We start from the raw sequence: 72,089 nt of genomic DNA, 5'->3' as shown, positions 1-72,089 counted from the left end.
CTGCCCCATTTGTAGAGGCGAACACTGGCGAGGTGACGAATCCCGGACTCCAAGAAGCCTATGAAATTAGACGTTCCATACATCATCGCACGGGCCCACCCCGGGCATTTGTTTTCAAACGACAACCCTCCCCTGAACAAGAACATTTCAATAGGTGAGTTGATGACAAGCACTAGGTATATCGATCAATTGTTCAATTATAGTTTTAGAGTGAATTTAGCATTCGGTGTCATCCTGTGTCACGTGATGCTAATTATGTTTCCTTCCTTAATCTGTCAATCCGCTCTTTAGTAGTCCTCTCTGTATCACCGAGCTAAGGTCCCTTCAACCCTTCAACCGGTAGCAATTCAGAGGTGGATGGGTACTATCGTTACATCAACACTATCTGCCAAATCGATGGTTGTCTCTATGCCCTACATGCTATCAACATGACCTATATATAACTGTACTGCCTCACACTAAGCAGTCTGTCAGTGAGTTGTATGCATTAACCATGAAGAGAAATGCAGCCATCACAGAGAAGGGTTACGCATTAGTAACCTTTTGGGAACTTGAGTTCAGGCAAGAACTACAAACTAAACCTGAACTGAAAACATTTGTGTCCAGCTTAGATCTTCAGGAACGTTTAGATCCCAGAGATTCATGTTTGGGGGACGTACCAATGCCTCCAAACTGTTTTAAGAGGCCAAAGAGAAGGAAAACATTTTGTGTCAGGATTTCACATCCTTGTATCCTTGGGTGAACAAGTATGGTCAGTATCCAGCCGGGCATCCTCAAATCATTACCAAAAATTTCAAATCCTTGGATCAGTAATTGGGATTACCAAAGTCGAGATCCTACCCCCTAGTGAACTGTATCATCCTGTTTTACCCTTGAAGTCTCAAGGCTTTGTATCACACTTGTGCTGAAACAGAACAACAAACTCCATGCCAGCATACTGAGGAACGTTGCTTCATTGGGACATGGTGCCTTCCAGAGCTGCACAAAGCTCTTGCAATGGGTTACAAAATTCAAGAGGAGTATGAAGTCTATCACAGGGAGGAAAACACTCAGTATAACAAAAAAACTCATTTAGGTGGTTCAATTGCGAGTTACATTAACACCTTGAAAATAAAGCAAGAGTCTTCGGTTTGGCCTGCATGGTGTCAGTCAGGTGAAGACAAACGGATATACACTGACAATTATTTGAAGAATGAAGGCATACAGCTAGACAAAGAAATGATTGAGAAAATCCCAGGGTTGAGAGCCCTTTCGAAACTAATGTTGAATTCATTTTGGGTTAAATATGCCCAGAGACCTAACAAATCCAGACAAAATTTCTTCATGGTACTCAGGGCAGACCCCAAAAAGTCCATACACGATTTTCACATTCTGAATGGCCATGTAGCTCAGTTTCAGTGGATTCATGATTCATTCCAGACAGTGATGTCAACAATATTTTCAGTGTACGGTGTGTTGGACATGCTGCAAGAACGTGTATTGTACTACGATACAAACTGTCATCTTTGTGTCTGCCCCTGGTGATGTGAATCCACCCTTTGAGGACTATCTAGGTGATCTCACTGACTAATTAGGAGATCCCTTTGCACAAAATGTGGCAAAGAAACGTGTAAAGTTCGAGGATTCACTTTGAATTATGCCAATTCACAAGTCATCAACTTTTGAGTCTGTCGAAGACATGGTGCTTTTTCACAAGAAAGACATGTTGGGTTTGGAAGAAAAAGAAGAAAAAAAAGAGAAAGTCATAAGAGTGACCTACCCCTCCAAAATTACTAGAGACAAATATTCGACGAAAATATTCAATAGAAAAGAAACCAAAACGTATAGAATGGTCTTTGCTAAACCTGTCTTTAGAAAAGATTTCAGCGTACATGACCTATACTGATTCGCACTAGCTTCATGATGTTTAAGGGGATGATACGGATGGTGATAAGATAATACTATCTTGACCACACGTTGACCATTATGATTTAAATATAAGACAAACAGACCATAAGCGTGATGAGCTACTTGATATGGATTTGTGGTCTCTTTGCTTCAGACCGCGACATTGTAGAGGTGAAGAAAGAGACACGACATCTTCCTCGAACAACCTGCCGCGTCAATCACCACACTCATCATCAATGCTATTGCCATCGCGAAATTGAATTGGTCACGGTGAAACCCACCCTGAAGATTTCATCAGGTCGGGGGATACTGAGGTTGTTACCTTCCTCCCAACAAAAACGCCCACGGCACCAACATGAGAGGTAGGAGGTGTGTGTGTTTCTTTAAGTCTCTTAAAGTGTAAGTGGACTCCCATTATATATGGGTGGGTAAAAAATATTCCTAGGAAGAACCGAAGAGGTTGAAAATGCTCCGGAGCGTTGCGGAAAAGGTTTGTTGTTGTAGGGAGGGATGTCTACCAGAGAGATCATGAGCAATGATGTAAAGTGTATTGCAGAGCAGTTGTGAAGCCAGGACTTACACACCGTGTTTCCAAAGTTTCCGTTCCTGGGACAAATTCAAATATTTAGTGATTACTTTAACAAGAGACGAACTGAAGAAGGTGGACGAGGATGGGCTTTTAATCTCAGAAGATACCAACAGTTGTAAAGTCAGCGAATTAACAGTGGGCATTGTTGATGCGAATCAATTCGCACCAGGAAGTGGAAATCAAAGACAAAAGCTGGAATGAACTTTGTCCCTCACCATCCATCCGAGTAGACGTACCACATTCCCAATCATCAACCTTGAATTCCTTTGACCAAGTTCTTTGGTTTATAACCTTTATCTTTGACAACTGTTGTTCGGGGTGGTTACAACCCCTCCTAATACGAGATGCATACTTTGAAAACGAAGAAGTGCGGAGAACGCTACTTCGTTTTTATCCTGAAGTAGTGGGGTGGATTGTTTCACCCCACGAAATATTCATAGGGTGAGTGTAAACTGACATTTTGTGTAATGAGCGACTTAAACAGTAAATCCCACCGTGCATAGATAACTTCGTAATCGTGTTATAGAATAGTTCGCTATTTATTGCTATCGTGCTGATAAAACTTTGTAATCATCTTACAGAATAGTCCGTACAACTATTTTGCTGAATGCAGCTTCTAATAATTTGTATTCCAGTGATGTGTGGCGCTGTATCCACGACGAGTCTAGGTGGGAAGAGCATTTCACGGGAACTAGGTGGATTTTTGGCAGGAGACTAAATATCGTTGTAAAGTGCATAGCACCTGTATAAAATGTGTTGATGGAATAATACTAAACTAACGGACAAAAGAAACGCTGGTTTCACAAACCTGGTTGCAAAACTGATTCAAACTCAAAAACATTGTTTACAGCAATATAGGAACATTCTTGCAAACCCAACCTTCGTGGCTGATTACATGTAATGAACGTGCAGCATGATTTTTGGGTGAAATCTGCGTTTTTGCATATAATTTCAAATGTGCTTTTACGAAAATTTCGTGCAAAGATCGGGTATAAATAATGACTAAAACTCTTCTCTGACATTCGACCGTTTAGATTTGATGAACAAGAATGCCACGTTTAACATCTGTACAGCGCGAGAGAGCGATAGGAATGCTGGAGATGGGTGCAACCCAGTCCAGGGTTGCGACAATCATGGGCTGTCATAAAACCACGATAGAGAGACTAGTGCAACGTGTCAGACAGACTGGTCAGACATCAGACAGACCACGGAGTGGAAGACCGCGGGTAACAACGCAAAATGAAGACCGCTATTTACGTCTGTTTCACCTTCGTAACAGATTCCTCACTGTTACGTCATCAGCAAGAGATGCACTACAACACCCCATCAGCAGGAAGACCGTGGCCCGACGTCTCCGCCATTATGGACTGAGGGCTTATCGACCATTCAGAGGAATGACCTTGACCCTGCAACATCGACGGAACCGATTGAGGTGGGCTCGAACTGTGCAACTCTGGCAAAGACGACAGTGGGACAGTCTGGTGTTTTCGGATGAAAGCAGATTCAAACTCTTCAATGCTGACGGCCGAGTGCGCGTGTACAGACGTAGAGGGGAACGGACGTCACGTTGTTGTGTTCAAGAGGTGCAACCCGATGGTGGCGAGAGTGTGATGATATGGGGTGGTATTTGTGGTGACAGGAAGACTGATTTGGTTGTCATTAATGGTAATCTAAATGCTCAAGGATATATCAACCAGGTATTGAGACCAGTCGTGCTTCCCTTCATACAGAATAATCCAAGAACTCTGTTTCAACAGGATAACGCCACTCCACACAGTGCACGTGTTACAAGGGACTTTCTGAACGCTAATAACATCCAGGTTCTTCCTTGGCCAGCCAGATCCCCCGACTTGAATCCGATAGAACATCTGTGGGATCACCTCGGGAGACGTCTTAAGGAACGTCAACAACGTCCTCATGACCGACAGACGTTAACGCAAGCCCTGCAAGAGGAGTGGCGTCAAATCACCCCAGCAACTGTCAGGAGACTGGTTACATCTGTTAGACGTCGTGTCAGGGCGTGCATTCGTGCTAGAGGTGGACACACTCCATACTGATGACATTTTCTTAATTTTGGGTGATTTCGGTGTGATCGACTTATGGACAATCCAACTGCTTGAACAAAATTCATTATAATTTCTTAAATATCCACCATATTTTTGTTAGAGCGTGTACACCTGTTGTCAGTTACCATCTCTTTGATATACAGTCATAATTGATTACATATATTGTCTTACGTTTTCATTTCATAAGAAAAAATGTTGCCAGCGTTTCTTTTGTCCATCAGTTTATAATATTGCTACATGCTAAGGAATTTTCGATAGTGTGTGTGTGTGTGTGTGTGTGTGTGTGTGTGTGTCTACCTGGGAGATAATGGAGTGTTTCGCCGCAGAGGATACCATATAGATCATCACTCAAATCAACGCTTCTGTTGGCATCACAAAGCCGGACGAGATTTAATGCAAAACGGAAAAAAACCCAACAACCACAGTTTGCTATGGCAAGCACTACGAAAGAAGATAATCATATTAATCAGATACAAATTATGCAATGACTGGGTGAAGGGTCGTAGTGAGTTTAATAAACATTACAGACGAGGGAGGACAAAGAAACAGATAAGGGCTCTTCAGCAGGAAGTTCTTACTAAACTGACCCAAAAAAGAAACGCATAGCTGAAATCTCATTTTTAAAGTAGATTTTTTCGGAAAATATGGAATGGAATGACAATTAATGTAAATATTAAGTGTTTTTATAGTCAATACAACCAAAACAGACAAACAAACACAACCTCTGGTGATTATTCGCCACACCACAGCACCTTGAAAACGCTTTGTATAATCTGCACGTGGGAAAATCTGAAAGCATTATGCACGTGCAAATGCAGGATCTCAATCTTGATTATGATGGCTATAAAAGGGGACAGGTCCTGTTGCGATTCATTCTTCGAATTTCTTTCTATGCGACGCGAAAAATGCCAGGTTAAATGAAGAAAACAGAAATAGAGCCATTGGACGTCTGGAAGCTGGGGAAAGTCAGTCATCAGTTGCCAGACGTCTGAATGTGAGGCAGAGCACGATTTCCCGTCTCTGGCAACGATACACGCAACACAACTCGACCAGAGACCGTCCAAGGAGTGGGAGACCAAGGGTGACAACTCCAGCACAAGACCGCTACATCCGGGTGCTTCATCTGCGTAATCGGGCCGTCACTGCTACGTATACCGCTGATCACGTTCCTGGGCTGCGTAGAGTCTCTCCACAAACCATCAGGAATCGCCTAAGAGAGCATGGAATTCGACCTATGCGACCTCATGCAGGACCTGTTCTGCATCCCCATCACCGTCGTGCACGTCTTCAGTGGTGCAGGAACGTTCGGGCATGGAACCTCTTGAATTGGAGGAGGATCTGGTTCAGCGATGAGTCACGTTTTCTGCTGTACAGACATGATGGAAGGATGCGTGTTTACAGACGTCGAAATGAGAGATATGCTCGACAGTGCGTTCGTGAGGTCAACAGACACGGTGGTGGAGGTGTAATGATGTGGGGAGGCATATCTATGAACGGCAGGACACAGTTGGTGCATGTGCAAGGGAATCTCAATGCTGTACGCTACCGGGATGAAATTCTGAACCGTCATGTTGTTCCTACAATCGACGCTAGAAGGGAAATTTTCCAGCACGCATTACCACGGATTTCCTTGCCAACAACAACATTACAGTTCTTCCATGGCCCTCAAAATCGCCGGATTTGAACCCAATTGAACATTTATGGGACCAATTGGGTAAACGGTTACGACGTCGACAGCCGCAGCCACAGACACGTCTACAGTTGGTGAATGCGTTGCGAGATGAGTGGAGAAGAATCCCACAAAGGCGGATACGACGTCTTATACAGTCAATGCCCAGGCGATGCAGAGCAGTGATTGATGCCCGTGGTGGTCACACCAGATACTGACTTTCTCACTATGCCATGGAAAATAGAGACGCTTAATACCACTGTGAATGATTGTATATGTCTTGACACACATTTGTTAATACCCGTGTGAATTATCATTGCTCAAGTTCCATTACTTTTTGTGCAATTTAAGTTAATAAATCATCTCTCATAACATTGGATTTTCACCTATGCGTTTCTTTTTTGGGCCAGTGTAGATACTTTTGTAGTTAGTGTTAGTTTTGTTTATTGTAGATATCTTGTAAATCTTTTGATATGTTTGTATATACTATTATCCTGTTCATCGGGTTTTTGTAGTCATGTTGTGTATATTGTTTATTATGTTGGTACATATTGCTGTCTTTGTATTTCTATTGTTAATTTTGGTTCATATATGTAAAATAAAGGGTGGGCAAATGAGTCCTTCAATGTTAGAGTAAAGTAATCAATCACTGTTACTTCACATGAATGGGTTGCTTGTGCCTTCCTCTCAAATCATCTAGACATGTCAGGATAAATGTTGCTGGATATCTTCAATGGCATTGTTGTGTGCACATGTTGTGGTAAGGAATGTTTACAGATGAAATGTCCATCAAGCATGACATCACAGCAGTAGATAGTAACACCTTTAGCTTGGGAAGGACCTATAGCTGAAGAGAGGACATGAAAATTCAACTTCAAATATATGTGCATGATGTGAGCTAGTGCGATTTCATTGTCTTCACAAATAAGGACATGACAATTATTCGTGTGCCAAGGGATACTGACTTCCGTGCAACACTTAGTGGAAAGTGTGAAAGCTTTATCGTCATGCACATTTTGCCCGAGATTGTTTCAAGGAAACTTGAAAATATAAGACCCTGTTCAAGCAAAGCTCTTATACACACTGTTGACACAGATGTATGGTGCCTATGCCAGCAAGAGGAGTATGGTCCTATGATCATATGCGAGGAAGCTAATTGTTCATACACTTGGTTCCATTATCAGTGTGTGAACATTCGAAGAAAACCAAAGGGGTCATGGAATTGTTCAAGTAGAGTAATGTGATAAATATAATATCAGATTTTCATGTCCATCAAACTTCTCAAGATTCACATTACCACATGCAGGGATATGTTCTGTATCAAAGATTATATTTTCAGAGTACATGACCAATAACCTCCTCTCATGAGCAATGATGTAAAGTGTGTTGCAGAGCAGTTGTGAAGCCAGGACGTTAACACCAAGTATCCGTTCCTGGGGAAATTTCAAACATTTAGTGATATCTTTAACAAGAGACGAACTTCTGAAGAAGGTGGACGAGGATGGGCTTCTAATCTCAGAAGATATCAACAGCTGTAAAGTCAGCGAATTAACAGTGGGCGTGTTGATGCGAATCAAGAAGTGGAGATCAAAGACAAAAGCTGGGATGAACTTTGTCGATCGCCATCCATCAGAGTAGACATACCACATTCTTACTCATCAACCATGAATTCCCTTGACCAAGTTCTTTGGTTTATAACCTTTATCTATGACAATTGCTGTTGGGGTGGTTACAAGACCCCGCAATACGAGATGCATACTTTGAAAACAAAGAAGTGCGGAGAACACCCCTTCGTTTTAATCCTTAAGTGGTGGGGTGGAACGTTACACCCCACAAAATAATCAGTGTAAAATGACATGAATTTCTCGATAGTGTGAGTGTGTGTGCACATCGATTGCTAAAACACTGCCATCTCCCTCATTACAGAGTACTAAATTTACTTTGGGGGGGCGTACCCATCCCACCGAGGTCCAAGCTATATATATACCGGTTCTACCACCCAAACCACCGGTCTTGGTCATTTAAATATATGGAGGAAGAACAGATCACATTCTTATTACTTCCATTGAAACCTGACCGCTGTAGTGATGGCTTATCCCCAAATTTGAATTGTTGAGGAAGAAATAATTTCGTGCGGGGAATCTACGTTGCTTAAGCACATGAGCAAAACTACAATCTACAAAAGCGCATAGTTGGTGTCCGAACCGTTGGAATCTTTTACAAAGTTTACCGATCTTACCGGTCGCCAATGGAAGTCTTTAGACGAATTTTGTTTAAAAACCGTGCAGTATCCTTTCAACTCCACGTTAGTGACTCTTTTATTAAACATTACAAAACCTTCGCCAGTTCGCTCTCGACATATTCTCGTGTCGTCATGGAGTACGAGCCTTGCATGAGCAGATTATGTGTAAATCATGTCATGAATTAAAAGTAAGTGTTTGACATGAAAAACACAAATTCATTATCGTTACAGGTTATTACAGGTGGTCCAGCCAATCAGTACAATCTCAAACAAACTCACAATCTCAATTATCGTCTCTTACGTTACAGCTAATACATCGTCAACTATCCAAACCCCTACATTACCTCTACCTTTTCCCACCTCTACCCATACACATTTTAATTTTAACCCACCCACCTCTACTCACTCTAGAGCAGAGGACGCAGCATCAGATTGGGTTGAATTCACTCACCACCAAGTTTATTCACTGACCACAATTCATAATGATTAGTGAACTCAGTCATTAAAAATGACATCAAATATGCGTTTAGTTTTCAGTGATCTCATTTTACGTGTATCTACGTATCTGCTGATGTTATTAGCAATAAAGTTTAAAACTTCACCATATTTGTCAAACGATTCATATTCGTGTATTTATTGTATTTGAATTTCATACTCGCACTTCCAATTCAAACTACAGTCGGTTTGACTCAAAATGACCCATGAAATGCAATCTCACTCGAAAACTAATACTCAATGAAACGTGTATCATAATACAAACATCAGACCAACTCTGGGAGTTTTTTTCAGAATTCAAGCCCTACAGATATAAAAGTTTTTAAAAAGTTTTTAAAAAATAAAAAATCGTTTAACAAACTATTATGAACATATTGACACAGTTCTCTTTGTTTCGTGTGAGGGGTGCAAAGGAATGGACAGCCACGTGTGCGGTAAAGGAGACGGCACAGCATACACAGGTTAATGAATCGAAATCTTTGTCAGGTCTTGCTTGTGGAATACATCGGTCCGCTTTCGACCTAAAACCGAATGTATAGCCGTAACCCATAGTTCGAGGGTTTTACATGCAGGTAAATTGTGAACACCGACAAAACGAGGCAGTTTGATACGGGCGACAGTCCACAGTGAACGACTTGACGGCGGGCTGAGTTAGGTCACGACTCAACACACGAGCCGCGCTACTAAATGCCCGCCGCCATCTTACCTGGTGATATGCACATAAAACTCTCTCCGCGTCACGTAGCCCAGTCCATACGATACATTAAGGTCGTGTACGATATACATTACAGTTGTGTCGATACATTACAGTTGTGAACGATTCATAACTGCCATGCTCCGAATCCACGCCATAAGACTAGACCTAACGGGAAGATACAACATGGCTGCCTGTTTAACCTGTGCTTACTACACGGGGGCCGGGGTGCAGCAGAGCGATTGTTTTTGAAAAGCCGTGAACGGTATGGAACATGTTGGGAAAGCGACGAGTATGGTTGTTGCTTCGATTACTGTTGAATGCACTAGCCACAGTACACTCAGTGTAAAATGAAAGCACACAGCAGTAAACCCCTACCGTCCATCCCGGCGCTCGCCTCACACTGAACAAAGAAACACTCGGCGACAATGCGGGTATGGTTGCAGGGGTGTCTCCGATCACGTGACACGTGATATACTGGTATACGTGCACAGACCGCCGCATGTGGCAACCAAGGCAACACCTTCGTCCGTATGCCCATACATGTTCCATTTTGCCAGGCTACCTTTATTCTGTTCCAACATTCTTATATCACAATGCCATTTTAAAACTTATTTTTATAAATTTGATGTTAGAACATTTTCTTTTTTAAACTATTAATGAAATGACGATATGTTTTCTAAACAAAACCCATGTGTACTTAGTACTTAAAACGTGTGTGAGTGAGACGTGTTCCGAGTTACTCTATGGGTGGAATAATGCCCAACTTAACTATTTTCATGGCTTGTAGTCAGTTGATATTGCCCGAATATAAACTTATGATTTTCATCATCGTTAAAATTTCTTCGGATACAGGCGGAGGACTCCGCCAATTATTAAATGAATGAGTGAGTTAAGAATTTAAGTAACATTGACAATATTTCTTGACTAAATATATGTTAAATATTTAAAACAAATTAAGGTAAATTCTAAACATCTGCCTGCGATGGAGAATAAAACCAATTAGAATATCACAGATATGAACATTATTGTAAATATGAAACGTCTTATTTACAGAAAACAATGCAGAATTAAAAACAGTATTTTATGAAAGTTATTTTGGGTCCCAAGTATGTTGGTAGGGGTGGGTGCCAGGCTTAATGTGAGAACATATCTCCGAAACACACCTCTTCACACACGTGGAAAACATGCATTTCGTGCTCAACATCTCCTATTTAAAGTCTTATAAAAGACAAATTAAGCACACTTGAACTTCATACTTTCAAGGGAGAGCTACACGGGAGCCTTTTTGTGAGTACATTTTTGCTTTCTTTAATCGCGTGAGTTGAATTGTGTTTTACGTTACATCCGCCGTATTCCATCGATATGACAGTATTAATGTAGAGGCAAATTACGAGCGAGTTTAGTTGCGCTCCGTACACGGCAAGATTCCAACAATATGGCGGCTGTCTGTAAATAATCGAGTCTGGACCACACAATCCAGTGCTCAATAGCATGAGCATCTATTTCATTCACTCATGTCATCCATTTTCTAGAAATGGTTGCATCTAATATTAAAAATATAGCTAATTATTATTTTTTCCATAGTGAGTGAGTTTTACTTTTACGCCGCTTTTAGCAATATTCCAGCAGTATCACGGCGGGGGACACCAGAAAATGGGCTTCACACACTGTACCCATGAGGGCTTTTTTACAGAAAGTCTCTGTGTACACTAACAGGACAAAGTATGATGCGAGTAGCGTTGGAATGTCTTTCATATTTTATTAACTGACGTACTTGTCTGTCTGGTGTTGGTAAACCTAGGCTACGTCACTATGACAAGATATTGGGAGAATTAACTCGGCAGAACTGACTTCTCGGCCATCACCTGAAAAACAGAAGGCGGCTGAGTCCTTTGAAGTTTTTATTCGTCGAGTAAACTGTGTTATTGATCTCGTTTGTGTATAGGGACTCAGACCTTCTAGTGTTTAGATTGTAATTAAGTTAGTTTCACTGTGTACTGACCACCGAACATCATTGACATAAGCTACTTACAATCACACTGCGCCTGGGCTACCAGAGGCCGCTTAACGAGTTGCAGAATTCAAAGTTACCTTGTCAGTCTACCACCCCTACTGCAGCATAATCCATTTATTACCGCTTCCCCAACTGCCGCGAACGCCTACCCCCACCCTCACTGCAGCACAACCCGTAACTCGACCCTTACCTTTGCTCACCCCACAAATCTTAACTCCACCGCAACGCCACATCTACCCTACCCTCAGGGTACTGTAACGTAAATATGCATAGTGGGAGAAGCTCTTTCAAAACTTGTAATTAGAACTGTCCTGTCCACTTCATGTTTACCGTGGAGGTGGGAAAGCTGAACGTATAACTTTCTATTGTAGTTCAATGTTATTAAATATTTTCTCTTCAGCATATGGCTGAAATAGTGCCGATGTGACCTTAAATATTAACTCACTCCTGATTGTCTGTCTCTGAACCGCATTATATCATAACTCTCTAGCCCTCAATTTCATGTTGAAATGTTCTTTACGTGTATAGGAAATAACATAATGGCATACTTTCAATCAGGAAATGTCATGAACATAACTGTCAGCTTTCACTCGAAAGCGGACGGAAGAATAGCAATTTATCCTGAAATGAATAAACATAATTCTCAATGGAACGTTGATCATAATCAAAACATCAGACCCGTTGTATGAGGTGTTTGCAAATGTTTGGAGGCCTAAAAATAACAAGCTGGTGAAATTCAGGGTCTCTCTCTGCACTCCGCCCTCGTATATTTCTTGTAACTGTTGGGCAATAAGATCAGAATGACTGGACGCAGCATCCATAGTTGTTGAATGAACTGATCACATTAACAGAAATAAAATCTCAACAATCCCGTTTACACACTGTCCACCAAACTGTTTTCCTGGAGTGTCTGTCAACCCAACACTTGGAGAGTCGCTATCAGATAATTTCGCCACCCAGATGAAAGAAAGACTAACCCTAAAACTGGGCTAGCCCAGCCCTAAGCAATTGACAAAATGCTTATTGGTATTCATGGTAAAATAGAAAGGCGAACATACGTTCGCACCTGAAACTCGGCCTCAAACTATCCGTATTAAATCATTATCCGTAACTTGAACAACGTTCCTACTTACAGAAGTATTCGCGCAAACACACATCGCTTCGCGGAAGATCAGTCGTTTCACCTAATTCAGAAACGTTACTGGTTTTAGGAGTATTCGTTCAAACACACATCGCTTCGCGGACAGTTAATTGCTTGCTCCAAATAAGAACAGTTCATCTGATATATCTTGGCATGGTTATTATGGTTTGAGTACACGTGTTCTGTATTTTTAATGTGATAGTTTTCATTTCCGAAATTTTATATATATGACTGATCAGTAAGATGACAATCTTTCCACTGAGGTAAAAAAAGAATGACATTTCATAATTTTATATTTATATGACCTCACTAAAAGAACGTAAATTTGTCTTGCTAATCTAGTCTTTAGGTAAGTGGACCCGTGAAGGTCCGGGGGTAGCATAGGCCTTCAACGACTATGCTTGGCGTAAGAGGCGACTAACAGGATCGGGTACTCAGGCTCGCTGATTAGGTTAACACATGCCATCGGTTCTACTCTGGACAAGACAATCCAGTGATCAACAGCATGAGCATCGACTTGCACATTTGGAAACCGATGAGATGTGTCAATCAAGTCAGCGAGCCTGATTACTCCATCCCGTTAGTCGCCTCTCACAGGCATAGTCGCCTCTTGTGACAAGCGTGGGTTGCTGAAGGTCTATTCTACCCCGAACCTTTCACAGATCTAGAGTCTAGGTCTGTATGCTTACACATTTTGAATAAAAAGCTGAAATGGTTTGAGTTTCAACAAAGCATACTTGTTCGCTATTCTCAAAACTGTCGCATAAATGTTTTTTAAAAAAAACAAACCCACACACGAAAACTTTGTCCGCTCCCGCGGGAAAATACATTTCAGATTTCTCACTTTATGGTGTGAATCCCTTGCAGTCGCAGACTGTCAGTGAGTTAAACTTTTTTCATCCTACTGTCAGTCAGTCTGTAGAACCTGCACGGACTGTGACATTGTACACACGATCTCGCGTGCATCCTATGCGATTTGACAGCGTTAAGGGCACAACAGGGTAGCCTAGTGGTTGAAGACCCAGTTTCCTCAGCCTTTATAATAGTTTAAAGCTGCGTAAATGCAAACTCGCTCACTGACCTAGACAAGGATTGAGGTCACGCATATTGGGATGCAGCCTGTTCAAGTGGGGATTTTACAAATTAATATTTAGCATTAGAGGGGGATTATCTACTTGTTTGCAACCAAGTGTAATGACAGAAAAGACCTCAGAATTCATATTTTGTACTGGCAGAAATAGATAACCCTGCATTATGTACAGAGTTCATACATTGCAACATTTCAATACGTCAGTTTATTAGGAGGCTTCCTAGTGATTTAGTGTCTGTCATCACATCAACTGTAGAAGGAAGTGCTATAGTTTCTCTATTTGTCCATTGTTGAATCTTTGCCTGTCTATTGTTAAAAAACTATACGTATGCTAACATCTATACTGTGAGTGTGGAGACCGGCATTCCGACTGTCTTTGTAGGGACGACCGCGAGTAGGATTATGCCGCTAGCAGGAAAGGCCCTGGGGTTGAGCTGGAAGTCCGCTCACCTCATTCATGTATACTTGTTTGCCATGTCTTGAGAAACCAACTAAAGAAATTTGAACTAAACTATGCCTTCGTCTTCACCAACGTATTCATTTGTCGTCGTCAACGTAGCGTTCATCGAAATCATGAGGTAATTCACGAGCCGATGACTACAGGCCCGCGTTGACAGCGGGTATGGGGCGAGATCGGATTGTTCTGAAAGTGGAGTGATCTAGCATTGCTGGAATATCGCAAATGCGGTGTAAGTTCCAGCCTACCAGTACAGGAGATTGCAGATATGGGCTCCACATATAGAACAGAACCCAGATGTTCGGCGTGACGAGCGAACGCTTTAACCACTGGTCTAGCCCACTACCGGGTACAGGAGTGGAGTGAGGTGACATCGGGACCAGTACGACTTTAATGACAGGGAAGAGTGAGACAACGCCCCCCAAGAAATCTGTCTTCATACCTGAGTGTCCCCACTATTACACAAATCAGAGTAAAACCTCTGATTGTGAATCAAGGCACGTCAATGCTGGTCTGATCATTCCGTCCCAGCCTTAGGTTTTGACTTTACAGTTTAAAATCATGTTTGGATGCGGTATTGAGGAAATTCCTTGTTTCGCACAAAAACTGTTTCTGATAAATGTTAATAATTCGCACGAACGCTCCTGTCTTCGCGGAAAATTACGGCCCCCCAGATGAAAACATTAGCATAGACGCAACATAAGCATTATTCACGACGATCTCAGCAGACAGTGCGGCTGGGTGATCCAGAGGTGGAGTATTCAGCTAAAGGGACTGAATCTTTGTACGTATTTGTTGTAAATATGGTTTGAGGACGACCAAAGTGAACTGAGAACATAAGTCTTTGCAATGACGTCCCGATTGTGCCACGACGCGGCCAGTCACTCCCGATACGAAGAAACGCAATGTTTTCATGACGACACACCCAACACAAGGTCATTGAGCCACAATTCGTTACGATCTGCATAGTCTGAAGCAGTAAAATGAATGGGTAAATCCTTTAGGTTCTGATGTGTCAGAATTGAGGTCCATCGACCTCGATGATTGATGTATTTTGTTGATTGTGCAGCGGCGTTGTGTGGACTTCCACCAATGAAGTCTAACAGCTGTTTCGTTTACAGCTCGCTCGTCCGTACAGTTTTTATCATTAGGTGCATAGATTGGCGTGTAAGCCAACCAGCGGAAGCGGTTGTGTATTTTATGAAGTCTTTGGTATTCCCAGTATACACACACGACAGAAGATTCATGTCTCTTGTCACACGTTTCTATGTTTAGAACAAGACGCCATATTGGATGGCTGTTGTCCTGTCCAGAGTGGTGAGCGTCAAAGATGTCAGTTCAATACTATAACAACATTACACATTGTGTAAAATAATCGCTTGACGCTTACTTGTGACAGTGTTGTACAGTTATGACAGCACAATGCTTATACCACTGTCACAGTGACATTATCTACAGAGGCCCTAGTGTTACTCCCTCCTTCCAAAGCAATGTGCGTGTCCACTATTCTGTGGATGATGTCGGTAATATGGATAGTGAGGAGGAGCTTAGAGGTTCTCCTATCCGAAGGGGTCACAGCCATCAATCCACAACACTTAAGTTTCAAAAGTGTTCAACCACCACGAAATTGTGACAGGCGTGGTTCTGTGTCTGTTGTGTAGCCTTCACTATATGTGTGTTCCTGCTTTGCGTTCTGTATTTTCTTGTCTTTTATTTACCACAAAAGGATCAACTCCGCGTGTAAACCTATCCATCAACTGAATTCTTTTCCCCGCTGTTGCCCCAGTTTCTGGATGCAGCCTTGTGATTCAGGACACACAAGGTATTTCATGTCACCATTTTAATGACACAGGAAACGAAGGTCAAACTAAACAACACAACAATACATCACTTGGAAGTGTATTACAAAAATCAAAGGGAAATTATCAGCAACTGGGGGCCCATTCCCAAACCAGTACTAATGCTTACTCATTAAGCCAGAGAGCCACTTCACTGCTCAACACCTCCCAAAACGCCGACCTCCCAAAACACCGACATGTTAAAACAACAAATGTTATGGTTCATTGCATTCTAGTTTGTTACTCTGTAACCTTCATTAAATGAACTAGTCCAACTAATCCTACTCCCAAAACACGAAGACAAAAGACTTTAAAAAGTGTTTATTTTTTCATAAGTAATCAAACATATTGTAAATATAAGCACCGCATAAGGACATCAACAATTGGAAATTTCATTTGATATTTAGGTAGGCACTTTTTACATGCTATAGCAGAGACGTATTCATTGTTTCATAACTCATCAAATATATTACATCTGCACTATATAAAGACACGTGAAATGAAATTGTCATAGTTCAACTATGGCACTACTTGTCACACGAATGTCACAGTTCATGTCACTAGACTTCAATACTTCAGTGATGGCAGAATGATGTCACAAGGGTTTGTCAACCAAGTTTGAGCAGATGCCCCACAGCATTGAGGAACTCCATCGATGTCTTGGTCCCAACACGGAGGGATGCTTGAAGACGGAAGAGCCTGTTGTCAACTTCTCGGTAGACCCTTTTCCTAGGAGGGGGAGCGGCACCAAGATTGATCTGCTGGAGTTTGGCTCTTTCGTTGATCTCGACCTTCTGGATGATTTCCACAAATCTGTAGACGTTGTGGTGGTGGGGGAGCTGCTTGCTTAGTCTGCTGTGGAAACCTTCTAGGTTGTTATTGGTCCTCGGTCCAGCAGTCTGATGATGGTTCCAGAAATGAAGTGGAAATCGGGCCTCGTAGTCGACCCAGGTCTCAACAATGTAGTCATTCATGTCGTCTGCGCGGGGAATAGCTGGTGTGTCGTTCATGGCATCAAGCCATGTGTCCTGAACATCACCGACCAGCAGGAGTGGGAGGCCAGCAGCTCTGCGGATCCATCTCTGTACGTCAGGGTTGTCTTTGTAGAGAACAGCAAGGCCAAGATCTTGTGTCTTCCTCCATACTGTTTGGCATACTCTGTGGCTCGAATTGTTGCTAGTTCGAAGTCTGTCTGCACTCTTGTGGGTTGAAGGGGCGGTTGTGTACCTCTTGCACCTTGTCCTTGAGGAGTCGGAATAGTCTGGCATACGTGGTCTGTTGTCGATCAGGCATCAGGACGAATACGAGTGGATACATGGTTGAGCCGCTGCGTGCATGTATTATGTAGAGTTGGCTCCACAAGGCTGGGCATGACGAGAAAGTACCGTCCATGGAGATGGTGTCTGCGGACTGAAGGGTAGCTAGCTGTTCCTCTGTGGAAAAGGCAATCATCTTATTGTCATCTCCATCGCTGAATAGCAGGAAGGGGCGTCCGTCTTGCGTCTCGGTCCGTTGTCCTTGTAAGTCAACATCTCGACGACTCTGTGGAAGGGATGGTATAGATGTGTCTGTGTCGGTAAAGTGCACTGCTTACACTGGCGAAGGAAGGCATGGTGGGTGCTGCATCAGGTGTCAGTCGAGCAATCTCGTCATTGTAGATAGCTTGAACGGGTGTCGTCTCTTCTCGTGCCCTCTTCCTCAGTGTGCTGATGAACCTGACGGCGTTACTGTCACGTGGTGGATGTAAATGTTCACCAGAAACATTCACGATGAAGTCGCCAGCTGTTGTGCACTTTCCTTTGCACTTGCTCGCAGTACAACGCCAGTGAACAAACTCGCCTCTGACTTTATTCTTTGTGTAAGTGTGACCTTGAAGGAATACCTGAGGGGCACCCTTCTGCGACTTCACGTACTCTACTCTCTGAAGACCAGCCATCTCTGTGGTTCTTGAAAACCTATGTCCTCTCTCTTATATAATTTGCGAAAACATAATCCTACTAACTATGTTTTAAAATCAAATTATCAAAAAAACATTGTTTTCATTATCTAAATAAATGACTCTTTGATCAAAACAGGGAGAAGATACATACATTATTACTAGGAGTTCTTTGATCAAACATAATGCTGTTTCGTGTGCAAACACATACATGCACTAAACAGGGAGAAGATAATGTATATACAATGTACGCTCTGAGTAGCAAAAGTCAATTAATGTGAGTACTTTGATCAAACCTAATGCTGTTCCATATAAAAACACATACTAACAAGACTAATTGGGCGGGTTCATTTATCAGTGGGTGAGACAGGGCTGTTCTTACAGTCACACCTCATTAATTTGTCTGGGTTACGGGAGGTCGGCGTTTTGGGCGGTCGGCGTTTTGGGAGTGAACCCCTGGAACCCCGTGCTGAGTGCATGGCCGGCTGTGGCGAGACTAATTGGGGCTTATCACGCCTGATATCCCTGGCAGGTTTCGGAGATTACAGGAAACTGTCTCGTCATACGAGCAAGTCCTGATTGTTTAATTGTTCAATTGCGTTGTAAAGGTATATGTTGAAAGAAAGCATTAGTGAATACATGTCGCATATGTAACGTTTTACGTAATTTTATTACACTTTCTCTTGTAGACTTTTGGTGGCGTGTGTATTTTCTTAACACATGTTTGTAAAACATAATTAAACAAATTGTCCCTCTCATATCGTATCCACAAAATGAATGCAAGATTTAATTTAGAAGGTTTTGTAACCTTGTCACCGTTAATTCAATCAATGTGCAAACATAGTATCGTAATATTCACTCCCAGTGACTACTAACACTTACCTCCTATAACATCTCATAATCACCTTTCTCTCAGACATGTGTTCATGCCTGTATAAGCCCCCGACATTGCAAGCAGTTCGTATCAAAACACATTAATAGTTCTTCTGATTAACACAGAAGTAGGGAATAAATGATGAATAAAAAACCTCAAACCACAAATGTACCTAATAACCTCGTTTGAACAATGGAATCACGTCATTGATGACGTCATCAGCGTACTTGGCGAGTTGTGTCAACAGTGTATTGTATGGGTATTGTTCTAAAGTCAACAGTGTATTGAATAGGCATTGTACTACTGTCACCAGTGGGTTTCAATGGCTTTTGTATTCAATCCACCTGTCAACAATGGGGAGAGACACGGACCGCACCTGCGTCAACAAGGGGTGGGATATGAAATTGCATGGGTATTGTACTCGATGCACCTGCGTCAACAAGGGGCGGGATATGAAATTGAATGGTATTGTATTCAGTTCACCTGTGTCAATAAGGGATGGGGGTATGAAACTGAATGGGTATTGTATTCAATGCACCTGTGTCAACATGGGGTGTGGTATGAAGCTGAATGGGTATTGTATTCAGTGCACCTGTGTCAACAAGGGGTGGGGTATGAAATTGATTGGATATTGTACCCAACATACCTGTGTCAATAAAGCGTGATACAAGTGACCCAAATGTATGTTTTACGTGAGTCATTGGAATTTCTTTTGAATTTAACAACTATATTAATGGAGAGAACATGCTACTTCCCATCACAGCGCAACTGCTTCTGCCACTGTCGGTGCTGCTACCATTGTGACTGCTTCTACATCAACTTCTACTATGGCTGCTTCACTTAAGAGAGCATCAACCTCTGAAATTTCGAATGAAGAAACAAACAAGAAGATATACAAGCCCCATGTAGTCAAATTGACGGAGGGAGCCCTGATGACCAAATTTAATGAAGATGGAGAATATCAGGAGAGCTCCATGAGATGCAAGGTCAGCGACCTACCGAAAAACCGCCTGCTGAAAATCGATTTTGTCACTATGGTCAAAATTCAGGAGGAAAGTCTGACGAAGTTGATTCTCACGCCGGTAAAAACTGACAAGGCACAGAGCTACGAGATATTGTTGAATGACCAGTACACAGAAGCAGTGGAGGAGTCTACGCACTTGATGTATGCCGGGCAGGGAAAGTCCAAAAACAACCGTATGTACAACAAGCTACACTTCTTTTGCTGTTGCCAGGATGGGTCTCAGGAGGAAGATGAAACTGAAGAGGCCTAGCTGTAGGTAAGTTGTTAATCAAATTGGATGTAAATTACAAATTTCTACTCACCATACGTATATAATAGTTACAGGGTTATCCTCAAATTAGAATTTTACTATGAACACCTTTTAACGCGTAGAAAACAGAATTAGTTAATGAAGTCATTATGATAAATATATCATAGATATATGTATTTCTTTACTCAATATGTCGGGCTCAGCGGTGTAGGTGTAGAGTGTCCGCGAGGTTATGGGTTCGAATTCCAGCCACATCATACCAAAAGACGTTGTACTGAGGACAAATAGAAGTTATTATTATTACTATTATTATGAAGCAACACATTTGTGGACTATGTGAGTCTAAGATTGTACCTTTTAATTAATGATGTTTTAACTGAGTGTAGTGTTTCTCTGTGCCGTTCAAATATTTTTATTGTCTTCGGATTATGTGTTTTACCATTTGTCATTTTAGGATTCGGAACCAAGAGTCGCGAGTCAACTGACGTGTGATCTTATTGTCTACGCCCAGACGATTGTCAAATTAAAGGACGGTTCTCATTCCAAAATGACAAAATACTTCTTCCATAACTCCAATGGCATTCAATTTAACTGTAAGCCTTTTTAATGTTACCTAATTATTTAACACTGCTTATCTCCTTGTTTGTAACTCTCCTATGGAGGAATAAAGAATATATATATCTTTCATTCATGGTTATACTTGAGGAGCTTTCTCTATCTTAGCGCGGAGGAGAGCATTATCCATTGAAGTTCCCCTGTACTCCGTATAAAGGTATAGATGTCAGCTTAAAATAGCTTGGCTTTTTGTGAAAATGTGGGTCATGTTTGGACAATGCTCTCACTCCCCTGCCGCGTTGACACACACTTATGAGTTCACGGTTTGTGGCATTGGAGTGCATCGAATCTGGGCAACATGCGGAATAGAGAAGGGAGCGAGTCATAGTGTCTCTGTACTAAAGTTAAGCTTATGTTGACAGTTGTTTTTTTTTACCATTTTCATACTTAGTACATTACTCGATGTTGCAACAGGTACGCTTTTACTTTTATACGGAGACAGTATGATTAAACTCTAATTTCTAAGCTACGGGAGCTTTTTTCAGCAGATTTGTGTTCTACACCCAGTGTTCCTGCTGACACAGTTCTCACGTCCTTCCAGTCACGTGATCTCCCATTCACCACGGATAGTAATATGACCATATAAGGAGATGTTACTATACTCGTTCTGGCAACAACACAACTTATTACAACAAATATGTGGTTAAATTAAATATGATTTTATTACAATATATTCGCATTTATTAACGTACATGTTTTTAAAAAGAACAAATGAGCAATATATTTGCATCAGGTTTACACAAACAAATAATTTGAGAAAAAAACCCAGTATTTTTCCAAAAAATAAAAAAAGGACGTAGCTTATGTTACAAACTGTTTTACAGGAATCAACGGCAACACTTTACACAAGAAAAAAGTTTTTTAAGAAGCTAAAACTCAATCATCCTCTAATATTTAACTAGTAACATTTAAAAAATTAACGCCATATGTAAACTCACAAACTAAAATAAACAATCAAGAGACTTAAAGATATCATACAAAATTATAAATCCAGATAAAAACAACTATGTTTAAAAATGAAACTAACTAGACATTACACAAACAAATAATTTGAGAAAAAAACCCAGTATTTTTCCAAAAAATATAAAAAAGGACGTAGCTTATGTTACAAACTGTTTTACAGGAATCAACGGCAACACTTTACACAAGAAAGAAGAAGTTATTTAAGAAGCTAAAACTCAATCATAACGCCATATGTGAACTCACAAACTAAAACAAACAATTAGCAATCAAGATACTTAAAGATATCATACAAAATTATAATTCTAAATGTAAAAACAACTATGTTACATTTTTTAAAATGAAACTAACTAGACTTGAACTAAAACGATGAAAAACTAAATCGTCTAGGAGCCTGTCTTGTCCTAGTGGGCCTCCTTGCCGGTGGATCAACAGTTAGTGAGGGAGGGGTGTTATCCATGATGGAGCAAGCTGCGGAAGGGGTTTGAGAGGAGGTAGCGGCGGAAGGGATCTGAATGGAGGTGGTAGCGGTAGGGATCTGAGTTGGGGTAGCGGCGGAAGGGGTTTGAGTGGAGGTAGCCGCGGAAGGGGTTTGAGTGGCGGTAGCGGTAGGGATCTGAGTAGAGGTAGCGGCGTAAGGGGTTTGAGTGGAGGTAGCGACGGAAGGGGTTTGAGTGGAGGTAGCGGTAGGGATCTGAGTAGAGGTAGCGGCGGTAGGGATCTGAGTGGAGGTAGCCGCGGTAGGGATCTGAGTAGAGGTAGCCGCGGTAGGGATCTGAGTGGAGGTAGCGGCGGAAGGGATCTGAGTGGAGGTAGCCGCGGTAGGGATCTGAGTGGAGGTAGCGGCGGTAGGGATCTGAGTGGAGGTAGCCGCGGTAGGGATCTGAGTGGAGGTAGCGGCGGAAGGGATCTGAGTGGAGGTAGTGGCGGAAGGGGTTTGAGTGGCGGAAGGGGTTTGAGTGGAGGTAGCCGCGGAAGGGGTTTGAGTGGCGGTAGCGGCGGAAGGGATCTGAGTGGAGGTAGCGGAATGTGATGATGTAGGGGTAAAGAAATATTTATCTATAGCAAGATCGAAGAGGGGTAAGACCTGAGAAGAAGGGGTCGGGCTCAGAGTAGAGCATTCGGAGACCATATGTGAAGGACTCTGGTGTACGATAGCAGAAGTAATCGAGGTTGAGGTGACTGAGGGGATGGTAGTGGGATGAGATTGTGGAGGGTTTACATGCGTAGTGTCCTTAGAAAGTGTCGGGAGGGGTGTAACTGAAGGTGGGCTGGAGACAATCGTGATAGGGACGGGGATTGAGATGGAGGAATCTGGCAGAGGTTGGGGGATGGGAACAGAGGGGGAGATGGGGTGTGCCTGAGAGACGTGGGTTGAAACAGCGGATGAAGGGGGGTTTTCCTGAGGAACCAAGTCCAAAAGGGGCGTTGTTTGGGTAGAAATAGACTTCGTGAATGCAAAAGCCATGGGGTTGGAGACGGAAAGAATAGGGCGAATGGACTGTGGGATAGGAGGTGAGATAGGGGGTGGGATTGGAGCGAACTCAGCTGGTGTTTCATAAAGATGGGGTTGTCCTCGACGACAGCGTCTGAGTATTGCCTTCCTAAAGTGGAAGACAACACCAGACGCTATCCCAACAACTCCACACACCACTAACGAGATAATCCCATCTACCAGAGACTCTACCTCTGAAACGAAAAAAAGAAGTGGTGCACAGAGCGGTGGAGAGAGAGACACCACAACAATGGATGTATTGTTAGATGTTTAAACAATACTCTCTGTTGTATCTCGATACACAGGGCTTTTTAATTCGATTTGTGTTCTACTAGTTCTATTGCGTTTATTAATTTTAAACTTTGTATGGAAGATAATGATTGTAGCAATAAGAACTATGGTAACTAAAGGTGTTAGAATACCTGATAAAAGCCCAGAGTAGTCACCACTATCATCATCACCAACATCATCATGATGATCATCATGCTTTTCGTAATCACTAGAGCTGACTGAAAAAGGATTATACGAAGCAGTAGCAATAATAGTGGTTACATTTCTAGCAGTCGTATGCGGTTTTGTAGCAGTAGTAGTGGTAGCGAGGGTAGTAGTAGTAGCAGGAGTAGAAGTTGTGCGAGTGGTAGCGAGGGTAGCTGCAGCAGGGGTAGAAGTTGTGCGAGTGGTAGCGAGGGTAGTGGTAGCAGGGGTAGAAGTTGTGCGAGTGGTAGCGAGGGTAGTGGTAGCAGGGGTAGAAGTTGTGCGAGTGGTAGCGAAGGTAGTAGTAGCAGGGTAGAAGTGCGAGTGGTAGCGAGGGTAGTAGTAGTAGCAGGGGTAGAAGTTGTGCGAGTGGTAGCGAGGGTAGTTGCAGCAGGGGTAGAAGTGGTGAGAGTGACAGAAATAATAGAAAGAGAAGGTTTTGTTGTAGTGGGGGTCCTAGCTTTAGAATATGTAGAAGTTGTAGTAATTGTAGGAGTAGGCGTAACGTCCGTTTGTTGTTTTGTAGTAGTTGTCGTTGTTGTTGACGTTCTCGTTGTAGTATTGCTGATGACTGTGAATGTAAATAAAATTTTCGATATCCAATGTGTTAAAATGAAGATTACCATTTTAGTATTCTTCGTCAATACTCATAATGCTCAGCTCCAAGCTAGGAAGCAACAACTCCCACCTTTTAACATCTTTTGACATGACACTGGGGAGATTCGAACCCGGGATGAAACAAAAAATATACATTCATTGAAAATTACCTTCGCATGAGTTCTTGTTCACGAGGACCCCCTGCACGTCACCCTGCAGGTCTTCACATCTAACCGCCTCCCCATAGATGTTCTGAAATAATGTAGGATCGCAACTAAATTTTCAACTCAAAACATATACAGTTCTATCAACCCACTCTCATTGATATCGACCCATCTGGAGTTGTCACTCACTGCATTAACAGTCAGCACATGTAACTTGTATTTGACACTGTTATTAATAACACTATGTTAAATTTACCCTGATATCAGTATTTCTTTTTGAGAATGTTTGAAGCAGTCTGTCTGACAATTTGGAATTTAGAAGCAAGTACTTTTTGAGAAGGTCGAGGTTTCAAATTTCAGTTTCAAGTTCTTTTATAAATTGCACTTTATGTTCTAGTGTTAGTTCCAAACGAGCACGCTTAGGTATTTTTTATCATGCAGACCAGGTGAGAACATGAAGAGAATGTCCATTGACAGTGCATACAAGTTATTTTTTTAGGAATTGTTTCTTATCATGGTGAATTAAAAACAAACACTTACTTTCAGTCGCGGGAACAGGTCGAGCAATATTTCAAGTCTATCCTGTTTACCCTTCAGTACAATGATTGTCACATCTTTGTGGGGGGCACCTTGTAAGTATGTGTAGATACCTCCACCAGGAACACATACAATTTGCAAACGCGTTGTTTTACAAAGTCCCTTATGATTTAAGGGGGTGGCATATGTCCCAAGAACAAGAAGGGTAATAATGAGCAGCATCATATCTGTACGATCTCCGTGGATAGAATGAACAAAATCATTACAACATAATAGCAACCCGCCCCTCACACGCAATTCGTGCAATTCGTGGGAGAGACACCTTTGATCTTGTTGAAAAGTACAACTATTGTGTAACTTTGTTAGTGCTGTGAGTTCTATCACGTGAAATGACATTCTCGACCCATATACGCCTGGTTTCTATCCAGCAAGGATTCAAGTGTCACTGCATATTTAATTAAACAAGCGCAGGGAGTGAAAGACATTGACCTGTTGCCTACTCGCACAAATATTTTTAATCATAACGATTGTTTATCATTGCAATGATTTGTAATTTAGACAGGAGTGGTTATGCTTTATCTAATAATAACAACAAAAGCCCACGTAGCTTGGATGAGTACAATGTTTGTATTGCAATATGAAAAAAAACATACTTACATTAGTTCAGATGGTGAAATTTCGCATCAAACTCCTTGATGCTTTGTGCAGTAGCTATCTCCGCTTCTGCCCTTATGATGTGGTGCACAATTTCTTTTATTTCGCACAGCTCCAGGATATGTGACACTAAGCAACTGTTTCTTTGGATGGATAAAGTTTTCTGAAATCGATCAAATGAGAATAACGTTCCGTCCATGAAAATAGTCAAGTTTGGACACATTGACATATGTGTCAAATATCGTTCATACACATCTAGTTCTTCTAAAAAGCAACACAAAATGTTTTTCAACCCTGCACAAACGGTGAAACTTAGATTGATGTCACTCCGAGGATCGTTGTCTCCTATTCTTATTCCGAATTGAGTTTTGTCCTCGTTTAAGATAATCAGAAAACCCATTTCATGAGAAAGTTTTAAAATATCTGACAAGGTATGTTCTGAAAATAGGATTTAATACTATTTTACCATCAATACAAGTTTAATATTCCCACGCTATACTTCAAGTACGTTGACACTTCTCACGTGTAAAATATGCTTGACTCTATAGAATTTGAATTCAATTATCTAGTAATTCCGCAGGGCTGTGACATCCCTAAGATGACAGGTGTTTATGGGCGATTTTCTCAATTTGTTGAGATCGGTTTTTATTTGATTCCCATGACATCAGGTGCAACTTTTTGAAAGCATATTGATGCCGATGTTAAACCAAAATGAAACTAAATTTGTATATCCATTGTACGGAAACCAAAGATAAAATTTTGAAAAGGGACATTTCATTTATACATGTCACGTCAGTAAAAGTACTTGCACCTGTGTAACCCACGGGAGGGTGTTACAGACACGAGTTTTTTGTGGGTACTGAAACTGTACGTAAATAAAAAGTAATGTCCAGGAGAGGTTCAGCTTGTCATCTGACGCATTTTAAAGTTTATTCAAATACTTCATTATCATAAAATGTACTCGGGATGTTCTGAAACATCTCTTTTTCTGTTTACATAAACTTTGTGTTAAGAAGTTGCGTGTGTTTTAAAAAAAAAAATCAATGTAGAAAGGTAAAGAAGTTCTCCACATTACCCACGGGTTGTGACAAAGCTAACATTATGGATGTGTGCAAATGGGTGAGGGCTGTTCCGAGACAGGGTTTCTTTGGAACCCACAAATCATGTGTAAATAAAATTGCACCCGGGAAAAGTTCAAGTTTTGAATGCTTTCGATTTCTTTTTGAAATACATCATGTTTATAAAATATTCTCGTTCAATGGATGTCCTTTTATACCAAACAAACTGATTCAACTTTAATTTCAGGTGAACAGACACAAGCTAACACGCACCTGTGTAAATATCAAATATCAAAGTTCAATCCTTAATTATGTACAACTATGACTTAAACAATGACAATGTACTCCAAAGACGCTTCTGTTTAATCGGGTAAATCAAACTTGCTGATCGAAAACAGGACAATGGACATCACGCATCAATTTATTCAACTGTTTTTGAATCAAACATATTTTGAAATGTTGATTTTGGAAAAGATATAAATTACTACCTGGTTTGTATTTCAATGTGAAAATGCTAGGTAAACAAATGTCACACGAGGTATGTTCAGAAATATTAAAAACCATCTTGAATTGGTTATGTTTAAAAGCTGAATTTGAAACAATCACTCGAACGCACATGTCAAGCTTAAAGCGGGAGAGGTAGTACCTTACCTCTCTCACGCTGTTGCGTTTTTCGACGAGTTCAACAGAAAGGTCGGGAAAATTTTACACTTATACCATCGATTGGAATGATATTATTCCTCATTCGTGTCAATTATACCATAATGGGTAATTTATACAAAACCATAGTCCATTTTCAGGTACTACGTTTCATATGGATAATTTGAAAACCCCGCGGACGTGTCATGTTTGTTAAAAGAAATAGCACCTCACGCACCCCTTGTCTTGTTTATAACTTCACCAGGCAACACTTATAAAACTAGCGCCGTGGTGTTTTAATAGAACATGTATGTGTTCAGTGGGGTGTAATGTATTTCTCTTGCTATGTTTCACTATATTCCAGTGACGATATTCTTTAGATCCTGTCATATGTCCACAAAGCCAAATAGTTCAGTTGCCGTGTGGCATGTAAAAGCAGTGAGGCTCTCCACCACTAAAGTCAACATTCGAAGTTTAGTATTTTACTCAACATTTGTTTAGGGCTGCTATAAGTTGGTTTAGTCATAAAAATAACATTTTATTGCATCATCAAGGAAGGAATAAATGATTTTCCGTTCTCCAGACAACGTGACGTAAACATTCTCGGTTTCATGTCAGTCAAATTTCATCTCCCTCTATCTCCCATTGAGAAAGTAGTAAGGGTCTCCACCACTAAATTCGACATTCGAAATAAAATATTTTACTCAACATGAAAGGTATGTAGACGATTCATGATGTTGACGCTGTTAACAACGATGAAAATACAACACAAAAAAATGTTTCCTTTTCTTAAATTGTATTTTATTTTCCCCATTTGACAAAGTACAATGTACAATTTTAGTTGTATCTAAAAGCTATATGACATTCTAAAATGTTTCCAATTTTCTAAACTTAGTCTCGCCAGGAACTCCAAGACCTGGTTTGCTCTTCACGTGCAACTTTTTACGCGCAGCTTTTCCACTGTTAATCGTTCTACTATGTCTATCGGTCCTTCTTGTAACCAGCTGTTTTGGTGTGCCTAGACTGCGCAACACTTTGCGAAATTCAACCAGTCCAACAGGTCGCTTTGACTTGGCTGGATTGAGAACCATGAATCGAATCAGTTTCACGAGGCTTGAGTGTTTCACCCATTGTCCATCTATCGACATGAATTCCATATCTTCGTTCACTGTCAGGGCATTGGACTCAATTTTCTGTTTGAGAAATATCCACAATCTCATTAACCTTCCCATGGTTTTGGCCGAAGCAATGTCTCTCAAGAGTTGTTCCGGAACGTGAAGCAGAAAGTCATTTTTGCTACTGATGTCTCTACTTGATTTCTTCGCTGCGTCGTCATTTGGGGACATGTCGTCATTCTGTGTCTTCTCGTTCTTCATCTCTGTCGCTGTAGATGGAGCTGACGATGCTTTCGTCGTCATCTGTGTCTGAGTCTGTATCGACGGTAGTGTCTGTGTCTTCTCCTTCGACAAGGAGTCTCGATCCGCCATCAACCTCTGGTATGTCTCTCTGGACAGCAGAATCATAGGTTTGCTCATGATTGCTTATGTTGTCTCTCTCCAACAATGCTCTAACACAGGAACGAAGTACGTTATGATATACGAGTAACAGTCTACGTTTTTCACGAGTTCCCACCTTCTTGCTTCCTAACGTTCGAATGAGATTCTTGTGTCTTTGCAATCGTGTTTTGTCAGCATCAGAAAGCGGGATGTTTCCTCTCAGAATGTTGTATATCAAGGTGATAATCGCTCTGAATTGTTCGGTCGATAGATGACTCAGCAAGGCCTTTCTTTGTTTGGTGTTCACTTCTTCTAGCGAATAGAGAAATGTCCTCTGCTTCTTCAGGAGGTCTGCCATGTATGTTTGGATTGATGAAAATCAATAGGCCTGAATGGTCACAAATGAATTTTTTTTTTTTTTTTTTTTTTACGTGCAATGATAAAGTGCTCAGCACTTCCCCAGCGGTCTGGTATGTCAATGCCTCTGCTTCTTATAAGACCCTTGAGGTTGTCGATGATCTGCGTCTTGCTGGCGTACCAGGTTGCACACCGAAGCAATGTCACTTCTGCTTCTCCGGGTGGGTTAGCTACTACGATTCAAGAATATTGCTTCTTATCCATCGCATGACCAGCGCACAAATGATTGCCATCGGAGCAAGTGTACTGTTTAAAAACTATTTAGGCAGGTACACAGTGCAATTATTGTTGTCCCCCGGAAATATATTCGTGCGCAGACGTCCGTTACGTTCGTCGCCATGCGGAGATGCATCCACAACGAGATAGCCATACTTTCGCTCGGCTACTGCATCTCGAAAAGCCTCCGCGAAATATTTCGCCTGTCCCGGAAATATCTGTGATACCAAAATTTTGTATTCGTGAGCCGACCTGGGGTTTGACATCAGAACAAAATAGTGCGTGGTCAGGGAAATGGTGCGGTTGCATTCACCTTTGGGGAAGGCCGACTGTTGAATGTTGATCACCGAAATCCCCAGATGATGAGAAAGCGTGGTGTAAAGATTTAAAAACAATGGATTCTTGCACACTTCCTGCATGTAATCGTCCAGTACCAGCAAGCATCTGTTGTCAGACTCCACAGCGTAAGATTTCAGTTCCTCCTCCGTTGGAAGCGCATCTTGAAATCGAATGTTGGGGACGTTTTTTACCAAGTCCCCATACACTTCCGGTTGGTACACGGCATAGCAGAAGATGATTAGTTTCGGTGGCGGTTCGAACATGTTTTCAGCCTCCTTCAACAGCCTGGCTGTCCAGAACGTCTTTCCCGAAGACGAACCGCCAAGTATGGAGATGGTGGTAGGCGTTTTAAAAGGTAACAGACAATTATTGCTCTCGGCCATTACGTGTTGTTTACTCTCTGGGAGTTTGTCTCTAACACTGATGTCGACATTCAACAGCGGTTGAATTTATACCTTCAGAAGACAACGATGTACAACCCCATTACTCCCAGTGATAAATGAAAGCAGATACTATGAGAGTATTAATATTTCAAGTCAGAACATCAAATCTTGTCTTCCGATTTCACAAATTTTGTTTCCACTCTTTAAAATTTGTTTAAACCAAAATCACACAAACAGTTTACTACATTTTTTTTTTGTTTCTTGGTTCCTCTTGTATGCGTGTTGTTTCAATGATCACGCTAAAACGCCCATTAGCGGTCTCCTTTGTCCTGTCTTGTGAGTTATCTCCCTTAGACCATCACATGTGTTAGCGAAAGCGGCGGACATTGAAGTTGAATCATCATAAGAAGAAGAAGAGAATGGGCCAGTGTTTGGGGAGACGTCGGGAAGACAGGGAGAGAATGGAGGAACGTATACAGAGATGCGAGGACAGGCATGACGCTCTCTCGCGAGATGTCAGAAGCATCTTGAACCAACTCGAGTGTAGTTATGAATCGCGCATGAGGCAAGTCGAAAGCCACATTCGTCTGCTCATGGCGCGGCCACCTCCCCTTCCACCCAGGATCGATGGTGTGATGCGGTATCCCGCCACCCCAACCTTGTTGGCCCCTCCCCCCTCCCCAGTTTCATCTTCAGACAAGGACTACGTCCCCATGAATTGATAAAAAAAACAAAAAAACAAACAAACAAACAAAAAAAAACCAAAAAAAACAACAAAAAAAACAAAAAAAACACTCCTCCGTCATGTGCTCGGGTTCGTATTAAATATTGATTCCAACCACCAAGTTGGGTGATTAATTTCAATTTAAGGAGAGACAGAAAAGAAAAAAAAATTGTTATCCAAAAAATAAAAATCTAATACCAAAATTTAAAAATTGCACGTCAATTGAAAATGTTCACCAAACTTCAATGGATCATTATTCCAGTTTTTAAAAAATAGTAGACAGAAAAAAAAAATTGCTGTCAAGAAATAAAACTTGTTTTCCAAATTCACAATTTTGTTTTCATTTTTCAAAATTTGTTTTCATTCTTCAAAACTTTGTTACACTAAGTTGAATTGATCATAATCCATTTTTAAAAAACTGTAAACAGAAAAAAAAATTGTTGTCAAGAAATAAAACTTGTTTTCCAAATTTACAAATTTGTTTTTTTCATTTTCAAAATTTGTTTTCATTCTTCAAAATTTGTAAAACAAAAAACAAACAAAAAGGAGTTGTCTTAATTAGTTTTAATTACTTGTAAAAAGAAAATTACAAAGAACAACCATCACTATCTATAAAGTTGTGAAACACAAAACACACAAAAGATGTTTCTACATTTTCTTTTTATTTATCACTTTTCTTCTGCATAAAGTTTATAACCAGAAGGGTATAAATCTAAATGGTATGTCAGAGAATAGTGCATGGATATTTATAATATTAATATTACTACATGAATAAAATATATATTTTCTTTACATTGAAGCTAAGAAGAGCAGGCATTAGCAGATAGGGATCTACAATGAGTACAATATTTGAAATAGCGACACATTTTTTTCGATACAAAATCATCGTTCCACAGCAAGTCATGAGGATTAAAATGATGGACAATCTCGTTCAAACTTAAGTTGTCTTTGAACTTGTGCAATAAATAATACAAGCAATACAAGCCACAAATGTCCGAATCAATGGATTGCAATCGTTGACCGTTGTGTGTGTAAGAAGCCACATGTGATTTTAGATATTCATGAAAGTCAGTAATCACTGGTTCCGCGAGGCTGTCAAAAAGTTCTGCATTATTCCCTTTAATGACCATGGCAACCCAGTGACGACCTTCATGTTGACTCAACTGTGTGTTGACGATGAGACCTACGCCTTGGGCGCGCAGGCTGACAGGGATAGTGGGAGGTAGGGTATCTTTGGCATACACCCCCAGCACGTGTCTTCGTAAAGCAGGATCGCACTGCACAGCGCACCAGAGTTCTGAAGCCTTCATCTTAAGTTATTGTTCTACTTGACAAAGACGTTGCGAGCCTGATCAATCTCGATGAGGGAATTTCGCTGAGACAGCACGATGCAACTCAGAGTGGAGGTGAGAGCAGCTTTAAACTCCAGATGTAGTTTCACATCTCCAGATTTCACCAAGTTGAGGTACTCCGAATCACTGCAAATCTTGTCCAAGTCAAAGACAAAGAGGGCGTTTCCCAACAGAAACTCGCTTCTGGTGATATGGTTTCCTTTGTCTTCGTTCCACAGTCCCATTCCATCTAGCATGCTGACGTAAGTGGCGATATCGTCTGCCTCTGTCGGCTGACCGGGCACACTGTTCCCATCGATGGACAGCGTGATCTTTTTCACCATGGACGACTTGAAATTGAATGGGTTCCCAGTAAGGCTAGAATTCAGGCTGGCGCTTTCCACCAATCCAACGATGTACCTGCTGGCTATGGGGTTTGAGAGGTTGTCGATGGTGTGACTTTGCTGTGTGCTGGAAATGCTGGTCACCTTGATCTCACTCTTCACATAGGGATATACTGCGTTGGATTTCTCGAACAAGGAATTATGAGCCATCAGCAGTGCTGGGTTGACATTGACTTTGCACACTTGTAGGTAGGCATCCAAAATCTGCACTTTAAACTCGTGTGTCGTCACGCTGCTCATCAAACAAAAGTTGGGGTCCGATCTGAACATTTTCACCACCATCTCCACTCCATTGACCAGGTAACGATTCATTTCAAAGACCCAAAAATGGGTCCTGTCATTGTCAGTTCTTTGCTGTTGGCTATGAAAGCAGCACGTGTCCTCATTCCAGAATTGAGCGACCCCGTGACGTTGCTGCTTTCCAAATCATTGTTGCTTTCCGCATAATCCTTGTAGAACAGCTGCGAGGTCATCTGGGTGCTTTTGGCTTCTGCACCATAACCAAGAAGGGCTTTCATCATGCTCTTGTAGGGATAGTAGTTGTTGGTGGAAGACACCAACTGATTCTGCAGGTAGACCGCCACCTGGGAAAACATCGCCTGCATAAAAAGGTTAACAGGAGTGACATTTTCATCATCCACCAATGCCGTTTGGGCATTATCCGCTTGAGTGACTTTGACCTTGACATGAAGACGGGTGCGTTTCAGATCGATGTAGTCACCTCCTGAATTGGATACTTTGAACTCTAGCGGCCCTGTGTCACTGATTTGACTCACGGGACGAAAGTTTACAAAATAATGCCCCTGCTGAGAGCTCTGGTATGGGGGTAGAGAAAAACAATTGAGAGCCTCTGGCACTAGTTCCTCAAAGTCTCCATCTTTTATGAGAGACATGATGTTCTATAAATAGATATGTAGTACTTTATGTAGATTATTTCCCGTTCCTTCAACTGAAGATGTCGTCTTCTTGAACGGGTGTGCACTTGAGGGCTTTGGATGTCTTGGATGGGATGACAGAGGTAATGTTCTCTGTTCTGCGAATTTTCTTTGTTGTGACACAACTTTCTCCGGCCTTGCGTTTTATAGCCCTGACCCTCTTGTCTTTGGCCTCAGCTCTCTCCACTTCGCTTTGAGATTCCGAAGTCATGCGCAAGGTGACATCTGCGGCGGGTTTTTGTTGTGTTGTTGCTGTATGATGCTTGACTGGAATCACCATCCTTTTGACTTTCCCATACAGAAGGTTGGACGTTTTCTTCACATGTTTATTGTCAAAGTAGTTTTTGAATTTCCCATAGTCGGGAACATACAGCGGGCGCTTTTCCATCACAATAGTAACTTCCTCTTTTTTTGTTGTTGTTGTTTGTTTTGTTTTGGTTGTTTACGAATATTTTTCTCTCTTTTCACTCTGCGAATGGATATCGTCTCAAGTGAAGTGTGACGTGGGTCTCTTCCAACAAGAATGAAGCAGCAGCAGGATTGTCACTCCTTAAATACACTTCAATATTGTCTGTCTCCTTCAGTTTCACACGTATGCACATTTCAGTGCCAAAGCTGTAAGTGGGTCCCTGTCTCAGATCGATGCGTCTCAGCAAGCCCAGCTGTGTTTCTCCCACCAGTGAAGTATCACAAAGATTTGACAAAACATCCACATAGGGATGTTGGACCTTACTTTTATCTACTTTTCCAAAGTTCAATTCCATTAAAGATACTACCCAGAAACCAGAGAAAGTTAACCTTTGGTTGAGTTTAACACGAAAATGATAAGGTGTGTTCCCTGGAAAGAATGTGGTTTTGGAGTCTGAACTCTTCAGGAAAACATACTTCTCCATTGTTGATCCAACAATTTGTTTCTTTTTTTTTTCAATTGTGTGTGAGTGAGTTGTTTTACACTTCTTTCAGTTCACTTTCCTCCACATAAGAGTCATACTTTTTAGGCCATCCTAGCCAACGTACCAGAGCATAGGTCTTTCCTTTCACCTTTTTTCTTTTCAAGATCTTCTCTACTTGCCACAGCACGTCTTCTGCCTTGTTGACCTTCTTTAACTCATTTGCATAAAAGGATCCTGTCAGAGGTTCGTCGTGAAAATCCTTCAGTTTGTATTGAGCAAAGCCTTGTTTCTTGTAACGTCGAGCCACTTTAAACAACTCCTCAGTCCACTTGAGGTCGAGCACCGTGCTGAAGGGTCTTCTGAGATATGAGATGCGAACCATATCACCTACTTTAAATAGGTATCTCTTTGCGTTTGACATGCTGCTAGTGCTTTTGATTCTCTTTCTCAAGGGTTTTAGATAGACGTGGTCCCAAACTTTTACCTGGTTCTCTTTGGTCACTTGAGCCGGAGACAGTTCAGGCAACGAAGAATGTAGTGTATGGTTGTAGTTGTACACCAATTTGGGAAGAATGTCGACATAGCGTTTTGTGTTATTATGCGTCATGTAGCGAGTGATCAACGATTTCAATGTCCTGTTGAATCGTTCCACGTAATTGCTTTTGATATTTTCATTGCGTGCAATGGTGTGAGTGATGTTCTCTTTTTCTAGAAATTCTCTAAAGATTCCTTTAAATTCACTACCTGCATCCGTTCTCACTTTTCGAGGTTTCCTTTCTTCGATTATTTGTTTGAAGGCCTTGAGGACAGTCTCAGGTCTCTTGTTGACCAGCGGAAGTACGAATGCATACCGTGATAGAATGTCCACGGTCACCAACAAGTATCTCACATTTTCATTGAATTTTGTGTACCGAGACATATCTGCTAAATCCATGTCAAACATTTCGTTTAGAAAATTCACTCTCACATTCATCCTTTTGAAGCGATAGACAGGAGGTCTATGTAAGCTGTAGGCGTCTTGGTTATTCACAAAACGCTTAACTCGTCGTAGCGATGCTTTGGATTCACCCTTGTCTAACAGCACATTGCGAAGCTTTGCTGGACCATAGTAAGCCCCTGGCTTCTCTGGGTTAAAATAATATTCCTCCAAAGCTTTGTCAACAGAGAGAGCAGTATCATTCCTACTCTTATGACGTTTCATTTTTGAATGATGGAAATACAAAAGAAAATACCAAGATATAGAAAGAAAATAGTTGAAAATGTAAGACAACAAAACTAGTATAAAAAACAATAATTTTCTTTCAAATTTTATTTCAGCTATGTTTACATTCTCATTTGCAATTTCAACATTTTCACTACCCGGACTTTTAATCCATCAGCCCAGGTAGATGTCTTAAACTGAGTGTCACAATAGTCCTTGCACCTATATGGAACCAAATTAAAGTCTCTCACTTCCTTCAATACTGGATCCTCCAACATCAGCTGGCTCCAGTTTTCCTGAACCTCTCCCTCGTCCACATCTGACAGCGCCATCTTGAAATACTTCTCCACCATTTCTTCCTCAGACATTTTGCAGGTGTGTACTGGTTCGCCTTCGGAATCGAACATACATCCAAAGCAAAGTTCACGAGACAGTTGTTTCACTCTCTTTGTAACGTGAATGCAATAACATAGAGTCAAAAGGTCCTCCACGAGTTTCAATTTCCCTGCCATGGCGACCTCATCTGCAGGCAGTGCCCATCTCGACTTTTTAACGATGACTCGTCTGGTAACATTGTAGTCGTCTTGGAACTTTCTCTTGGCATCTTTCACACATTCCTGACGATTTTGAAACCACTCACGAGATTGTGTAATGACTGGTTCATTTAGAGTGTGAGGCATTTTCATGACTTGCTTCCAAGAGTAAAACGTAGATTTTCCTTTCCTGTTAAAAAAAAACAAAAACAAAAACGAACATATACTTATTTATAACCTAAAAAGAGAATAAGATGGATGAATTATAGAATAAAATGGTTCCTGTCTTGATATCATTAAGCCAAAATTAATGTACCCAATTGATAAACTTACAAACCTTGTGGACATCTTGTGCTGTGATGATTTCTGACACAACTTCTCAGACTGATCGCAGATGACTGAATGATGAATGTATGTGCAAACATGAAGTTTGCGCCAACGTGTGTGTGTTTTGAATTCATTGGTCAATAGACTTTATCACGTTATTTCTTAATCAAGAAACATGATTGAACGTGTTCAGTGTCATGTCCATATTTAAAGACTGTCCTCTCATTTGATGGTTTTTAAAAACCATTTTGTCTAAATTGGTGTTGAATAGTTGTCATGTGTTTACATGTGCTTATTTGCATGTCTTTACACAGAATTCATTTTTCCCACTAAGAATAAATAACAACATAAAAATAAAGATTTATACAATTTATTATACTCTTTTCTTCATCATCTTCATCATCATCATCATCATCATCATCATCATCATCAACAACAACTCCTCATTGCTGATTTTGCAATAATTTGAATCAAACAAAACATTCAAAGTAATTCCTATACAATAGATAGCAAATACATAAGGAATAGTTTGTTGAATAAAAATGACAAAAAAACCTCCCAGCATGCACTTCTCTGATTTCAAAAGTACATTCAATGAATCATTCATTCATTTTTTTGCTTTAAGTCTCAAGACCAGTTCGCATTTTCTTTCCTGAAGATGACGAATGATGTCATCGTGACCAATATCTGGAACTGGGAGTCCAGTTGGTCTCATTTTGTCAATTGTTCTTTCAAGAATAAGTTCATGTGGAACTTCAACAAGGGCGTCATCATAGTAGAAGTCAACACGTTCATCACTGTCCATCATCAGACACTGGTGTTGTATCTGTGAAGGGTGGTCAACTTCACACCCGTAGCACTTTTCAGTACACAACTGCTGAACCTTGGCTTGAAGTTCATCAAGATAGAATGACTCCAAGACACCATAAAACAATAGACTTGAAATTTGCAAATTTTCATGTGTTGATATTGCTGACACTGTAGGTGTAGTTGGTGAATCTGCTGGTGCTCCAGGTGTTGCTGAAGTTGCAGACTCTGCTGATGCTACAGTTCTTGAGAGGGCAGCACATCTCCAATGCAATGTCATATCTTCTTCTATTGTAGATATAACATATGGACCCAGTATTGTTGAAGTAAGCCTTCTGTTCACCTGACCTCTCAGGGTCACCAGCAAACATCGAGCTCCTGCCAGGTAGGCTGCACCCTGACTTGACCTTAGTCTGCTCCCTTGTCGTATCAACCTGCCATGAGATCCAGTGACCCTATACCGGTATCTGAATTGGTTCAGACTCATCCTGTGAAGAACAAGCAAACAAAAAAAACCCCAATAAATTTTAAAAAATTGATTTGGTACCATTTTTTAAACTTATATATTTATTCAAATTTTCATTATGCAAAGCAATTTTTTAAATTTTATTAAAAAAAATATATATATAATTTTTTTTAAAATTTTGGTAACAATTCTTAAATTTTTAGTGACAATTTTTGAATTTTGGAACAACTATTTATAAGGAGAGAATTTTTTTTATAAAAAAACTTAATGATTATTTAAATTCAATTTAGAAATTTGATTATGCAGAGAAATATTTTTGGTTTTAATTTTATTTTTTCATATTTCAATACCAAATTTTCAATTTTGGTAGCAAATTTTGAAACTTTGTAACAATTTTTAAAAAAATTTAATATGAAACACAAACTTTTTCGAATTTTTTGAATTCTTGTTACAATTTTGGGTATCTTTTTGTTTTCTTGGTTTACATATTGGAATTTGCAACACAAACTTTTGCCTTCTGGAAAATACCTTCTTTGTTCCTTTTCGTTTTCTGGAGAATGTGTTGAAAGGGATCCAATGGGTTGTGTTGGAGTTTTCAGTCCATGGTATCATTATTGTTTGCTAGACACATATGATAGGACTATATGAGTCAGAATTTTCAAAATTATTTTTTTAATGATCAATCTAAAAAACATTTCTGATGGGAAACCAATGTTAGAGGGGATTAAAACCGTAAGGTCGACTTTCCACACCATTCAGGAGGAGATAGCGTTTATCATCTTGGGGTGTTAAGGTCAATTTGGTTACTTTGTCCATGTAAAGGGTGTTATGAAGTGAACAAATCTGATGATAACTGCCAAAGCTTTGCTTGCGTTTGAAAAGGCAATCTTTGAACATTTGGTGACGAAGATACTTTCTCTTGAATGCTTCCCGAACACCTTTGGCGGTACATTTTTCAACCCTTTCACTTGGAGTTTTGTCAAAAATGAAACTGTAGTTTTTTGCGCGAAGTCCGACAAATTCTCTTATTTGTTTTGATCCTACCTCATTTTTCATCAAACCTATCGCTTTGTGTCTCTCCATAGAGTGAAGGTCATGACCTGGAGGGTAGTTGGATGTGTCAAATAGGTGGTATTTAGCACGCATAAAATCTTCAGGGTCACGAAGATAAGTGCCCACTGGGGACCAGATCTGATAAAATAAACTATCAGTGTCTGTCATGCAAACTCGGACATTGTTGCTGCTGTATTCTTTTAGCATTACATTGTAATGAAAATCGTAAAGAAGTCTTTTGGCATGTTCCAGGATAGTGAAGCCCACCGAGACATTTTGATTCAGAGTGACAGACACTCTTTCCATGCTCACCACGACCAAGTTTTCAGAAAATATGTTGACACTTTTAAAATTTGGTTTTGCTGTGTATTTTCTCAACCTTTCCTCAGTAGTGATCAGTTCAATTTGCTTGTAATTTCTTACATTTTGTAACTGTTTTCCGTACACAGCATTTGACAGCAGTTTAAACAAATCTTTGGAAAAATCGTCAGTGGCTTCCTTTCGTTTCTTGGTGTTGAAGTCGATGTATGACTTCATCCATTTTGATTGAGAAAATTTCAAAACTCGGTGTACTTTTTTCATTTTTAAACCGAGATGTAGATATTGTTGCAAAGTTCCTAAATAAGAGACATAGTGTTGTTTATCTTTCAGAGTTGAAAAAAGTTTGGTCCAGTGGCTGGCTTTTTTTCGTTCTTCTTCCCTAACATACCTAACTCTGCAAGCAAGTCTTTGTGATAGGGCGAAAATTCTTCAAAGGGTATGCTTTCTTTGGTGGGTGCAAGTGGTAAACTCTGATGCAAGGCATGAAGATCACGTGGATATTCCAAATCACACTCCACAATATAACCTACATCACCTTCAGGGTCAAGTTTCAACCAATCAATATTATCTATTTCCATTTGTTCTACCCATTCGAACTGTCCTACTGGTAAAGGGCAACTCATGGCGGCACCATACAAATTGTTTATGTCATAATACAACAGGTATGATTCTGGTTTGGAAGGATCAAAGTCGCACATATGTTTGTTGTTGGCTTGCGCATATCTGTGATTGATGCTAGCCACGCAGTCACCATAAAAACATCTAATTTGACATCATTTGCAGGTGTCGGTCTCAAGAAAGAAAGATCTCATTTACAACTTGACAATATGTGTTTTTAATTACCGACATGTGTTAGCAATGTTTTACTTACTTCATTGAAATGTTACAGCATAAAACATGCTATAGTACTTCCACATATTTTCATAAGTTTGGATAAGTAAATAGCTGGTAAGTAAACAAGTCTGGTGAGGCTCTTGAAATTTTACTGATCTATCATAAATGTCTTCATACTTACATTAGTTTCTAGGATAATATCGGGTGTTGAAATCTTCGGTCGCTTTTGCTGCAGCCACTTCTGCTTCACCTTTTGTGGAGAAGGGCTACAGCATCCTTGATGTCACTGACATCAAGTATTGATATGGTCACACAGTTTTTTGTTTGTATCGACAGAGTTTTGTTTATATCTGTCTAAACTAAACAGGTGATCATCAATCACCAAAGTCACAAGACCACAGTAATTAGAGTTGATTGGTGAAGCTTGGTATATACACAATTCATCCAAGACGTATGATAAAATAGATGTGAGTTGGGAAGAAACTCGCTCCCCTAAAATTTGATCACTTTGAATGTTATTCCCAAGTAGGAATCGGAACTCTGTTTTTGAAGAGTTAAAGAGTAGCATAAGAGATGAAACTCTCGGTAGAAAGTCTTTTTTACTGTCAAACTTCAATGTTTAATTTACTTATCGCACACAAAAAAAAATTACCGTTCTACGCATTCTATTATTTGAGAATCTTTTCCAGTAAATAGATAAAAAAAATCCACCCATGTCTAATATTTACTTTATAAAACATCCTATCGTATTTCCCCCAATACAACCCTGATTCAGTTTTCTTGAGAGTCCCCTGTACGATGATAAAATGATATTTCAGGTTGTATTGAAAGAAACACGGCATCATCACTCTCCGATTGGGTCGCTTATCCTGGAAATAAACACAAACACAGATGGATACATTAGCTGAGGAATTTTATTTCCTCTTCACCACAGTTCTTCACCACAGTATAGAAAACACCTTTTATCAATTATAAGTCTCATATTGTAGCGACAGATTATTTACAGATTTAATCTGTTTTAAGGACGTCTCGCTTGTGTAGATCTCCCCACAAGCCGCACTTGACCATCCTCAGGTGGTGGAGTGTTCTTCATGAGATTTCGCCCAAGTACAGCGGGGTCATCTTGTAGGAGCGCTTGCTCATGGCGACAGGCGGCAATCTGAGGACATGGGTCAGGAGGGCGAGAGGTGCCGAGAGTAGACACTGACACTTGGGTGGTGGTGGTGGTGAGTGGTGAGACACCAGCTGACACGGGGGTCGTAAGGGTGGGTGTGTGTGGTGAGGAGTCTGAAGTATGTGTGTGTGTGTGTGTGTGTGGGGGGGGGGGGGGGGGCTTTTAGGGGTTGGGCTCAAAAGAAAAGCATCAGTGGCAAGGTCCAGAAGGGATTAAACTTGTCTGGCCTGAGTGCATGAGTGAGTGGCCTGGCCTGGGCGAGAGGATGAGGAGGAATGTACTTTATTTTTACCTTCACACGGCTGGCCATTGACTGTGATCCTCCCCATGTCTCCTTGAAGGTCCTGACATCGTGCACCTTCCCCTTGAAAGTGCTGAAATATTATCAATTTTTATTTCTAATACGAAGTTGATAATTTCAATATTTTTTGCCATTATTTTTCAGATGACACCTTCCCCCACCACCCCGTTAACTTCAGACGCAACAAGAATGCTTGTATACGTCTTGTGCAAGTTGATTTAGAAGATGATTGAATGAGAGAAACAAGACTGGATGATATAACTTAATGAAAACACAATGTGACAGTAAGCAAGATTATTCATTTATTTCATTGCTCCCCCCTCCCCTCTTAGATGACACAAGCACAATATATACAGGATAAAACAAACAACTAAATAAGTTTCACAATAATGACATAGTGATATCCTAGTCAGTAGAGTAAAATACGTGAGTCCAGCACCCCGCACCCCCTTGATATGGCTTCTGATTGGCTAAAACCTGTCACGTGACACACTGACGTCATCATGACGTCATAAGACATCATCCGTGTAGACTATTGGCTAAAACCTGTCACGTGACACATTGACGTCATCCAATGACCTCATAGATGATTTGTGATTGGCTAAAATTGATCATGTGACAGATGACGTCACACATTCCAGAGCCCCTGAGTCATCAAAGGTTGAAGTTGATCATTCAATAGGTACCACCTGTGTCAACAAGGTGTGGCGCCATGAAGGAAATGGGTTTGGTCGTTATGTCAACAAGGAATGGAAAAGGCTACCAGCTGTGTCAATAACATGTGGGACACGAGGCCCCATAGTAAGTGGGGTGGGTATTGTCTTCGATCCAGTTGTTTCAACAAGGCAAGGAGGTTGAGTCATTACATACCAGACTTGAAGTCAACGGGTTGGAGAAGGTGATGTGAGCCAAAGTCAACAAGGGTGTGTCTTTCAAACACAGGAAGTCGGGTTCACGTGAACAGTAGATAGTGGCTGCCTATAACCATGTGTGTCAACAAAAGCCCCTTTTAGACGTCTATATGTCTTCCTGATGGAGACGTCTGGTTGTACCGGCAGAGGGGGAGGGAAAATGGGGTTTATTTTGAATAGCTATTGTGTCCAGCCCACCTGTGTCAACAGTGGCTTGAATGGGTAAATGGGTTTTACATTCAACCCACCTGTGTCAATAGCATGAGGAGGCGTTGAAAACCCAACTTTGAATGGGCGTTGAATCGGTATTGCTTTCAACCCACTTGTGTCAATATCATGATAGGGCGTGGAAAAACACAACGGAATGGGTGTTTGAATTCTGACGCAGCTGAATCCATACAGATTATTTTTTGTTGTAAAACATTCAGCGATCAGTGGTGGAATGGCTGTTATGCTTTTCTTAGCCCAATGTCAAATCCAATCAAAAAACAACCTAGCGCTATAAATTGATGTCCTATTTTATCACCAGGACGTTTGGTTTAGGTAAACGGGGGGAAAAGGAGGCTGGTCATAAGCCATTTGTGTCAACAAAGATCCATTTAGGTGGCTGCGAGTCTCGATAGCGACCACCTGTGTCAACAAGGCGTGGTGCCATGAATGGAATAGGTATCTTGTATTCGGTAACCACATAGATGACTCTGAGTCGCTGATTCACTAAGACCAGTCTCGTCACATTATGACATCAATAAGACGTGGGCATCGACATGAATAGCTGTTGTTTTCAGTCCAGCTGTGTGAATGAGAAGTGAACATAGAGTACAATATAGGTATTGTCCTAATGTTAACAGTGGTTTGAATGCCTATTATATTCAATCATCCTGTGTCAATAAGGCATGAACAGAGACAAGAATAACAATTGTACTCCATGCACCTGTGTCAATAAGGTGTGGACACGGTATCGATATTCAAATCTGGAACCTTTTGTCAATCGTGTATTGTTCTAATGTCAACCGTGGGTGTGATACCATCCGGATATTGGTGGGAAATAACAAAAACAATGAGAACATTGAACAAAGTCAATTCGTAATATGGTTCACATGTGTCAACACCACAGGCATGGCATAGCTGAGAGGTAAGCATCATTGTTTTCGTGATAGCTCACAGATGATAGGGTATGTTTCTAAGTGGAAACTCCTTTGACCACATGTTTAACAGTAGTGGGTGGGGTAAGACTATTGTTTTGAGAACACAATGAAGGACTTGCGTCAGCGTTGGTAACTGCTATAACAGGTGTTATATTCAATCCACCTGTGTTAACAAAGATGTGAGGCATCGACTTGAATAACTATTCATCCCCTTTCTTACTGATTGTGTTCCACAACTATATAAGGTTTTGTAAGAACATGCATTTGCCACATAGCCTACCATAGACACCAACCATCCATTCATCGGAAGTCTCAATTTCTGAGCTAAAAAATGTCACAGCCAGGATTTAAACGTCATGTTTCGGAAGTGTCCAGTCCTGGGAAAAAGTTTAAACATCTAGTTATCACTTTAACAAGAGACGAACTGCTGAAAAAGGTAGACAAGGATGGGATACTCATCCCAGAACACACCAATCGTTGCAAAGTTAGTGAATTGCCACTGGGACTGTTAATGAGAATTGATTCTCATCAGGAGGTGGAAATTAAGGACAACACTTTGTGGAAAGTTGTTCTCTTCGAAGCTGGGAAGAAGGAGGATGCCCGATGCTTCGAAATCCTTCTGAATGACCAGTGCACAGATGCTCTGGACAAATCCACTCATTTAATCTTCAGAGGACAGGCCAGAACACAGAATAACAGAACTTTCAACAAAATCCAGTTTTTCAACTGCACTGAAGATGGTATTAATGAGGAAGGGGATACAGAAGGCGAAGAAGCAAGTACCCAATCTGAGGATGCAAACCAAGCAGTGAACCAGAGTAATATTAAATTCTATGAAAGGAACATATAGTTTTCGTTATACACCCGAGAACCTTATTAACATGTCTAACAAATATGTTGTTATAATCAGAATAAATAAAAATCCACATGAGAGACCTGGCTCCGACTGTCTCAAAGAAGATACGATAAATAAAGCATATACTAGTAAACAGTGGACTCCCGAACAACCCAACATCTGAATTATCTGACAATGTGTAGTTTCCGAAACATTTTTAAACAGAGGGCAGGGCATTGGATTATCCAACAATCTGTGCAATCTTACAGTTTTTCACTCGGTCCCCTTAAGTGTCAGATTGTGTACCCAAAGCTAAAGTCGTGATTGAAACATTTTGTGAGGCACATGTGGAAGAGTAGCATGTAAAGGAGAACCTTCTATTATATCCCTTGTACTGAAGTCTGAGGAGTTTGAATACGCGTCCGATACTACAATAGCTGTATACAAATACATACATGTGTATGTGGGTGTCAGCCGTAAGTTTGGATGAGTTAAATATATGAAAACTAAACAGTTTTGTCCAATAATAGTCTTCTATTTGATTTTATGTACAAAGAACAGTCTCTTTCATAATAACATTAAGGTTTTCCTGAGATTTGTTTTCTACTTGAATAATCTACAGATCTTGATCTTGGATTATAAATTATTATTATTTGGTTGATTGTATTAATTCTGTTGATTATATTTCTTAAGTTATGATTACTTTAATGAAATGTTTAACAATATGGAAAACCAATGCACAACAGCTAGGTATATTCTATACTATATTGTGAAAAATATTTCATTCAGGTCTTGTGCAGGACAAGATCTTGACTCAGAAGCACAAATCAGCTGATACAGAAACTTTCATCAACAATCGCACCTACTTAGACAACTTGCTTATCAAGCTATTACAAATGGAACATCATAATAATTATTGGTATTATTAATCTTTGCTCCTATGTTAAGAATTATTAATCTTTGCTCCTATGTTAAGAATATCCACTACCTCAGCAAACGATACATGTGCTTATTCCCATGGGAACCAGCAGAGAATCACAAAGGTGCGAATATCTGGACTGTCTAAATCCATGAAAAACACTGTTTCAAGTGCTATAGAACGGATCCATCTCCTGAGTCGACGCACTTGTTGTTTTTTCATCATGACATGACTTCATATGAACTCTATGCTTCAACCACTGTGTAATGCATACGTGTATTACAAATGAAACAGTATTACTATTATTGTTATTATTAATCTATGTATCTACATTAACCAAGTGATTCTATTAAATATTCATTGCTACTCAGTCTTTGACTTTTGTTTCATTAAATTGTAATGTTCTTATCCCATATGTACCAGCACAGAGACACAACATGTAGCGACTACATGTCTCCGTCACACATGGGAGTTTAGGAGAAGGCTGGGAAATGAGAACCTAAGAACCTAAGCTCGTGTTATACGTGCAAGGGAATCATTTAACACAACATGGAATTATGACAGAATAAACAAAAGGTAATATTTTGCAACCTACCTTTACACGTATTCGTACTCCGTCCGGAAATTAGTTATGAGGGACAGTGTCTTTGCCACTAAACACTTCTCACATAACATTTTCATATCCCACACAGAAAGAAGGAGAATGTTCTGTGTTGACGAGTTTGAAATAGATAGAGTTTCATTCACTCTATCTAATGAAAATAGTGTGTTATCCACGGTTCGTTGAAGTGGACAACAATATGGTAAATCCTTGTGTCTCCTTTGGTAGATTTTTAATTCGTCCAGATAATTAATCAAGATGTCCGCTAAACAAGAAGAAATCCCTTGATTTAGATGTAACTCGCCTTGTAGTAAAATTTCAAAATTTCCTGTGTTGTCAATGTATGTAATCTCTGCTAGATCTGCCATTCTCCCTCCCTTGAATTCAGAAAAAAAACTTAGGGAAAGTACAATATTCTTTATATCATATAGGGCTAATGTAAATGCATTTAAAACAGAAATCCAGTGTTTGTTGCTTTCAGATCACGACCCCTCTCAAATGTCTTGCCGAACACATACACACAGAGAAGGTGTTTGTTTTTGCTGCTTTCAGCTCGCTGACCCCTTTCAGACCTCCAAGCCAGGCTGCCAATGTCTCACATGTGGTGTTCAGGTTTTGGAAATAAATATACTCTTCATTTTTAAAAAAGCAACATCTATGCAGGTTTTGCATTCTGCGTGCGTGCGTGTATCATGTGTGTAGTGTAGTTGGTGGTGAACCATACTGACCTAACTGTACCAGGATCACCCGGGAGTGAAGTCTTTATGTAACACAAAACGTTTCTTAAAATGAATAACATGTGTGAATACAGTGGGTGCAATGCAGTTGTACAGAAAGGCTTTGTTTTCCTGCTTTCAGTTCGCTGACCCCTTTTAGACCTTCAAACCAGTGTGCGAATGTGTTTCATGTGGTATTCAGGTAATGGAATAATATACTCTTTATGTTTAAAAAGACAACATCTATGCAAGTCTTGGGGAAAGTGTTTTCCATTATATACTTATAGTATATACTAGTACACAGACGTTGAAACCAGTACGCAGACGTTGTAAACCATTTCAAAGAAATAGGTCAATTTTTCTATTATTTAGCTGATACCATATGACTTTATTTCAAAAGAATGAGGTCATGTTACTATGTTGAGCTCACACGCAAGTTGGATATTTCAGTCCATTTGAAACATGAATTCCTATTTTAATACCTATATTTCTTTGGGAAGAATGAGATTATGTTAAAACTGTGTTTAGGTGAAATTAGATTTAGGAAATCAGGTCGGAGAATGAGGTCACGTGACTTTATTTTTTTAGTCAACACCAGATTTGGATGTTTCAGGCCATTTCCAGAAATGAGATCAAGTTTCTATGATTTGCATGTGTCAAACAAATTGTACACATCAAGTGACTACTTTTTAGAATGAGGTCACGCTACTGTTTGTAGGCAAAGCCAAATTTGGATGTTTCAGGCCATTTCCAGACATGAGATCAAGTTTCTATGATTTGCATGTGTCAAACAAATTGTACACATCAAGTGACTACTTTTTAGAATGAGGTCACGCTACTCTTTCTAGGCAACGCCAAATTTGGATGTTTTAGGCCATTTCCAGACATGAGATCAAGTATCAAGTTTCTATTTTTAGTCTACAATGACGAGTTTCTATTTTTAGAAACACTTTGAAAAAACGAGGTCATGTTACTATTTATAGCCAACACCAAGTTTGAACGTTTCAGACAAAATCAAGAAATCAGGTCAAGTTTCGATTTTTTTACAAACACTAAGATGCTTTCGTTAGAATGAGGTCATGTTACTATTTATAGCCAACACCAGATTTCACCATTTCATCCCATTTCCAGAAATGAGCTCAGGTTTCTAGGTTTAGAAACAGCTTGGAAAAATGAGGTGTTACTATTTATACCCGATATCAGATTTGGAAGTTTTGGACCAATTCCAAAAATGAGGTGAAGTTTCTATTTTTAGAAACAGCTTAGAAGAATGAGGTCATGTTACCATTGATAGCCGACACCGCAGTTTCAGATGATTTGCAGAGTTTCTATTTTCAGAAAAAATGAGATCATGTTGCTATTTCAAGATAACTTGGGAGTTTGTGGGTCAGGCATTCTATGGGTTAAGGAATGCAAGCATGTGGTGTATGACAGCAATGTTTATTGACAAAGTAAACAGGTCTATTGAATGAAAACCTGCACCAATCCTGTCAAGAAGTTTAACATGTTTTGTGCTTCCTGTTGTCATTGCGTGCCTATGTGTGAACCGTTTCACCAGGTCCGGTACCCCAAAAAAAAAAAAAAAAAAGAAAAAAAAAGGTTGTACTGCAGCATTCAAACGTACTTGAAGGTTTACTATAACACCATGCCTTCATGCATTGTTATAGGTGACTGGTGTGAGTGGAAATGATAACAAAAAGGCATACACTTCAAGAATAATTCTTTTATTTTGCACAATATATACTGAACATCATTGAAAACGCACCACCCCTAAAATTGTGGATTTCTAAGAGCAGAAGTGAGCAATCTATGTAAATTTTACATATTTGTGTAGACCAATGTTTGATAAAGAAAAGAAGCAAAAAACAATCAAGCAAAACAGTGAAGATTTAATGCAGCTGACAATGAAGTAAAGATGGGGTCAAAATGGAAAGTCAGTAGCGTGTATGACCCCTGTTAGCAGCAACACAAGCTGTGCAACGTCTCCTCATTGAACGGATAAGTCTCTGAATAAAGTCCTGAGACACTGCATTCCACTCTTGCTGCAAGGCATTGTCGAGTTCCCCAAGGTTGTTGATCTGCGGACGACGTGCGAGGCGTTGGCCGATGTAATCCCACAAGTGTTCGATGGGTGACAAATCTGGTGACAATGCAGGCCAATGAAGTAGAGGAATGTTGTTAGCCAGATACTGTATCGAAACACGTGCAGTGTGGGCTCGTGCATTGTCATGTTGAAATGTGTGCAGATCTTGATGCTGGTGAAAGAAGGGAACGACGTTGTTCTGAAGAATGTTGTCACGGTAGTAAACGGCATTCACTCTGCCACGACAAACAATCAGAGCGGTTCTGTGGTGATAACTTATCCCTCCCCACACCATAATGCTGGCTTGGCTCCACCCCACCGATTGGTTTGCACAACACAATCCTGATGATAACGTTCACCCCGTCGACGCCATACCCGTAGACGCCCGTCAGCATTTCGCAAGTGAAAACGCGACTCGTCGGAGAACACCACACCATGCCAACGTCGTAACAACCACACACGATGCTGTTCAGCCCATTGTCGGCGTTCACGACGATGCCTGTCAGTCAGGATGGGTCCAACGTAAGGGCGTCGACAACGTAACCCTGCCGCACGGAGACGGCGTCGGACAGTGGAAGCGCTGATCAAACCACATCGACCCTGGACATTGTTGGCGGTTCTGGCAGCGGGCAAGGTTCGATCCCGAATATGGCGCCGTACAATGTCTCGATCTTGACGAGGGGTGGTAACACGTGCCTGACCTGGGCGTTGCCGGTCCCTGCTGGTTCCTGTTTGTTGGTATCTGTTAGCAAGCCTCAGAATGGTCGAATGATGACACCCAAATCGTCGTGCAATGTTTCTTCTTGAAACGCCGACCTGCAACATACCCAAGGCCTGTTCTCGTTCCTCTGGTGACAATCTTGGCATGGCGAAGAAACTTTACTTACGAAAGTACTGCAAAAATGAGAACGGTTTTGTGCTGAAGGTCATTTATACCCCTGAACAGCATGCTTTCTGCATGCAATTTGTGCCCTTCGTGTGTGATGTGCATGAATTTTGTGGTTTTCATGTGATGTGTTCGATGATGTGTTCGAACGATCCGTTTTTTACTGTAGAGCGTTATTTACGATCTAGTGTGTTATTATCAAAATTCCCACCATTAATTTTCCATTTCCAAAAGATTCTATTGCCTTATTTCAAAATTTACAGGTGGTGCGTTTTCAATGATGTTCAGTGTGTATATATATATATATCTATATATATCTATATATATTTCATTAAGAACACTCATCTTCATGGCAATGATTCCAAGTTTCTAAAGTTCTTCTGACCGGGCACACCAAGGTTTGGCTTGCGTTACATGTACAACTTCTCTTTTTCTTTTCTTTTGCTGTAAACACCCACAAGACGTTTCGGTGCACGTAATCTGCGAAGCAGTTTGCGAAACTCCCTATATCCAATTGGTCTTTTGGAAGAGCGCAGAATAACGAAGCGAATCAAGTCTGTCAGATTTGAATTTTCCACCGTGTCTCCATCTTGCGACATGATTTCTAACTTGTCCGTGACTGACATTTGTCCTGTAGCCACTTTATTCTTAAGAAAAACCCACAAAGCCATCAACTTTCCCATGGTTTTTGTCGAAGATATGTTCTTGAGTAGATCATCCAGAACTCTTAACAAAGAGCCACGATTGTCTGTAGGTTGTTTTTCATCGGGTGCCTCCTCCGTCCACGTCTCGGAGCTATTCGCTGTCTGAAGAGGTGCCGTTGTCTGAGGATGTTGATTCGGATTGGGCATCACTGTCCTGTTCTTCTTCTTCTGTTCCTCTTCCTGCTGGGACGTCAGTCTCTGGTAAGTGTCTCTTGTCAGAAGAATCATTGGCAATCAGAGGGTATGAACGAGAGGTAGGCGAGATACGATCTGATGCAAATGGGGAGAATCACCTGATGAGAAACGATCAACTCACGTTTGTGACGACTGATCGTCTTGCTAGCCAGTGTTCGAATGCACTTTTTGTGACGTGACAGTCGCCTTTTATCTTCTCCTGTCAAAGCAATGTTTCCCTTCAAAATGTTAAAGACGAGAGTGATAATAGCTTTCATCTGCCCGCTCGAAGCATGGACCAGGAACGCCTTTCTTTGCTTCCCATTGGCCTCGAGTAACATCTGAAGAAAAATCCTATTTTCTTGCAGTATTTGACTCATGACGATGTTTGTGTGTGTGTGTGTGTGTGTGGGGGGGGGGGGGGGTGAGTGCGTGTGCGTAGCGCTCCGCGATCCAACTCGAAATGAAAAATCTCCTCTATATGTGTTCGTATTTATCACACAAAAATGTCCTCTTCGTCTTCGTCTTGTTTCCACTGACTGCAATCGTGAGGCTGATCGTTTTGCCAACTGGCCAACACATCTTCACCTTGAACGATGTTCGTCGTTTGGGTTTTAGACATGTCATAATCGTGTAAAGACATGGCCTCGGGACAAAGGTTGGTCGCGGCCATTCGATCGTGTTCATGACTGACACATTCGTAGCTAACCCGTCCATCTCCACACGTTTCGTCATCCAAGGCTTCTGGGCACAGTCTGCCTTTCCACAGCAAGTCTTCGATCACTTCAGTCCATTCGCCGTAGTGATCTATGATTTGCAATGCGGCGTAATCGTCTCCCCACACGGACACCGTAAATGAGATCCGGCGAGCCGTTTCTTGCGGCGTTTCGTTCCCCTTTCTGTGTGTTTCGATGATTCGCATCATATCGGTCCTTTCTTCGAGCTGTTTTGCCATGTCTCAGCAGTTGAAGTACGGTGATGTTGTCCGATGGAGAGCTGTCTGCAGAATACCCGAAGCGAACTGACTGTTTTTTCCTTTTATGAAGGTGGCTATTTAGGTAAGTACACCATGCAGATGTCATTCGGGAATATACCCGCAATTGGCCGTAGCGTTCGTCGGCGTGTGGTGAAGCATCCACGACGAGATAGCCATATTTTTGTCCGGCCACGGCATCTCGGAAGGCTTCTGCGAAATAGGTGGCCTGACCCGGAAACATTTGAGACGCTAAAATTTTGTATTCGTGCGCCGAACGTGGGTTGGATAACAGAACAAAGTGATGCGTGTTTAACGACATGGTGCGGTTGAATTCACCTTTGGGATAGGCCTACTGTTGTATGTTGATGATCAAAATCCCGAGATGGTGGGACAGGGTCGTGTAAAGATGTAAAAACAACCGATTCTTGCACACCTCCTGCATGTAATCGTCGAGCACGAGCAAGCACCTTTTGTCCGATGCCGAGGAATAGGATTTCAGTTCGTCTTCCGTGGGCAAGGTATTTTGAAAGCGTATATTAGGGATGCTTTTCTCCATGTCACCATACAGCTCCTGCCACACGGCGTAACAGTAAACGATTGAGTTGGGTGGTGGATCGAACATGTTCCCAGCCTCGAGCAATAGCCTGGAAACCCACCTCGTCTTCCCCGACGACGTGCCCCCGATGACTGCGATCGTGGTCGGTGTTTTGAAAGGTAACAGGCATGGGGTCTCTTCCATGATGTGTTGCTGATGTTGTGGACACTCGTGCGTTCGCTTTGGTCACTGAGGCTAACCGTCATTGACACGATGATTTATAGACAACAAAAACAGGAGAAATAATCTACATTTTTATTTTTGTATGTTTTTTTTATTCACTCATCTACAGAGAGAAAAATAATTCAAGCTACACAGCACAGAAGTTCAGACTAAAAGTATGTACACACGAGTTCAAGAACAGATAGCAGATGATATACAATGAGTGCAATATCTGAAATATCGACACATGGTTCTCGATACAAAAGCATCATTCCACAGCAAGTCGTGAGGATGAAATGGATGGACAATCTGGTTCAAACTTAAATGATCTTTGAATTTGCGCAGCAGGTAATACAAACAATACAAACCGCAGTTGTCTGACTCTATGGATTGCAACTGCTGACTGTTACCTACGTAAGAACTGACATGCGTTTTTAAAAAACGATCAAAGTCCGCATCCACTGGTTCTCCGAAACTGTCAAAAAGTTCTGCTCTCTTCCCTTGGATGACCATGGCGATCCAATGACGACCTTTGCTTTGTCTTTTCTCTGTATTGACGATAAGACCCACACCTCGGGCAAGCATGTTGTCAGGGATGGAGAGTGGTAGGGTATTTTTGGCATACACGCCCAACACGTGTCTCTGCAAGCTAGAATCGCACTGGACAGCACACCAAAGCTCCGAAGCCTTCATCTGACGTTCTACTTGACAAACACGTTCCGGGCTTTATCAATCTCAATCAGAGAGTTTCTCTGAGTCATGACAATGCAGCTCAGCGGTTTAGTGAGGGCTTTTTTGAACTCCAGTTCGAGCCTCACATCTCCAGACTTCACCAAATTGAGGTATTCCGAATCGGCGCAAATCTTGTCCAGGTCAAAGACGTAGAGGGCACTTCCCAGGAGAAACTCGCTTCTGCTGATGCCGTTGCCCTTGCCTTCCGCCCACAAACTCATACCATCGAGCATGCTGACATAAGTGGCGACATCGTCCGCTTCGGTCGGCTGACCTGGCACACTGGCACCGTCGACGTAGAGGGTAATCTTTTTCACCATCGAGGATAAAAAATTGTATGGGTTGCGATCGTATGAACCATTCAGAGAGGCCGATTCGACCAAGCCAACGATATAACGGCTGGCCACGGGGTTGGAGAGGTTGTCGGTGGAATGACTCAGCTGCGATGTCGGGATGCTGGTGACCTTGACCTCGCTCTTCGTGTATGGGTAGAGGGCGTTAGACTTTTCGAAAAGGGAGTTGTGAGCCAAGATCAGAGCGGGGTTGACTTTGCACACCTGCAGATAAGCATCCAGGAGATGCACTTTGAATTCGTGGCTGGTCACGCTGGTGATCAGACAGAATTTGGGTTCTGATCTATACATTTTCACGGTCATGTCCACTTCGTTGATCAGGTGACGGTTCATTTTGAAGATGTCTTCGAAGATGGGACCCGACATGGTTAGTTCCTTCTTTGGGCGATAAAAGAGGCACGTGTCATCATTCCATTGTTGACTGATCCCGTGACGTCACTGATTTCCAAGTCCGCATTGCTCACAGCGTAGTCCTTGTAGAACAGCTGTGAGGTCAACTGCGTGCTTTTGGCTTCTGCATCGTACCCGAGCAGAGCTTTCATCATGCTCTTGTAGGCATAGTGGTTGTTGGTCGAAGACACCAGCTGATTCTGCAAGTAGACTGACGTTTGAGAAAATAGCACCGACATAAACAAGTTTATGGGAGCCACGTTTTCATCTTCCGCCAACGACGTGGTGCCGTCGGCTTGAGTGACCTTGACGTGCAGACGGGTCCGTTTCAGATCGATGTAGTCGGCTCCCGAATTGGACACGTGAAACTCCAGCGGGCTCGTGTCGTTGATTTGACTCAGAGGCCTCACGTTAATGAAATAATGCTTCTGCACCGAACTTTGATAAGGTGGAAGTGAAAACAAATTCAAGGCTTCGGGAACCAGTTCCTCAAAGTCCCCGTCGTTTATGAGAGACATGCTTTTGGTTCTCTTTTAACTGAAAATATCGTCTTCTCGCACGGGAGTGCACTTGAGCGCTTTGGTAGTTATCGAAGGGACGATGGAGGTAGTGTTCTCGGTTCGACGAATTTTCTTCGTTGTGACGCATCTCTCGCCCGCTTTGCGTTTTATAGCCTTGGCTCTCTTGTCCTTGGCTTCGGCTCTGTCTACCTCGCTTTGAGATTCCGAGGTCACGCGCATGGTGACATCAGCGGTCTTATTGGGTGGCGTTGCGGCTGCTGTCTGACGTCGAACTGGAATCACCATCTTTTGGGCTTTCCCGTAAAGTAGATTGGAAGCCTTCCTCACGTGTTTGTTGTCAAAGTAGTGTTTGAACTTGGCATAGTCCGGAACGTACAGCGGACGAGACTCCATGGTGGGAGAGGATACGGCAGTAAAGTTACTCCACGAAAGGATATCGTCTCAAGTGAAGTGTGGCGTGGGTCTCCCCCGACAAGAATGATGCGGTGCCGACGTCGTCACTCCTTAAATACAGTTCAATGTTGTCCGTTTCTTTCAGTTTGACGTGCATGCACATTTCGGTGCTGAAGCTGTAAGTGGGACCCTGTCTCAAATCGATCCTTCTCAGTAAGTTCAGCTAAGTCTCTCCCACCAACGAAGTGTCGCAGAGATTACACAAAACGTCAACGTAGGGATCTTTGACCTTGCTCATGTCTATGGATCCAAAGTTCAGCTCCTTCAAGGACACCACCCAGAATCCGTCAAACATCAGTCTCTGGTTCAGTTTCACAAAAAACGATAGGGCGTGTTCCCCGTGAAGGATGTGGTTTTGGAGTCTGAGCTTTTGAGAAACACGTACTTCTCCATGATTTGTTTCACGCTTCTTTCAGTTCGCTTTCCGGCACGTAGGAGTCAAACTTTTTGGGCCAGCCAAGCCAGCGCACCAGGGCATACGTCTAACCCTTCACCTTTTTCCTTTTCAATACCTTCTCTACTCGCCAGAGCACGTCGTCCGCTTTGTCGACCTTCTTTAGCTCGTTGGCGTAAAACGATCCGGTCAGAGGCTCCTCGTGAAAATCTTTCAGTTTGTATTGAGCAAACCCCTGCTTTCTGTAGCGTTGAGATACTTTGAAAAGCTCCTCCGTCCACTTGAGATCGAGCACCGTGCTGAAGGGTCTTCTCAGATTATGAGATGCGAACCAGGTCGCCTACTTTAAATAGGTATCTCTTGACTCGAGGTTTGCTGCTGACTTTCTTCCTCAAGGGTTTGAGGTAGACGTGATCCCACACTTTGACCTGGTTCTCCTTGGTCACTCGTGCAGGAGACAGTTGTGGCGGCGAAGAATGCAACGTGTGGTTGTAGTTGTACACCAGTTTGGGGAGAACGTCCAAGTAGCGTTTGGTGTTTTTGTGTGTCATGTATCGAGTGATCAAGGATTTCAGGGTCCTGTTGAACCGTTCCACGTAATTGCTTTTGATGTTTTCATTGCGCACAGTGGTGTGGGTTATGTTTTCCTTTTCTAGAAAGACCTTAAAAGCCCCTTTGAATTTGCTCCCCGCATCTGTTCTCACTTTTTCAGGTCTCCTTTCCTTCAATATTTCTTTGAAAGCCTTTAAGACCGTTTCTGGTCTCTTGTTCACTAAAGGCAGTGAAAATGCATATCTAGACAGAATATCCACACTCACCAGCAGGTATCTGACCCCATCGTTCCATTTCGTGTACCTGGATATATCCGCCAAATCCACATCAAACATTTCGTTCAGAGAATTCACTCTGACTCTCATTCTTTTGAAGCGGTATCGAGGGGGTCTATGTAAGCAATAAGCATCTTGATCATTGACAAACTTTTTCACTGAACGAAGAGACCTTTTTGGATTCACCCTTATCTCGTAATACACTTCGAAGCTTTGAGGGACCATAATAGGCTCCTGGTTTTTCCGGGTTGAAATAATATTCTTCCAGTTCTTTGTTGGATGTGCTGGTGTTATTCTTACTCTTTTGAGAACTCATGTTGGAATGAAAGAAACCAATTTTGTAGCCTCATTATATACAGAAATGTGGTAAAAATAACAGAGAATATTGTTTAGTGTATGACAATTTTATTGTAGCAAAAACTGGACAATGTTTATTGTCTGCATCTCACATTCTCTTCCGCAGTTTCAACATTTTCACCACACGAACTTTCAGTCCATCTACCCACGTGGGTGTCTTAAACTGAGAGTCAAGATAGTCCTTACAGCGATAGGGGACAAAATTGAAGTCTCTCACTTCTTTCAAAACAGGTCCTCCAACATTAGCTGACTCCAGTTTTCCTGCACCTCGCCTTCATCCGCGTCAGAAATATTTCTCCACCAGGTCTTCCTCGGGTAATTCACAAGTGTGTACACGTTCGCCTTCTGAATCGAACATGCAGCCAAAACACATTTCACGAGACAGTCTCTTCACTATCTTGGTCACATGGATGCTGTAGCACAGAGTCAGAAGATCTTCCACCAGTTTCATTTTCTCTGCCATGTCAACCTCGTCTGCAGTTAGTGCCCATCTTGTCTTCTTAACAATGACACGTCTAGTAACATTGAAGTCATCTTGAAACTTTCTCCTGGCATCTTTAACACAGTCCTGTCGGTTGGGAAACCACTCGTGAGATTGTTCGATAATTGCTTCATTCAGAGTGTGGGGCATTTTCATGACTTGTTTCCAAGAGTAGAAAGTGGACTTGTCTCGTCTGTTGAAAGTGAGAGAAAAATATGTCTCATTTAACATGAATGTCCTTACAACCAATGGCAGTTAATTGATTTTCTATCACTGAAATACAGAAAGATTGTTTAACGGTTATCATTATCATTACCGTTATTATTACGCAAATAGTTTTTTTTCAATTTAGTAAAATAAAGTAAGTGTTAAAAGGGAGACATGTATTGGAAAAGATAATGACACTAACCTTGTGGATGACATGGTATGGAGTAAATTCTGACACAACTTCTTGGTTGGAGGTATACTCAATGTAATGTGGAGTGTATGTTGAAGTCTGTGGAAATACCTTGTTTTGTTACGTGTCATCATATGATTGGATATTTTTTTGAAGATTGACCTCTTTATTTCAAATGTTAGGTTTAAATTCATTGGTCAGTACGTAACTCATTTGACACGTGTTAACTAAAATAGTATCTTAAACTCATTTGAAACATGTTAAGTTAGAAAGTAAATTGATGGAAGCCTTTGGACAACATCTCTTCACCTTTTCTTTCCATCATTTGGATGTTTGTGTAGGATGTGACATAGTTATCATCTGTTTCGTTCAGGTTGTTCATTGTTTCTAATAAAAAAGAACACACACAATATACTAGATTATACAAGGATTTTATTGAATTTCCTATCATCGTCATCGTCATCGTCATCGTCATCATCATCATCAATGTCATCTTGATTGTAAAAGGAGTAAGTCAGTACATCTGAACAAAAATTAACATTTAAAAGTGATATAAACAAATAAACAGGAAGAACATTGCATGAACAAAATCGAACCAACTCCATTTATCTAATCAGATCACAAGTTTCTCGGCCACCTTTCGTTCCATTCGCTCCTTCCTCTCAAAGGTTAGAAAACATCCATTACGATAGGTGGCATGTTCATAATAAATTGTATCAATATCGCCAACATAAAGTCCTTCGGCTGTACTTTGAGCTCTTGCCTTTTGAAGCAAGCTTTCGTGTTCCAGATTAGTAAGAGCATCATCAAAATAAGTCATCACACGTTCCTCCACCCCCATCATGAGACAAGGGTGATGACGCTGTGACGGATGATCCGTTTGACACCCATAACAGCTACTCTGACACATGTCATTCACCGCAGAGACTAGGTGATCCACATATATGTCCTCCAGTATAGCTTCAAAACGTCTTCTCTCAGGGTGAGGGTCTAGACGATGTTGAACTTCCACAGTCGCAATGCGAAAAGGTCCTCTGTAGACAGAGCCTCTGTCAACATTGGGGGATGTTGATGCTGCTGCAAGATATTCTTGTCTCAACAGTCTCTCTAAACTTCGAGTTCCAGCAAGATAGGCTTCAAGTCTGTTTCTTCTTAATCTCCGACCCTGATGTATTACTTCACCGTTGGCTTGAGTCACCCTGAAGCAGTATTTGGTATTGCTGCTCTGGTTGCTGTTCATATTGATTGCACTGGTTCTGAAACAAAAAAAAGTGGATTGATAATGATATTATATTAAGTTTAATGAATGAATACACTTTTCAAAAACATAAAAAAATGAAACATGTTTTTGATAAAAACAAAACAAAATATTAGTTAAAAAACAGAAAACATGTATTTTTGGAAACAAAATTTCTAATTTTAATCTATATTCTATTACATTTCTTTTGATAAGAAACAAATTATAGTTGTTAGTACCTTCAAAGTTATCATAATAATAGTCCTCCTCACTCCCTCATCATCATTCACTCCTTGTTTGCTAGACTCGTAACAATGAGTTAAATAGGCTTATATCCATAAGGCCGAGATTCAATACCATCTGCCAAATTGTATCATCTTGATGAGTAAGTGCCAATTTTGACACTTTATCAGTGTAGAGATTGTTATGAATGAAGCGGATTTGATGATAGGAGGCCATCTTCTGTTCGTGGTCAAAAAGACAATCTTTAAACATTTAGTGTCGAAGATGCTTCCTTTTAAAAGTTTCTTGAATCCCATTGGCAGTGAGCATTTCCACCCTTTCACTGTGAGTTTTGTCAAAGATAAAACTATAGTTTTTAGCTCTTAACCCAACAAACTCCCTGATTGTTTTCCCGCCTACCTCATTTTTCATCAGACCTAATGCTTTGTGACGGTCCATAGAAAATAGGGGATGATCCTTTGGATAGTTGGATGTGTCAAACAGATGAACGTTTGCTAGCATAAAATCTTTGGGATCGAGAAGAGAAGTACCCACAGGAGACCATATTTGATAAAACAAGCTATCAGTGTCTGTCATGCAGACTCTGAGATGCTTGTGACTGTATTCCTTCAACATTACATTGTAATGGAAATCATAGAGGAGTCTCTTGGCATGTTCCAAAATAGTGAAACCGACAGACACATTTTGATTCAGAGTCACCGAGACTCTTTCCATGCTCACCACTACCAAATTTTCAGAAAATATATTGACACTTTTGAAATTGGGCTTTGCTGTGAACCTTCTCAATCTTTCCTTGGTGGTGATCAGTTCAATTTGTTTGTAATTTCTTACATTTTGCAACTGTTTCCCGTACACTGCATTCGAAAGCAGTTTAAACAAATCTTTCGAAAAGTCATCTGTGGCTTCCTTTCGTTTTTGAGTGTTAAAATCGATGTAAGGTTTCAACCACTTAGACTGGGTAAATGTCAACACTTTATGTACGCGTTTCAGTTTCAAACCCAACTGAAGATATTGTTGTAATGTTCTGAAGTGAACAACATAATTGTGTTTGTCTTTCAGGGTGGCAAACAGTCTGGTCCCCGTGTGGGGCTTTTTATCGTTCTCCTTACCTAACAAACCTAACTCTTTGAGCAAGTTTTGATGAAAGGGGGACATGTCTTCAAAGGAGATACTTTCTTTGGTGGGGGCAAGGGGTAAACTCTGATGCATAGCATGATGGTCCCGTGGATACTTCAAATCACACTCTACAACATAGCCAATGTCACCTTCGGGGTCGAGTTTCAACCAGTCAATGTTATCTATTTCTGTTTCTTCTACCCATTCAAACCATCCTAGCGGTAAAGGACAACTCATGGCGGCACCATACAAATTGTTTATGTCATAATACAACAGATAAGATTCTGGTTTGGAAGGGTCAAAGTCAGCCATGTGTTTGTTGTTAGCTTCAGCGTGTCTGTGATTGATACTGGACACCCCGCCTCTGATGGCATTGGCGACAAAATTATACATGTCCGGATCGGTCATGAGATCTAACTTCACGCCTGTCATCAAGAGACACGCATCCATGCCCATCCCTGGCAAAGTGAAGTATTGACAAGGGTCGAGCTTATAGTAGCTCAAGCACATGTCTCGAAAGGCCTCAAAGACATCAGTGAGGATGAGAGTGTCTACTTCAACGTACAACTCCATAAATTGTCTAACAGAGGAAATATTGAGAGTTTCCCAAATGTGATGAGCAAACTCATACTCCTCTTGGGATATGGTATCCTCTGTCAGAGATGAACAAAACTGATCCCGAGTTGGGAATTCTGTCTCATCTAATTTATTGAAGCTGTCCACGTATTCGTAGAAATATGGCAGTTTACTGGTCAGCAGATCCACCTGCTCAGGATAGTTTTTCGCTACATAAGTTTTCCTGACCTTTGTTTCGCACATTATTGGCCAAATTTTGCAAACTGGTATTCATGAATTTAAAACTGTCTAGAAAACGAAGCTGATCAATTTGGAACATGATGAAATGTTCTGAATTTTGAGCAATGCATGACAGTTTCCTGTCAGCAAAATGTTCTGCGGCTTGAAGAATTAAGTGGTTATCGTACCTCGAGGCATTGTGACAAATCACGGTCACAAACTGTGATTCTCTGTAGTTCACATTGCAACGATTGTGACACAAACCTCGGACTCGACCCGTCAAATGATCATGATCGACGTGGCGCTCATTGTGAGCGACCTTCTTACCACAAAGATAGCACTCATCTTCAGAATCTAATGCTAACTGTTCTTCAGGACTGATGTTCATAGACACCGGATGGTTTAAGATGTTAGATAAACTTGACAAGAACCTTAATTAATAAGCTTTTTGACATGGTTTAAAAGACATGGTTTAACTCATTTTGAATAATCATTAAACTCCTGGAATTAAAGTTATTAGAGCTGTTTCATTTGATGTCATTGTTCGGTAAAATCATAACTCTCACTAAAACAAAGACATTATAAAATTCATGAAAAATGTGACTTACCACATCTGAAGTTTCTGATCCTGATTCACTGGATATTTGTTCATAATTTGGGTCCTGGCTGCTGTCATCACTATCCGCATCAGAGATGATACGCTGGAAAGTTTCTTCTTGTGAACAGGTTCCTTAGCCATGTTTTGTGGGTTGTCACCCTTTTGCCGAATTAACCATGGGAATCAGTGCCCTATCAAAAGCAAGCATGCTCTACTGTCAAGACTGTCAGGGGTAGGGCAGCTAACTCTTCTGGAATGAGAGATCTGCCTCTTGACACCCACTAGTGATTAAAATCTCCGAAAATTAGTTTTGAGGGTTATCACTTTGTTGCCCCGAACCCTTCAAATATGTGTTGGAACCATTATAAATACATAAATCATTGTCAGAACAAATGTCCTCCAGTAATTTACCTTTAGCGATTGTAGTTACACTTCCACAGACTGGGTTTGTGCCCATTTAAATCCCCCATTATGATACAGGGCTGCGGGAGTTATTCATATAAGGCTTGAAGATTGGTTTTGTGAAACGTCAAAGTCGAAGAGATATAGAGAGCATAATGTAACCGCAACGTGCAAAGTTAGTCGTACTGGAACAGCCTGCAAATTAGTAGTAAGTGAAACGGGGCTGTGGATAATGTTCTCTTTGTCCTTATCACCAATATGCTTTGTAATAACCAAGGTCCAAAGTATGTTTTAAATCTCTCCTGCAGACAGATCGCTGAAGGTGTAAAATCTTGGACTAATAGCTGTAATTCATGTAGTCCTCTGCAGTTCCACTGTACAATATTATTGGAATAAACTATCTTTTGGGGGGGTTTATTGGGGATCTACCCCACACTCTTTTGGAGGGCGACAAGCTGTGTGCCCTAGAATGGACGTTTTCAGATATGTCCATGTCTTCAAGAGACCCATATTTGTTTAACAACTGTATTTTGTTTTGCGACCCTTTTGTTGCTTTGAAGCATCAGACTTAGGTTTGGGTTTAGTTTTAACACTTTGTTTTCTATCAGCTGTTGAATGAGACTCGGAACCTGACTTCTGAAGATGATTTATGATCAGAAGATTTTTCATGTAGTAGGAAGTGATTCCTCAGTCTGGGATGATATAGCAGGATATAAAACCTGTGGGGAGTCGAAACTGACCCAAGTCAAGGTAGTTTGGCATCCTGGATGATCGTGTTATTTTAGAGCTGGAGTCGGATGATTTTGCTACTGCAGCGTAACTTTCTAGAAGGTCTGATCTGTTCACCAGTTTCTTTGCCTTAGAAAAGGAGATATTTTGGGTAAACTTTCTTCTGTTAATCGCCATTTGCTCTTTCCAAATTGGACACTGTTTCGAGGAAGATGAATGGTCGCCTGAACAGTTGGTACATTTTCATCCCCCCCCGGCATATAATGCATGGGGATATAGTAGACGCCTCGTCTGTCCGCCCATCCATCCGTAATCATTCTTTCCGGAGCATAACCGTTCAATATTTTTAGACAAAACTTTATGGATATAGCAATCTAACCCTTTGGTTGTGACTTCTGCTATTTACAGATTTTCAGCTTTTGTATTTTTTTGTTTTTCCATGGAACATTTTGGTGTTAGTCTTATGGTGGGGTGGGCTACGTTTCGGACTTACTCTCAAGTGAGAGGTCTGTTCCATTTCCGGAGCAGAACTAAAAAACTTCTTAATATCTGTCAGTGTTACTTGGTAGATATGTGTGGCAGACACCAAAGTGGTGCCTTTTGCTATTTACAGGTTTTTATGATGTATTATGTTCTCTTTTCCATGAATACGTTGCTGACTTCGTTTCTGGAGCACAACTCGAAAACCATTTCATATCTTTCAGAAGATCTTGGCAGATACACGAGACAGATCTTGAAATGGTGACTTTCTGATTACACATACATGGCATTTATAATTTTCTTGAATTCCATGTTGGCGATCTATAGCCCGTGTTTTATAATGTATTGTCTTCTTTAATTGCAATGTTTTAGTTTTTCATGCTGGTTTTATATTCATGTCTGTGATATTCTAATGTTTTTAATGTCCTTTGTTGACAGGTTGTTATATTACACATATATTCCATTTCAGTGTTAAGTTCCCGTCACGGTATGGCTGAAATATTTCCGATGTGACGTTAAATGTTAACTCACTCACTCACTCACTAACCCATGAATTCCATGGAAACAATTCTGACTGGACCTAAAAACACAAGAGGTAACTATCAGATCATTTGTCCTTTCAAATATGTGGGGGCCGGGGGGGATATGTCTTCTGCTGACTCTTGTTTAATATGACTGTCACAATCTTCTGTTGCGTAAGTCTTCTCACCACAATGAGCACAGACAACGTGCAGGTATATTTACACTGTGTCCATATTTCTGACATTTAAAACACCTGAGTGGGTTGAGTATGTAGGTGTCAACTTGAATGTTGCAGTAACCTGCCTTCACTGATTTTGGAGCATTTGGCGATGAGAAAGAAAAGATATTGGTATTCGTTTGGAATGTTTCATTGTTTTTTCGGGTTGAAAAGCGCTTTGCATACACAGCACGCCTTGATTCTGACATATCAGCAAACATTCGATCACAATCTCTGATGATACCTTAACTAGTGTTCAAGGTCTTGTGAGCAGAAACCGTGACGGAATGCCCACAGAAGATTCAATGCTCATCAGATTGGTTGCTTGCTGTTTCTTGCCACACGTAACTAGTAGCGCACCCGAACGTAAGTGTCTAATGTTCTTAACATCCCCAGCAATACCTTGAATACCCTGAGATATTGCGAAAGGGTTCAGCTTTAATCGTGTCTTGTCCGGAGTCTCAGTCACAAGGAAACGTGACCAATACTCAATCGATAGCGACGGTCTATGGTCAGTATCAACAGGACCAATTTCAAGTGAACGTCTTGTTTTCTTATGAGTGATTTCATGAGCCATGTTTGGTGTCATATGGTTCATCATCCGAGCTCCCCACCCACCATGGAGTATCACAAGGACAATGCTAAAGCAAGCGGGCCTCCAGCTTGCAGCACCAAGGATACCCTGACCATATACTCTAGCAGAAGAATTAAAAGATTAATAATTCCACCAGATTGGCCCATGAGCCCCCGCATTCTTGCATAGAACTCTAGGCAAAATTAAAAAAAACATGTTATCATTTTTCAAAATCCAAATCATTGCACTGTAATAATAAATCCAAGTCCGAAAATAAAACAATTACAAATCGGATTTGTGCATGGACATGCAGTCCATGCACAGGGTTTGGCATGACCAGCCGATTGGTTGAATCGGGGCGTCCAGGTGAAGTAAGGGTCGAAGGTGTGTGTTGAGCAAGGGGAACGCCGCTACAGGCTCCCAGTGACCTCAACCCCCAGACTCCACAGCCAAAGGTCCACAACCAACGGCAAACGGGTTGATGGACCAAATATGCCCCCGGGTCCACAACGGGGATGTTGGCGAGCTCTTAGCGTTACCTAGCACCTACCACGAGGAGGTGGCTCGCCATGGGTGCCGCATAGTGTAAAAAAATGTAGAATGTGTAGAATATAAATCGACATTTTTAGTGGCGGGTCATCCGTTCTAGTCAGACAAGACGTTATTCAAAGCCCTGTTTCACTTAATACTAATATGCAGGCTGTTGCTGTGAGAATTACTTTACATGTAGCATTTACGCTATGCTCCCTTTATATTATATTTCGCCGTCTTCGACGTTTGCCAAAACTGATCTTCAAGCCCTGTATGACCAACTCCCGAAGCCCTGTATTATAATGGGAGATTTAAATGGGCATAACCCACTCCGGGGTAGTGTAACTACAAACACTAAAGGTAAGTTGTTGGAGGACTTTTGTTCTGACAATGATTTACGTATTTATAATGATGGTTCCAACACATATTTACACCCTGGTACAGGGATCTGTTCTGCTCTTGACTTGTCATTGTCACATGTAACAGAATACTAAGAAGAATAAGTAGAGGATTACTTACAAATTCTCACCTCAGTTGGTCTTCTCCTCATTCTTGTATGACGCCACGTTTGCTGATGTAGCAGTACATGAACATATCAGGGGGGGGGGGGGGGGGTTATAGTAATGGCACGTGTATATATCAACCTTATTTTCTGTCTTGGTGGAATTAGGGGTCTTAAGAAATCATACCTGCACAAGGTCACCCCATTCCCCATGACAACAGAACATAGATTACATCATCTCAACGTCCGGAAACAGAGGCAAACTTGTTCAACTGGTGATTAAGATTCCGCGCCATCCTGTAGCAGTTCCTTGGTACATGAGCCTCAGTGTGTGGTTAAACCATCATGTTTGCCTCACATGTCTGTGAACTTTGTTCTTTGAGAGATTTATCCATAGCCACACGTAGATAGTTGAAAATGGATTAGATGAACAATTTCCTGGAAAAGAAGTTTAAACCACGTTTGCTTGTCCGTGAGTGAGTTAATATTTAACGTCACATCGGCAATATTGCAGCCATATCGTGACGAGAACATTCTTGGAAAAAATTTTTATGCATATGGTAAAAATCTGTCAACGAAGGACAGTAAAACTAGCTTGAAAAGTTAAAACCAGTATCACTATTCGGACAGTACAATGTAAAAACAGGCTATAGATCACCAACAACTGAAGGTAGGTCACCATACTAAAGGCCATGGGGACTTACAGTGCTTCTGCTACCTGCATGGTCCCTAGCTGGATTTACATAATCCCTTCAGCTGCTGGTGACTGTTTGCAAGATTAGCCACAAATTACAATGACAGAAATACTACTGCTAAAAAGATGGAAGACTAAATTTGACTTTAAATGTTTTGGGACTTACGTACCCTCTCAGGAGGACAATAATTTTACGGTACTTCAACCCCCTCGAGGATACAGCAACTAACAATCTTAGCTGCTAATTCAACTTCCAGTCATAAAATACTTATTTATTTACATGTCAGTCAATAAATTGAATTCCTTTAAAAATGCAATAACTAAATGAGAACTTACGTTACTAAAAAGGTCCTTCATAGTTCTTGATTTAAAAGAATTGTCCCATGTGATGGAATATTCAAAACAGTCAAGCAAGACATGCTTGATCGTGATTATTTCATCACAAGGGATGTAAAACGGAGGATCCTCACCTTTCAAAAGATATACGTATACCTGGTGTGGCCAATACGACACCGTTGTATAATGACCTCTACAAATCTGGACCGACAACCCAAGTAGGTGTAACCAACATACGGTTTTATCTCATGTAATTTATTGATACCAACTTGGGTGTCCCACTTCTTCTGCATCAGATCACAGATGTAAGATCTGGTAGCTTTATAATCAGTATAGGAAATATGAACTGGGGTCACAGATTTGTTTAACGCTGCTTTAGGCTGGGTTTACACTACGACCGTTTTTTTTTGATGTGTCGCGTTGTATTGCGTTGCTTTGAGTTATGAACGGCGATTGTTCATTCACACTACATGCGAAATCGCTTTGCCCAACGCCTACGATTTGTACCAAAATATATGCCAACTGGCTGCTTTCTATTGAAACACTGCATTTGTACTTGCAATTTCAGTCGACTTTGATTGATTCAGAAAGCAATGCAACACAACATGGTTGACAAGTTCAAAGCAAGTCTTTTGTTTATAATCGAGGAAGAAGAAGAGGGGGAGGAGGAAATTGAACTTTTACTTTATCATGCTCTTGAAAAAGAGTACGCTAAAGTCAAGAGTAGGTGGTGGGTGCACCCAGTGACTGACAATCGAGCAGCCTATGGTACATACCACCGATTGGTGAAGGAATTAGAACTGGACGATGATATGTTTCAACAGTACTTTCGTCTGTCAAGGGAACAATTCCAGTACGTTCTGAAAAAGGTGGAAGAACTCATATTTAAACGTAATACCCGAATGCAAAGGCAATCACACCAAGAGAAAGAATAGCTGTCACCTTAAGGTATAGAGTCCTTGACAGTTAAATAGACGTTTAAAACTGAAACGTTCAATTTTTTTTATTGTTGTCATAGTTGACAAAGTTCTGACAAAGATATCAATCACGTACTGTGGTGCTCTTTTTATGGACAAAAAATGTCATAAAGATAACTGAAGAAATATCTATACCATAGACACGGCAGTTAGTAGTTTGGCAATCTCGTCATTTTGATACCCCACGTTATCAGTTCTTTTTATCGTTGAACTTTAAGATTTAACATCATATTTCGATGCTGTTTTAAAACATAATCATCATTAACGAAACATTAAAAATGTATTAGGCGTGTGATCACATTGCCAAAGTATCATTAAAGGTTCCACATGGTGGTGTGACTTTCTGATCCACATGGATACTCCGTGGTGCCCAGTAGTAGTTGGTGGGCCCCTACCCGGACATTTTCCAACGGCGATTAACATAGGATCTACTACCCCCGACAAGTCGCAACAAGTCGACCGAAACGGGAGTGAGTGTAGATGACCCGGCGACCTACTATGCAACAAATTCAATGACACCTCACTGTTTGTTTTTTTTCTGAACAAGGATTTAAAAATAGCGCTGAATAGTCGCCGCAAAAGAGGTATATAAAGGGCATGACTACATTCCGACTTAAGACTAATACAAGCATTGGTCGGGGTTGTGGTTGGTGATTTATGGAGATTTTCTATTGTAGACCAAAGTGACACCACAATCTTCTATTGCGTAGTGTTTCTTTTTTTTATACTAGGTCGAATTCCGCAAGCGGTAAGTGAATATTTATAGATATACTGGGGGGCTGTTCTCTCTCTCTCTCTATTTTGTTTCCATTATATAGATAGTTCTATTGTCCTCACAGGGAATAAAATGTCCGAATATTCGTGGAGTGTGGTGTGCACACCACCACCCAAACACAAACAACGTTACGGGGACGAAGTCGAACTCATCTCATCAACAAACACATTTACATCAAGACCCGCCTGTGTGGAAGATATCGCGCGGGTATTAAGCGAAACAGATCTTGACACCCCCGATTCTTGGGGAGAATTTATCATTATTATAAGAGAAAGGACAACCCAATCATTACTCCCACCCTTTACGAAGAGCGAGCAAACAATGGAATCGGGTCATATCACACGAACGCTAGAAGATATATTGATGTCTGCTTATGCCGAGGTTATTGTCCAAGACTTGAAATCAACAACACACGAATCATTCAAAGAAGCATTGGTCTATATAAACGAAGAAGCTGTTATTGCCAAGTGGAGGGGCCACATAAACACTACTCCCAGTCTACGAGCTATATCACCATTGTGCTATTTAAAATATGAATGTGAGGACTATCGTGATACAGGTTTTAAAACGGATCATTGGCGAGAACAGTTGTATCGTTGCGTATTGTTGATGATGGAAAGGAAGTAGGGCTACAATCGGGACGGAGAACAGTCAACATGGAACAGATTTTAACTCATAAGTATTATCAACCTAGGGAACCTGGCGCGTTTGGGGGCTATCAGAAATTTGTATATACTTTGAAAAGAGATAATCCTCAAATTAGAACGCCGCGTGTGAGGAAGTTGCTTAACGAGCAAGACGCCTACACCCTACATAAAACACCTCGGAGAAGATTCAAGAGGAACAGGGTTATAGTCGGCGGAGTTGGGATCCAGGCAGACGCCGACTTATGCGATGTGGCTAACATTGCAGATAGCAATGATGGTGTAAGATACCTGCTCATTATCATTGACTGTTTTTCCAGGTTTGTCTGGATTAAACCAATAAAAAATAAATGATCAGAAAACGTGGCTCGAGCCGCAAAAACCCTATTCACAGATATGGGCTCCAAGGTGCCGTTTACACTGAGAACAAAGGCGCGGAATGCTGTGAAAAAGGTCTATAAGCGGTTTCACATCAAACACTTTGTTACTCAAAACGATGATATATAAGCCAACTACGCGGAGCGTTTTATTAGAACATTGAGGACTATTCTATACAGATATTTCACATACAAGAGGACATATAGATACACCAACATTCTACAGGACATTGTTTACAATTACAATCACCGACCACATAAGTCACTTCGGAATGGGAGAAGCCCAGCCAACGTTAATCACGCGAATGAAGCCCGTGTATGGTTGGATATGTACGACAGTAAAAAATCAATCGCAGCTCTCACGAGAGAGATAAAGTGAGAGTCACCGTTGAAGCACCACCATCCCGCCAGATATGCGTTTAAGGTCGGAGACCTCGTACGACTATCCATTAGTAAAAGAGCTTTCGAAAAAGAGTACCAAGAGAAATGGACCCAAGAGGTCTTCAGAGTTGTGAGTCGAGGGCGATGGGCTGGGATACCTGTATACAATGTTGAAGATTTACAGGCAGATCCCATTCAGGGTACATTTCATCAATCCGAATTGAACAAATTCCATAAGAATCCCAAGGAAGCACTTTGGCGGATAGAGAGTATTCTGAAGTATAGGACAGTGAAGACGGGCGGAAAGAAGAAAGGCATTAAACAGGCGTTTGTTAAATGGATGGGTTTTCCACCGAAATTCAATTCGTTGGTTGACGCTAAATAAATCACATAAAAGACCTGTTCACCACGCAGTTGAATCACCCGACTCAGAGAACAAAAACCGAGTTACGTATGAGAAGCGAGGAGAAACGATAAATAACGACTAAGCATGACGAGTGAATGGATAGTTGCCCACAGCGACAACAGTGTCCTATACTTCCCAGACAACCAACCACACAAGTTTTCCCTATACCTACAACAACCGTTGCGGTTGGATGGGCACTCATCCCCGATATCTCCAGGGTCTACGTTCCGAAAAGTCTCCACTATACCCTGGACGCATCTACGGGTCGGCCCGATAATTTTATTACCTCCCTTTGCTGACTCCGCTTTCTCACAGTAGCCAATCAGAGTGGTCGCCGTTATAACTGAATTTGCCAGTGTCAACAAAGGTAGCAGTTGCAACTGCGAAGGTTTGCTCGCCGTGCGACTCACAATTTGGGGAAATCATACATGCAACTTTATAGGTCCGAAACCTTTTTTAAAACATATGCAAGAAATCCATCTTATACTTTCAGAGAACCTACGCATGGTTTGTTTGCCAAGTTTAATCGGTTAGAGAATTTAAATAGCGAAAGTGAGTTGTGATTGGTTCGCTCAACTTCCCAGCGTAGACACGTGATTGGATAAAAAGCCAGCCAAGGGAGGTAATAAATTTATCGGGCTGAGCCGTAGATGCATCCAGGGTATAGTGGAGACTTTTCGGAACGTATACCCTGGAGATATCGAGGATGATGGGCACTGGACTGTTGCTTTAAGGGAATTATACGCCAAACAGGCAAAGGGTGGGAAAAACTCTAAAGTAACAGATGACATGCTCTACATCTACTGTTCCATATGCAAACCGATCATTGTTGACGGTGAACGTTGACCTCTCCTTCTGCGTGTAAAGTCAACATCATCGAGCGTCAGATAGTTGTGGAATATAAAAATAGATGAGCCGTATGATATCAGGATTCAACTAGTCAACGACACTGTTCATCAGATCGACGTATACATCGTTCAAGCCCGCATCTGCCATGATCACATTAGAACGGACCCCATCATCTCGCGATCTGTTACCCCCATCACCAACCTCTTCTACCGCGAAGACATCACTATTAACACCCGATGACAAAACCATTCTGCAAAGGGACATAAGAATAGTAAGCCCGAGTGAACAGGCTGTAGATCAAGCTAAGGGGGAGATCAGACAACACCCGGAATCGGTCTCTACCAGTGCAATGGGGTTGGACGATAAAAAACGAGGATGCCGGCGCGCGAGGACCAGTGTAGGAAGGACTCTCACGGGGAAGGGAAGAAGTAAAAGAAGGAAAATAAACTATCTTGGTGGGCGCACGATCGGAGTGGGGATTAAGAGAAAGAAGAAACAGCGTAAGAAAGGTGGTGGAGGGAAGAAGAAGAACAAGCACCGGGTGAGGCGGAAGAAAACCATCAAGGATATTTTTGACTGTTAAGTAGTCAACCATGACCACACTAACAAATGACCCCAAGTTTTTCACTGAAACACAACCACCGGAACTGTCCTTATTCGACCTACCACCCACACAAACAGCTGTTGAGAGGGTTTATTTACAGGATTGTCGCCCGGTGTCGCCTCTGTCATCATCAGCACCGATTGAGTTTCACATCAGCGGTCAAAATGGTTTGGAATACATCAATCTCAGGTTTTCCCTGTATGTCAAGTGTATGGTAACTCACGCGGACAACATGAATCTAGCGGGTGATGAAGAATGCGCACGCGTCAACCTATTCCTTCATTCCCTTTTTTCTCAAGTAGACGTGTGGTTACAAGGGCGGTTGGTTAACTCTACCACGAATCACTATCCATACAAGTCTATCATTCAAACGCTTTTGGAAACTAATTACATCGACAATAAGACAAAAATGGAGGCTCAACTGTTTTTCAAAGACACAGCGGGAGAGTTAGATGTAACCGACCCGAATGGGGCTAATACGGGGATGTTCACCAGGTATGAGTTTACATCGAAGAGTAAAATGTATGACCTCGAATTCCCCTAAATGCACAACCTTTTTCAAATGAACCGTTACATCTTGAACCAGGTCGATGTACAAATGAAATTGTACAGATCTACACCCCAGTTCATGCTCATGGCAACAAAAACAGACACCGAGTATGTGGTTCAGATTGAAGACATAGTTCTGAAGGTTATGAAAGTGTGCGTGAATCCTGGTGTCATATGGGGTCACAATGAAGCTCTCTCGAAAACGCCGGCGACATACCCATACCGCAGGACAGAAGTGAAGACGTTTTCCATCGTCAAGGGTCAAACCAGTTTTGCGTGGGATAACATATTTCAAGGGATCCGACCTAATAAGATCGTGGTG

General features: G+C 41.2%; 7 protein-coding genes across 7 annotated transcripts; all 7 read right to left on the bottom strand.

The window, feature by feature from the left end:
- Positions 1–16,793: 16,793 nt before the first annotated feature.
- On the bottom strand, positions 16,794–18,121 carry LOC137259653 (uncharacterized). The gene is made up of 2 exons (XM_067797261.1): positions 17,920–18,121; positions 16,794–17,164 (listed from the first exon to the last, which is right to left on the bottom strand). The coding sequence occupies exons 1-2, from the start codon at positions 18,119–18,121 to the stop codon at positions 16,794–16,796; spliced, it is 573 nt and encodes a 190-aa protein (XP_067653362.1).
- Positions 18,122–32,361: 14,240 nt separating this feature from the next.
- On the bottom strand, positions 32,362–33,084 carry LOC137259652 (uncharacterized protein F54H12.2-like). The gene has a single exon (XM_067797260.1). It carries the CDS (start codon positions 33,082–33,084, stop codon positions 32,362–32,364), a length of 723 nt encoding a protein of 240 aa, XP_067653361.1.
- Positions 33,081–33,665, bottom strand: LOC137259651 (uncharacterized protein F54H12.2-like). The gene has a single exon (XM_067797259.1). It carries the CDS (start codon positions 33,663–33,665, stop codon positions 33,081–33,083), a length of 585 nt encoding a protein of 194 aa, XP_067653360.1.
- Positions 33,666–34,655: 990 nt separating this feature from the next.
- On the bottom strand, positions 34,656–35,801 carry LOC137259650 (uncharacterized). The gene has a single exon (XM_067797258.1). It carries the CDS (start codon positions 35,799–35,801, stop codon positions 34,656–34,658), a length of 1,146 nt encoding a protein of 381 aa, XP_067653359.1.
- A 73-nt stretch (positions 35,802–35,874) lies between these two features.
- On the bottom strand, positions 35,875–37,839 carry LOC137259649 (uncharacterized). Its single transcript, XM_067797257.1, has 3 exons — positions 37,639–37,839; positions 36,672–36,718; positions 35,875–36,560 (listed from the first exon to the last, which is right to left on the bottom strand). The coding sequence occupies exons 1-3, from the start codon at positions 37,837–37,839 to the stop codon at positions 35,924–35,926; spliced, it is 885 nt and encodes a 294-aa protein (XP_067653358.1). The 3' UTR covers positions 35,875–35,923.
- A 15,186-nt stretch (positions 37,840–53,025) lies between these two features.
- LOC137259648 (uncharacterized protein F54H12.2-like) lies at positions 53,026–53,775 on the bottom strand. Its single transcript, XM_067797256.1, has one exon. The coding sequence runs from the start codon at positions 53,773–53,775 to the stop codon at positions 53,026–53,028; it is 750 nt and encodes a 249-aa protein (XP_067653357.1).
- Positions 53,776–53,777: 2 nt separating this feature from the next.
- LOC137259647 (uncharacterized protein F54H12.2-like) lies at positions 53,778–54,317 on the bottom strand. Its single transcript, XM_067797255.1, has one exon. It carries the CDS (start codon positions 54,315–54,317, stop codon positions 53,778–53,780), a length of 540 nt encoding a protein of 179 aa, XP_067653356.1.
- Positions 54,318–72,089: the final 17,772 nt, after the last annotated feature.

Source organism: Haliotis asinina, chromosome 13 (assembly GCF_037392515.1).
Source record: "Haliotis asinina isolate JCU_RB_2024 chromosome 13, JCU_Hal_asi_v2, whole genome shotgun sequence".
In the NCBI taxonomy this organism is placed as follows: domain Eukaryota; kingdom Metazoa; phylum Mollusca; class Gastropoda; order Lepetellida; family Haliotidae; genus Haliotis; species Haliotis asinina.
Note: the sequence above shows the minus strand (reverse complement) of the source record. Positions and strands in the feature narration are given on the sequence as shown.

Coding starts and splice junctions, on each gene's coding strand:
- LOC137259648 (XM_067797256.1), bottom strand. CDS start 53,775: ATGTCGGGTCCCATCTTCGAAGACATCTTCAAAATGAACCGTCACCTG.
- LOC137259647 (XM_067797255.1), bottom strand. CDS start 54,317: ATGTCTCTCATAAACGACGGGGACTTTGAGGAACTGGTTCCCGAAGCC.
- LOC137259650 (XM_067797258.1), bottom strand. CDS start 35,801: ATGAAACGTCATAAGAGTAGGAATGATACTGCTCTCTCTGTTGACAAA.
- LOC137259649 (XM_067797257.1), bottom strand. CDS start 37,839: ATGTTTGCTGGTGACCCTGAGAGGTCAGGTGAACAGAAGGCTTACTTC. Junction 36,719..37,638: donor TCACCAACTACACCTACAGT/GTCAGCAATATC, acceptor ATCTGCGATCAG/TCTGAGAAGTTGTGTCAGAA. Junction 36,561..36,671: donor CAGCACAAGATGTCCACAAG/GTTTGTAAGTTT, acceptor GTTATAAATAAG/TATATGTTCGTTTTTGTTTT.
- LOC137259652 (XM_067797260.1), bottom strand. CDS start 33,084: ATGAATCGTTACCTGGTCAATGGAGTGGAGATGGTGGTGAAAATGTTC.
- LOC137259653 (XM_067797261.1), bottom strand. CDS start 18,121: ATGGCTGGTCTTCAGAGAGTAGAGTACGTGAAGTCGCAGAAGGGTGCC. Junction 17,165..17,919: donor TGAACATTTACATCCACCAC/GTGACAGTAACG, acceptor TTCCCCGCGCAG/ACGACATGAATGACTACATT.
- LOC137259651 (XM_067797259.1), bottom strand. CDS start 33,665: ATGTCTCTCATAAAAGATGGAGACTTTGAGGAACTAGTGCCAGAGGCT.